The 67,939-nt window shown below is 38.7% G+C and overlaps 1 protein-coding gene across 1 annotated transcript; it reads left to right on the top strand.

The window, feature by feature from the left end:
* The first annotated feature begins 7,510 nt into the window (after positions 1–7,510).
* Positions 7,511–53,759, top strand: EMC2 (ER membrane protein complex subunit 2). Its single transcript, XM_072852030.1, has 11 exons — positions 7,511–7,702; positions 14,720–14,833; positions 18,020–18,084; positions 22,435–22,520; positions 25,393–25,450; positions 38,203–38,288; positions 38,463–38,522; positions 41,047–41,128; positions 42,285–42,395; positions 44,820–44,924; positions 52,145–53,759. Exons 1-11 carry the CDS (start codon positions 7,615–7,617, stop codon positions 52,229–52,231), a joined length of 942 nt encoding a protein of 313 aa, XP_072708131.1. The 5' UTR covers positions 7,511–7,614; the 3' UTR covers positions 52,232–53,759.
* Positions 53,760–67,939: the final 14,180 nt, after the last annotated feature.

The raw sequence follows: 67,939 nt of genomic DNA, 5'->3' as shown, positions 1-67,939 counted from the left end.
TGTAAGCGGGACATGGTTATGGCTGATATAAAAAAATCTCTTTCACTAGCCAGGGCTCCATTGCTCTCTTTCAAGCTGATCATCTTGTTAGGAACATAAATATTTCACAGGTTCCTGGCTGGAAAAGCATGGTGGCACTTCACACCAGTGAAGAACTTTCTTCAAAGGCTCTCTTTTACAAGCCTTGTGACTGAAAAATATATACATGAACAAAGGGGAATGATTATTTCCTTAACTCACCAATTAGTAGATGTATAAAAAATTGCAAATGTCACTTCTTTACAATGGTGAGAGAAAGGAAGAACGTCACTGGAGCGAAGAAAGAAGACTCTCAGGAGCTTTGTGTTGAGAACTTCAATGACTCATTCCCTATGGGAGAGAGATTTGCTAAAAGCATTGTTTTCTCTTTCCCATTTTCAGCAGCTGTAGCAAGGCTCAAGCAAGGACAGGAGATACTCCTCTAGGGAGAATTCATCTAACTAAACATAGACATTGTCAATGAAGACATCTGCAGCTGAGCTAGTCCTCTCGATTCCCTTTACAGTTAGTGGAAAGAAAGAGTTGCCTGTAGGTTGTGATTTAGCTTATGCCTTGGACACCTACTTCAGGATGAGATGCACACCACAAATGCATAATTTGCTCCACTGACTACAAATTGAACCTGAGATAAATAGCTTGTATATAGACATCTAGACTGTATGCATTTGAACTGAAGTGAGATGAACCCTTCTGCTGTTGACTTTTTACACGAATAGTTTCCATGTAAGGAGTCACATTATTTGCAGGCAAAATCCCAGCCTTCTTTTGATTAATTTTTTTTTTTCTGAAGCTGCAGTCCCTTAACACTCACTCATGCATATTGTAATGATGTATTGTATATTCTTTTTTAAATCTTATGTAACAGCTCTAGTGTGTAACAATGTCATGGTAATTAGAATCACAGGTCATACTATTATGAGCCATTTTCTGCTTTGTTTGTGCTTTTAAAATGTTATTTCTCTCACTTGGCAGCCATACTGCCAAGGATGTGGCAAGGTGGGGGAGATGTGTAAATCATCCACTAAAGTTTCTATCCCAAATCAAAGCCAGTGACACCCCAGGAAAGTCAGAATCCTCCTTAAGTCTGTTTTCATTATCAATCCCAAAAAAATTCCTCCCCTGTTTGGAATTTTTCTTTCAAAATCAAGCAAAGAGGGCAGAAGTTGAGACCACCTGGTAACTCGGGGGGCAGCTGAGGCTGCACTACCAAAAGCATCTGCAGAGAACCTCGCCAGGCCGTCTCATGGGGCAGGTTCAGAGCACATGGCTCTGCGCTTGCTGAGGGATAGCTGCTATTGCAGCATCCATATTCTACCACTGCTCTTCTACAGTCTGCTTCTGCCTCCAAAAAGAAGCCCCAGGCTGAAGAAGAACTGGATGAAGCAATCAGTAGATTAGTGTTCGGAGAACCAGCAAGTATCTAATTCAGGTTTTTGTAGCAGGGTATGTAGTCAAGGCATTCTTGGCCCTCTAATGAATTTCTTTTGATTCCTAGTTGAGCTGTTTCATATGTTTGGTGTGCTCATGGCTCTGGTAGAATAAAAATGCAGCTGAGGAGGCTGCTGCCAATACTGACATGTATTACTACTGCAATGGTGGTGTTCACTGTAGCTCCTCCAGACATGGCCCGTCCTTTGGATGCAGACTCTACTTTTCTAACCAGTGACTCGGAGTGTGAGAGCAATTGGTTGAACTAGTAAAACAGCAGCTAGCTGGCAGTGTGGAAACTCATAAAGGTTGGCCAAGCAGCCTGGAACAGTTTGTAAAGAAAATGAGGGGTTAAATGACAAATAGCAAGGTATACATTGCCACTAAGCTCTCTAAGAAGTCAAGGCAGAAGGGCTGGAATACCTAGAAAAATTGATGTTGAAGTCTGACGCCTCACAAACCTACCCTCATTGCAGCAGGACCTGGCAGCGTACATTGTGAGCAGCGCATAAAACAAATGTGTGTGCATACCGGATAGCAATACGGTTAAATCCAGGAATAAGGACTTCCAAATTGGACAATTTGATTGTGCATGAATGGGGGGCAAGTCCTTTGTTTTCTTTAGTTTAGGTAAGTTACATCAGCTCCCTGTATTTTGATTTTCCCATCTCTAATACTGAGATGAGAAACACGTATACAGAGACTTCTTATTTTCTTCAGTATGAGGAGACACCTTGCTCAAGGAACAGCATGGAAGTCATTTCTGCCTCTGCTGAAGCGAGAATGGATTAGCTACCACTGACAAGCTGTCACCATCATTTTGCCTTGGCAGGTATGATAACCAGTTCCTGTTTCCACTAGGGTTTACCTTTCTTTGTAAGGGTAGAAACACAAACCACTGTATCCATGAATAAAACATGCTGCCCTACAACGAGATCATTTCCCCTCCAAGTCCAGTGATTGTCCTGACAAAATAATCTCAGAAACATCGCAAAAATAATGAGACGTAGATGAACACAAGGAGAGAACTTGGAAAAAGGAACAAAGTTAATAAATAAGGATTGGGGGAAAGCACAGGAGAATTATTTGTGACACAGACACGAGATTCAGAAATGAGAAGATTTTTAAATGGTCAGGATGTCAGGAGGGTGTTAAAAAAACATTCTGAGAGCAGACTTCAGCCCAGGAGAGCGCTGTAATTCCCTTAACTTCAGTACAATTTATTTCAAGTCAGTCAAAAAAGACCCCAAATGTATATGACACAGTACTGCAGCTATGAGGAGATGAGTAACCGGGCTGGGAGCTGGAGAGGTGAGTGCAGGAGGGAATATCTGACCCCTCTCGCCGCAGGCCTACAGGCATACAGCTGCCTGCAGTGGCCCCCACCACCCTTGAAGGAAGTCCATGGGACCTGCTCAACTGCAGACCGCTGGCCCAGAGCCCTCCCTCTGCCTCTTCCTCACCCGCTTCCCCTACAGCCGATGGCTCGGGAGCACTGGCACGTCGGCTGCCCTGGGAGAGGGGCTCTCTCCAGTCCCACTGCTTCTCATCCTCGTTTCTTGTGCAAGACAGAAGTACCCGTCCCAGCAGGCACATGGGCAAGACATTTATTTCTTCTGCTCTGCCCTTAGAGGGGTATTGCTGCTTGCTACAAGCAAGCACAAGACTGCTGAGCCCTGCAGGCCTGCTTAAGGAGAGCAGTGCATTCACGCTGCCCAGGGAGCAGAAGAGAAATCGGATGAAAACTGTGGCATTAGGTCAGCCAGTAATTTACACACATTGCTCCCTCCTGTGTCTGGCACCGCTGTCCAGGAGCACTGGGGTGGCCGGGCCTGAATCTGCCCATCTCCCAGCCAAGCTGGCCCCATTCCTGGTGTCCTCCTGGAGGAAAAGGAGGCCAGCAGGCATGCGGGGTGCCCGCGCCAGCCCCGGGCTGTGCCCCAGCCCGACGCCCCCTCCTCAGCTCCCCACCTGCCCCCAGCAAAGGCTACTCCTGACTGCAAATTTGTTCACTTTAGCTATAGGAAATAACAGCTTCCAACACCAAATTTAAGCTTCTGCAATGTATTACTATTAATGGATTCTTACATTTAGTTAATGCCCACAGGATCTAGTTAAGACTCTACAAAAATTCTTAATTAAGCACACAGAGAGCTGTCTTTGGGACAGCAGTTTCAAGCTTGTATATACTCGGTTAGTAAATGCTAAAAATTAAGCACATATTACCTTATCATATGAACTCAGAAACTTGGATCTGTGGTGTTTGTTCACTTCACTGCCATTTTAAAATCAATCTCGGGAGGCTCTCAGGATACAGTTTAGAGTATCAAGCTGTAGAGGAAGTGCTGTTCAACTTCCTTAAGGATTGTTAACGTTGTCAATTCATCAAGTTGATTTATATTTCTTGTTTTCCCCAGCTTTCTGAAAGTGTCTCCTCTTTGCCTTTTTTCATGACACGCTGAATGATGTAATTCTGGCGCGGTCTCCATTTGTGAGTGTCAATAGCCAGGAAGATTTATAGCTCAGGGATGAAAAACTCCTCCAGCTATGGTCTCCTCTTGTCCTTTACTCCTCTTGTCCTTACTCCTCTTGTCTGGTAGTCAGAAAGAGGGAACTGATTTTAAATTGACTGTAAATACTAATGCTAAATTACAAATTCAAAATGTTACTGCTTTGCGACATATGTTCCAATATATAATAGTCTGTGCTAGTCAAAATGATAAGGAAAAAGCCTCCAAAGTTTTCAAGATGAGTTACAAAATTTTTACTTGGTGTTTCTTATTTGTGGTGATGCCGCAATAAAACTTGAAAACATGTTAAAATGTTCTCCTCTCTATATTACTTCTCATAGTAATCCCCTAAAGCAAATTTATTCATTTATTTTCTTACCTATTTTTATGCTGGGAAATTTTAAACTTGATGTAACCAAATATCTGAAGTTCCAATGTTAATAAATGAATGCCGAGTAGGATCAGGCTCAAAGGCAGCAACATTAAAACAGAGAGTCCTTAAGTCACATGATTCAAAGTTCTTGAATTTCCTGTATTTTTCATCCACTAATTTATCTTCTGGGACTGATCTTTACCATTGCTACACAAGTTAATAGTATCTGTAAACACTCCATATAAAATGAAGTTTGTCCATACTCTTGCACAGTGGGAAAGTGCATCTTAACAAGCGAATGAACCATTTGGTTCACACAAAAGACAAATTAGCACTTTATTAATTCACAGCGTACACAGATCCTACACGTGTACATTCTTCCTTGCTCCACGACTGTCCCAGAGTTGTCTTCTCCTACCTCCTACCTACTTGAAGGATGCCACCATTGTTACATTACTAAACTAACCCCAACATTACTGAACCAAAATAGGTTCTAGATCCTATTAGGTGATGAGCCCAAATATCTCTATATGCCCCATACCTCATGCATAGGACACAGACTTCCATGCTTTGCTGTATTGGTAAGCTGTAAATAAAATTACTATGTTCTTCTTCCTTGGTAGATGTCAATTCTCTGAACCGTAATTCTGAATGAATTATTATTGAACTGACTGATGGGTTTCATAATAAAAGAGAAAGGTCTTTTAATAGAAAACTGAGCAAAAAAGGATATTTGGGTTTTGTTTTGTTGTTTTTTCCATTTTCATTTGGCAATATGTGGAACTAGCTGTGACACCAACAAAAAGCTTATGGTGAGTTTTCTGCATTTTTAAATAGTCCCCTGAAATAACCTTGCATTTACCGTTATTATGTGAGATTTGGATCACTGCCTTTCTGGTTGGTTCCTGCAGAAGTGGCACAAGAGCAGAATATGACAGATCCAGAAAAGAGATTTCATATGACTATTGCCTTTTTAGAGCATTTTAAACTTTATTAGCAAAACATTTTCAACTTTGAATTAAGTGATGGGGCTCCTTGGCATTAGAAAACAGCTTTCAAAACCACTGCTTTAGTTTCCAAGAATAAAAAGCTTAACACCAAAACCATTTCTGTTTCCAACTATAACAGTATCTGGCATAACGGGATATTGTAACAATAATTCCCGGCTCTTGGTGAGTGTGGATGGTTTTCTCTTCGACACTGAGAGCAGAGGAATGCAGTGGAAGGGTCAGTTTTGAGCTCGGCAGAGAGCGGCATATGTGATTTTAGGCAAGTCGTTCAAGACTACGTCCAAAAAAGGCAGCAGTCAACACTTACAGTGTGTAACTTCAGGATCCAGTCTCCTCTTACAGTGCAGGTGGAGGGCTGCATGTCTTAGGAAGCAATCCAGCATAACTGGGGAGCTGTCTAAATCTAGCTAGCAGAGAGATCAGAGTTATTGCTGAGAACAATAACTGGACCGCGCCTGTGCGGTACCGTCTCCTTCCTCCTGCTGAGACAGAGTTGTGGGCAGGTGCAGAAGCACAGACCTAGACGTCCGGGAATCTTAAGTCCAAACCCCTCCCAAACACTTCAAACACACATTTCTCAAATTTCAGTTCCTTCAGCATTAGGTGGCAGCTGATGGGGCCTTTAAAAGGATCAAAATTTTGGATGTATATGCTTAAAAGTTCTGTCTGCATCCCACATTAGGCATTACAGCTAGCTCAGCAATCCAGCAGCACTGAACTCCACAAGCTAATTTCTCATTTTACCTCAGCTATTTCAATGTTACCCTGTAATGTGCAGAGCAGGTGTGTGCTAAGTCCTTTATGGATCTGGCACGTAACCATTCTGCATTCATTCCTCTACCTGTAAAACAGGAGTAGTAGTTCCCTACCCATAGGAATACTATAAGAATAAATACATAAATGTTTTTGGAAGTGTTCAGATAGTACAGACAATGGCATTGTAAAATTAGCTGGACGTACAGCTGTGCTATACAAGGTCTAAACAATTCAGTGACTTAGAAGATCAAAAACCACTTTTGAGGGAAGAAAAATTAGGCATACACAGTCTTTCTAGACCACCATTTGAATTCCAGTCGAGGCCTTTTAGCTGTCGAAGTCATTACTTGTAATTACACTGTAGATTGTATTAGGAATTAGTAGTTTATTCTAGTTCAGAGGAAGCAACACAATAAATACAGAAAGAGTTCTCTTGATACTAGAGTACATTTGTTGATGGGAGCTAGGGGATTAATTTTGAGTATGGAGTCTGAGGCATTTCCCAGAAGAGATCTTGTCAGAGTTGAATGTCAGACAAATAAGTTTCTAGTGATATTTTCTAAAGAACAATTCCTTTATAATACATGAAGTTAAAAATCCATCACCATTTTTTTAACATCTTCAGCGGAGATACATTTATTTCTTAACAACCACAGAGTATTGAAATTGGGAGCCTTCTTTACTAAGAAATCCTTCATCTCCCTGACTGGTGGTCAGCAGAAGCCACAGTGGCGGAAAATAAATGCTGGAGAGGAGACAGAGGTGGGCATGGCCCAGCAGTGGGCCCCCGGCCCCACTGCCAGCTGTATGGCCCCTCAGGGCTTCTCCGACTTATTGCCAGAAATTTGTCACTGTGGTGGTTTACGGCACATGGGGTGGCTGGAGCAAATGCAGAGAAATGGATGGTTCATCCTTGATGGTTCATCTCGTCTCCAGGAGCCAGGGGCCATGAAACTCTGGCAGTTCACAAGCTGAAAAGAAACCAAAGCGGGTGCTTCCTCACGCAGCGTGTATTCAAGGTGTAAATCTTTGTGCCATGTGAACTGCATGTGGAAAGCTTATGCGGACTATAAAATAGGAGAAATTAACGTGCAGCCCTTAGTGCCATCTCCAGTTCAGGCGAACTCAGCAGCGACTCTGCATTTTAGTTCAGCTAAGCCAGGCCTCTCCGGCCGCGGGCAGGACAAGCACGGAAAGGGCGATCACACGTCTCCCCTGGTCACTGCACTCTCGAAGCAAATACAGGTTAAAAAACCCCAACCCACCACGGGACAAGTGCCAGCTTTCTAACCCACCGTCCCCGCCAGCCCGGTTCCTCGGGGGCTCGCGTCCAGCGGGTTGAAGCCGCCTCCTGCGGCCCCGCCTGTCAGCGAGGGGGCGGCGGGAGGCCCGCGGCGGCCCCGGCAGCATTGCGCAGGCGGGCCGGGCGCCTCAGGGGGGCCGGGCGCCTCAGGCGGACCCGCGCCCCGCCGCGGGGCGCCGCCCGCCCTGCCCGCCAATGACGGCGGGGCCGTCACGGCGGCGCGTCACGCGGGCGGCCGCCAAGATGGCGAAGGTGTCGGAGATGTACGACGTGACTTGGGAAGGTAACGCCGCGGCCAGCCGGCGGCCTCCCGGCCGGGGCCCGGGCCCGGGCTGGGGCTCGGGCTCGGACCGACCGACCCACCGCAGGGCGGGGGCAGCGGTGCCCGCACCTGCGCGGTGCCCCTGGAGCCCCGCTGCGCGCCGGGCCCGGGGCAGGCCGGCGCCTGTGCCCCGGCAGCCGGTGCCGGCCGGTGGCGGTACCCAGGCGGGGCCGAGGGGCGGCACAGGAGGTTAGGGCGAGGGGGCCGGCGGTTGTGGCGGCCGCCGGGCTCCTCGGGCGGTGGGTGGCCGACACGAGCGGGGCGGCGTTGCCTGGGAAGCGGAGTTGGCGACCTGTGGTTACCCCTCGGTGGGCGGCGGCGCTCATGCAGCCCTCCCGCCGGCTTGTAACCGCCCGCAGCGCAGGGAGGGCCCCGTGTCTGTCCCCGGTGCGCGGCGGGGTGAGCTTCCCTGCTGGGGTGCTCTCCTCAAGCGTCGGTACCGGCGGGGGCCCTCCAGCCGCTGCCTCCGCTTTGTGGGGACGGAGCCCCCTTTCCCCAGAGGACGGCGTTTGGCGTTCTTCCCACTGCTTCCCAGCTCCCCCAAAATACTTATACACGGCTTACAGGAAAAAATGGTCTCTTGGTTGGGTCAGCGGTCTGTGTCTCAGTTCACCTTTTAGAACGCCTTAAAATTACCTGCTGTTTTCCTAAAACTGGATGATAAGTGTTTGTGGAGGAACTCCCAGAAGCTCTGAAGTGACATAAAAGTTTTTTAAAATCCTGCTCCCCAGCTCTTTGTAGCTTTCATATCTGTTTTATCATAATGTTTTGGGTTTGGTTTTTTTTATAGTAATACTTCTTGAGGTTTACCTGACATTCTGAATGGTTCTTCTCTCATAAGCAGTATGTGGTCAAATGTGAGTTCATGCAGTACTCGAGCCCATTACCATCTCCTATCAGGAATAAACGAATGCTTCTCCATAATTTTGGCCATAAAGGGGGAACATTTAGCTAGGTGGTCCAATACATGGCAAACATTATGCAGCAGAGAAGATAATGCAGAGAGAAGCTGTGTGATCTTTGTTTTTTTATTCATTTACTGCTGACTTGTGAAGAAATAATTGAACAATAGAATAATTCCCTGAGTATAGGTTATTGCTTGGTTTGGTTTTGTAGTATGGGGATAAGAGGAGGACCATTGCACGGGATGTATTTTAGCAGATGCTAGTAACTTGCCCGTCAGAAATAGTGCCCATGCTGTCTTTCCTGCACCTTTTTCTAGAGGACTCCAAAACAAAATGGAATTTGAAATACTCAATTTTCAGCTCAAATGGCACTACTCTCAGAAAATATTTTAGTTGGTATTGAAGAAAATAGTGCTGTAACTGAATGGCTAAGGATGAAGAAGAGGGCTTTCTTGCTAGTGCGTCTGGTGGTCGGTTTATAGGTAGTTTTGCTCTGATATTTGGTTGCATCACCATGATGTTGCCAGACTAATTTAGCACTTTGGGAAAAGATTGGTTGCCCGTTCTTTTATATCTCCTGTGAGAAGGTATAGTGGTTGTGAAGCTCAGCTTGGATAGAGAGCAGGCAGGCCACTATGCAGGAAGGAAAGTTGTGTGGAGCATTACTAGTGTTATTGTTAGGCTTTCCCAACAGTTGCTCTAAACCCAGCTTGTTTAAAGAACTTTTCTAGTTTTTATTTTGCTTGAACAGAATTTGTTATAAAACCCAGAGATTTAGGGGTTTTTTGTTCTCTCCTGTTGTTCTCAGGTGTCAGTGACTGGAAAGAGAAATGAGATTTTTCACGGGACAGGTAATGTGCCCTGTGGATATGTTTCTGTACATTTAGCCCTAGATTGTTTTGTCCGAGAGCATTGCAGAGTTGGTGTCTTTATGCTCTAATGTAAAGGCCGGGTATAGGATGCTCAAGCTTACTGCTTTTGGACTTGGCTAATCCATACTGAGGTGAGCATCCTACGCTTGGAAATAACTTCCATATTCTATTTCCAAGAGTTTTGATTGATATTTGTGGCATTGTGCTAGGTGTGTGGTTTTGCATATGGGTATACTGAATAGGAAATTTTTGGGGACTAGCTGGGGAGTTTTGTCATATCAACTTCTAAGTTGATATCTTCCAGTTTACATCCAAGTGAAAGACGGAGTGTAGGGGAAAACTTTGAAGATCTGCGTTGGTACAGGCCGCTGTCTGCGCTTTAGAAGCGCACATTTGAAAAATTATATTTTTTTCCTCTATGTTAGGAGATGCAAAGTAAAGTAAACATGAACGGATTCCTGCAACAGACCATGCAAAGGCTCTTCTCAGAGAACGTGGCTCTTCTCTCTACTCCGTGTGTACTTTGACAGATCCCTGGTACAATGAGGCTTATCATGAGTGGGGTGGGCCCAGCAGCATTGTGACCTAGTCCCCAGCAAAGAACTTGAACACACAGCTCTAGGAATTAAGTGTAGCTCATCTTGAATTTGTCTAAAACACTTAATTTCTATGAAACCAGATATATGGTTGGTATTAATCTGAAAAATGTCCTTTATATACTTAGTCCTTTCTAAACAAGATGCTTTTTACTTACATATTGCTCAAAGATGAAACTGTGATTGGAGGTTAGGGAAGAAGAATAACATGAGGCAGATAAAATACAGTTTGTACCTTGCTTCGCTTTTCACCCAGGTTCTTTGGGACAAAGGTGGGAGTTTAACAATGATTAAATTGTACGTAAGGTGAATGCATTGCACAGTTGGTTAGGAAAGATAATTGAAAATAACTCTGATTTCCACTGTTGGAGGTGTTGTCTTTATTTTTTCTTTCTTTACTTTGTCTGCAGCTGTGTCTTGAGCTTTAAAGTGTATTTTTAAACCTGTGGAGCAGGAAAACCTCCCATTTAACTTCAGGATCCTGATCAGTGGACTTAGATGATCCAAACGTGGCTTCAGGGTGCTATTGTATTAAAAAAAATGCTTTATGTGGGCATGCATCATATATTTTACAGCTTACTTATTTGAGACTAAGGTGATATGTTGCTCCCTTTTTTTTTTGCCACTGTTAGTAATTATCCAGTAGAAAATGGCATTCTGTTTCCTGCTTCCTTCATATTGACAAGAATTAGAAACTATGTGGAGTGGCAGGGAGCCAAGACTTGCAAGCCTGGCAAAGAAGCATGATGTAGTAGTTTAGCAAGTCAGTCGTAACTGGTGATGTGAAGCCTCTTACAGGAGCCTCTTAAGCCATGTAGAACTTCATGGAGACTATTCATAAATATTTAACATGGTTTCAGTGATACATTAAAGATTAATTTGGCCTGTGAGTGGAAATATTTAAGGGGGGAAAAAAAAAAGAAAATTACACCTGTATAACTTCATTTTAGGAACAGGTTTTGTAGCACACAAGTTAGCTTGCGTGTGCAGAATTAGCGTGATCGGCAAATAAGAAGCAGTCATGATAGTAAAGAACTAATAAAATGGCCATTGGCTTTCACATACATGTACAACTCATCTGACGTATTGTCAGAATTGGACAAAATAAACCAGTTTTTCTGTTCTTTCTCTACCTTGCACAGAAGCATAATAGCGTTAACATCTCAAACCCAGCTAAAATGAAGCAGTGACTTTTGGCTAGTGCTAGACAGGCTTTCTGGAGATCTTTGAATGCTGTCATGGCAATTCTTGTTCCAGTCAATAACTCTTCTTCACTGGATATCAAAACCAAAAAGAGAAAGGGATGGTATATTCTCTAAACTAGATTTCTTTTAATATAAATTGAAAACAAGTGAAAAGAATATTTTGGAAGATTTTGAATAGCTCATGATGACTGTTGCTTACATTACTTAAGTTTTCTGGATCGTTAAATTAGTATTGCTTTTTTCTATATTAAAAATTGTGCTGCTTAAGTAGTGGCATACTACAAGTTTTTGTTACGTGTTCATGTGAGACTTTTTTCAAGCAATTCTTTGTAATTTTTGAAAAATGCTTTATAGGATGAAATTTAACAGTCTGTCTATGTGAGGCCATTTTCTTGCAAATGTATGTATCAGGCAACGTCATACATAACAAAGAAATTCCCAAGTGAATTTTAAAAGTGAATGCTTCTGTCGTTAGTGTCTCTAGTCATTAAGAGTCCACTTTAGATGACAAAATTGGTTCTTTCCTTAGAAGGAACCTCAGACTTACAAAGTAAACATGAATTCAGTTTCTATGGAAAGGCTCTAGGAAATAGAAAACAGTTAACATTTTTATCTCTGCCAAAATCTGTGTGCAATTAAATGTCAGTGTGATGTTTTTGTTGTGTTCCATGCTGTGTTTGCTTGCTTTTAGGTATTCCTAATTTTTAGTTGTAATCAAAGAGACAGATCAGTTTACTCTGGATTTTATATATGAATTTATGGGATTACGACAGGCAAAGGTGAGATGCTGGGATTTTAGTTGAGGCCACTTTGAAAGCCGAGTTGTTACAGTTAAAGGCAGCATCAGCAGTGCCTAGCTGAGCTGCCTTTGCCTGTGCCTGCACCTGCAAGGTACTGGTCAGGCATCCGGGTAAGGGTGGGGGTCTGGAGACCCACAGAGAGCAGTCGCCAGGCCGGTACGCTCCCTGTGCGTTTAGGTAAGCTTGTTGAATTGGTGGATTTGTGGATTTTTTGGTTTGATTCATATTTTGTAAGATGAGAGTGGGTGGAGCTGAGGTGTGGTGGAAGATTTGGTGTCTGTAACCGAAGAGCAATATATAAATGATCTCTGGAAATGTAATGGTCGTGGGGTCCCTGAGTGACTGCTGGTGCTAGCAGTTGCTATATGTCAAGGTAACATTTTGGAGTATGCAATGTATGTCTCTACTAATAGGGGTAACTGCATTTCATCAGGTGCTTTTAGATATTGAGGACTTGAAAACTATGATCCAACTAAACAATTGAAGTATAAGTAATTATAAGAGGATTACTTCATATCTGGTTGCTCGGGCCAAATTAACTGACGCCTCAACAGACACAAAAATAAAACACAGGTTATTTCCTTTGGCTTCCTGCAGACTGCTTGCATGTTTTTAGGGAACAACAAACATTGTGGCAAGTGCGTCTGCTCCTTTGAACTTGTAATGTTTTGATTTATATGTGCAAAGCTTGCTAATTTAAGAGAACCTAAGACTCTAAACCCAAGACTTGAACCTAAGATACAAAACAAATGTATCAATTGCTCCGGACCAGCCTGTATCTGTGACAGGAGTAGTTGTAATTAAAACTAGACATTTCTTTAACTTTTTTTTTTTTGTAAAATCCCCGATTGCTACTGTCCAACCTTGTATTACATGCTGTATGTAGATTTGCTTCCAAGACTTAAATTATTATTGGCTGACTCTTTTGATAGCTTTCGTAGTAAGAAATTCATTAAGTTTGACAACATTGTAAAAAGCCTTGTGTAAGTTTTACTGCAGTTTTTAGCATTTTCTTTCTTCTACCTTTTACTTAAAATTCAGTATTTCTAAAACTAACGAGCGTCTTGATAGGTTCATGTGAATGAGAACATTTATTTTTACTTTGTTTTTTGGTCGTCAGCTGATACACTATTCTCTGTCCTGCAGTTTTTTTCCATCACTGTAAATGCTGTACTTGGGTGATGAATGGTAGATGTGCGTTCTGTTATACATAATTCAGACGCTATTCCATTTGGAATCACACTGGAATAGAGGCATTGATAATTTTCAAGTAAATGAGTAGGTAGACATCAGACAGCTTATTTATTTTTATGGGGTTAGCTTGTCAGCTTTTGTGAATGTTTGTGTTCTCTCACATTCTTGCTGTCTAACTTTGAATTTCCAGGGACCATCATCTGTCTAGAACCATTTAACTTTACCCATGCATATGAAATGTAACCCTGTGGTGGTTTTGGTTGAATGTCAAAATACAAAATGTAGCACAATAGCAGTCTTATGAGCTATCTGAGATCACTTCAGGTACATGGAAGAAAGTTCAGTACTTAATTTTTACTGTCAGTCATGTTAACTATGCATTTTGAAGTGCAGGAAAAACTGACAGTGTTTAGATCTATCGTTGTGTTTGTTTTTCCAGCTGTTGTAAAGTTTAAAAAAAAATTGGCAGCAGTTGTTGTGGTACCTTCATATTAGTAAAGCCACTATCTATCAATGAAAAATATTTTCCATAAGTTTCCTCAAAATTTGTTCTTGTATATGGAACATCTACAAGTATATAAATTTATATGTATATATAAAATTATATTCTTAGCAATTTCCTGATCCAGAGGATAAATAAAACCTAGGCTAGGCAGTGCTCTCTAGCTGACTTCACGAGTATGCCTGCTGTCTTGGAGATCTGATTCATAGTAAATGTACTCTTGAAACAAAAATCCTAATGCTAAAATAAACTGTTCTTTTCTGTCTTACCTAGATAAACAGTGATATTTTTTATACTTTCGGGCACTTCCCTGGTGTAGAAAGCCTTCGCTTCCATGTCTGCCTTTCTTGAGGCTCCTTTCCATAGGAGTGTGTACATTCTTTTTAGGGTGGAAGTTCACAGCATTTTGCTTACACTGATAAATGTGAGCAGTGATTGGGTTCTCATAGTTTTTCTAATAAGTGACATTTAAGTGAAAATTTATTCACCTGGAGCAGAAATGCAATTTTATTACTGTTTGTAAATGTGTGAAACTGCTTAGGAGAAATCTCTTGTAGCCTATTTTTCCTAACCATGGGTAATGTCCTTAAATTTTATTATTTATTGGATAACTAGGTATAAGGTTTTTTACTGTATATGTTACTAACCTGAGAGACTGCAAACTTAGAAGTTGAATTGATTATATTAGTGCATGAGCACAGTTTGTGTGATACGGTTTCAGAGGTCTGATACACGTGTCTGTTCTCTCGTAGTTTTCTAATATTAGTAGAAGTCACTTTTTTAGATCTGTTGCTCTCTAAACCCATTCTTCATATGCATATTTTCCAGCAATAAAATTAAAATTCCATTACTATCTGGAAATCTCAATATTTTGTTTTTATTTTTTTCTCCCCTTTGCCCCCAGATATGCGTGATAAAATGAGAAAATGGAGGGAAGAAAATTACCGAAACAGTGAACAGATAGTGGATGTTGGAGAAGAGTTAATTAATGAATATGCATCTAAACTTGGAGATGACAGTAAGTAAACAATCATTATTTTTAAAACTTCTATTATCTGATTTTGTTTTCTCTTTTCAGCCTCTGTTTTGTACTTCTGTGTTGCCTTTCTGTATCTGCTGATGTTGATGAAATATATATTACTTTCTTAGTCTAAGGCTGCCAGAATTCCTAGATTTTCTTTCCCAAATACGGGCTGCAGTGAAGACAGATGGAAAAATTACCTACTAGAACTGTCAGTTTGCTAGATTAGTAGTTAGACCATTATGTGAAAACTTAGCATGAAAATGTTATCTAGCTGTCATTTGACTGATTTTCTGTTCTTAAACAGAAACCATGGCAAAAATTGAAAAGTATCTTTTTATAACAGAGAAAGCTATTCCTTAATCAAGTCATACATACTACAGGAATTAATATTAAGGCTGTTATAATAAAAACATTACATTTGTGATATTATACTTGAAGGTAAGTCTAAGTTTCCACTATTAATGAAATTATTATTTTCAGAGGATTTTAACTACTTTATACTAATTTCAGTAGACAGAAGCTTAGATATAATGTTTCATACTAAAAGAGAATTGTTTAGAAACATGTCACAATACAATATTTTTACTTTTTACTATAAGCACTCTTTACTATAAGCATAAAATAAAACAAAGTATAACAAAATGTCAAGATTTTATGGGTTTGCATATTAATCTCACACAGGTTTTTATTTTAATGCTCATTTTTCTTTCTTGTTTTTCCCTTTTTTTATAATTCAGGTAATTTAATATAGACATTCGTTAATACATTTCTCTTGTAGTTCTTTCATTTTATTAACTGCTGTTATATAGTCACAAGTGTGTTTTAGCAGCCACAGTAGTGCATTGCATTTACTAATAAAAGTTACAGTATTCCATATGATTACCTTTGTTCAGTTAGTTAACTTCTTCAGTTAGTTTAGTAAGTTAACTTTAATTTCAAATACCTAACTTTATACAGTGTTCCAGGAATTAAAATCCGCATAGTCATTTCAGAAAGACACTTTGCCTCCCTTTCTTGTCAGTTGAGGGATCTTTCAGTATTGGGTTTGGGGTTCTGCAGATAGGATTTGTTTTATATCGATGCTTTGCTCTGGTTCTGTCTTGCACCCTCTGAGCTCTATTTCTGTTCTGGAGTTCTTTCTGTTGTAAGGAACTTGGCCACTGCAAATGTACTTTTTTGAACATAAATACATGGATAATCTACCCAAAGTATCATGTATTGAAGACACCTCTATGCATAGCAGTGAGTCATGAAGTGCGTTTGGAGATTCAGTGCTTGAAGTTACTGCACTGTGAGGGGGTGGCTGAGTCATTCCTTTCTTGTCAGTGTTGAGTTTGTCCTTCTTGTCAAGATATATGTATTTTATTCTTTCATAAACTTGGCATTCAGGATTCATTAGATAAATTAGCTGCAATGTTCCTGAGGTTCTTAGCAAATGCATAGAAGTATCTGAAATTTATTTACATATTTGCATTCTGTTTAATTTTTTTTTAAAAAAGTAATATCAGAATGGCAACTGTATACAGTTTTAAAAACAAACAAACAAATAACAACAACCAAAAAAAAACCCCAAACACCTATAGCAGACTTAGAATCCTTTCTTAGGTAGCCATGGAAGGTGAATGAGTTGTATATGATGGATGTTAGTCTTGTTGCTTCATGTGTTTTCAGAAAATACCTGGATATTACAGTGGCTAATTTCAGAATGCATATAGAATGGAAAATAATGAATGTAATGGGGTAGATTATTTGCAACTTGCCTCCTCGGGCAGAAGACATCCAGTGTAATTGGGGAAAAAAAAGATTTTATCATTATTATTGTTTTTAAAATAAAAATAACTTATTGAATATTCAGTCTAAGGGGCAGGGATACTATTATCCACATCATAATTTTAATGAAAAGTTGGGATTTTCTTATGAACAGTCAGTTCATAGGAAGCTGTAGAGTTGGACTTCAAAGTGGAGGAATAAGACCTTTGGCTTTTTTGTTTATTTGTTTTGTTTTGGGGGGGGAGGGGGGGGGGAGGGAGGTTAGACTTGAACAAGAAAGCCCTAGTACAGATTAGAAAAGGTCATCCCTCTGGACCGGATACTTGATTCTCTTCCAAGTGTTCTCTTACCTAATATCTGAAACTAACCTGTGCTAGAGTTGGAGTATCAAAGTAGAGGTTTGATCGAATGGGGAGAGCAATTTCATAAACTATAAAAGTATCTTATTCTTGTTAGCATTTTTTAAAAAAACATTATATATCATTTATATAATGGATATATGTTACCTATATTTTTTCTGTATCTATGTATGTATTTTTACATTCATGGAAAAAATGTATACATTATATAATAAAAATAGAATATATGTCTTACAAATAGTTCCAATGGGGAAGAGGGGTTACAGGCAAATTAATGCCTGTTTCTCTTCTTTTGTATACTTAGCAAGAGATAGTAATTTCTTTAAAAAATATTGGAAATGCATATCATAGAAACTGTTTTTAAAAATGAGAGTGCCTTTGTTGTTTTTATTGTATATTTTTATTTTGGAAGACATTTGCTTCCGTTTCAGTTGTATGAAATACTGGGTGCACCTGATTGGATTTGCATGAGTTCAAAACACTTAGTACTTCTAATACTTGCATTACATGTTTCCCTCTACTATAACCTCCCTTTTCTGCAACTTGTGTAGCTACACTGTTAAGTTCTTCATGTTCAAGACCTCGGTAGGCCTAGAACAGAAATAATGTAATCTGTTACTGACTTAGAGAAATTGTTCAAATCCAGGAAGAAGACAACATTTGTAGGACTTCCAGCAGTGAAACAGTTAAGGGAAGTTTGTTTTCTTTCTAGCCCAAATGGCTGTTCTCCAGGTCTGATCAGAGAGCAAGTCCTAATGGGGATCTGTTTAGAAGACTGCAGCTATAATGTTAGGAAAAGCAGAGAATTAGAGCTTTTTTGCCTTTCAAGATGTCAAAAGGTACTTTGTTACTAAAAGCAATAAAATTGCTTAAATGCTTTTTTAATTAATTCCAGCAGTTCCTTAAAATGTCCCTGTTTCAGTAGTGATCCACAGGAGTAGAAAGGGAAAAATATACAAACAGAATTAATTAATCTTATTTACATTGTAGGTGTTTCCCATTAGTTTAAAAAAAATTAATTATCTGCATTTAATGTCTCTTTTGTATCCAGTTTGGATAATATATGAACAGGTGATGATTGCTGCCCTGGACTGCAGTCGAGATGATTTGGCATTGGTAAGTTTTCAAGTTGACTTCTCCCTCAAACCTTAAGTTTTCTTCCTGGGTATCTCTTCCAGATAGTTCTTTGGACAGTTATAGGATATTCTGTACTCCATAGCTTGGACTTGTGGAATATCTATCGAGAAATACACTGCTGGGAAGAAACCGCCTCCACCCACCTTCTCCAATGTGTAACTTTTGTTTAGACAGATCATGTCTCTTCCAATAGCCATGAAAATATTTACAGCTACTCTGGTATGGGCTAAATGTCAAGAATAATATTGAAGTTGCCAAATTGTACAGAGAGTGTTTGTTTATTGAAAAACTCTCAAATTTTATTGGTTTTTTGAATGTTTTGAGGTAAAATGTCCTGTCATGCATATCATATTATATGTCATGTTGGCTATCATCAAAGAAAGTAATTGACATATTGGAGCAAGTCTTTAAGATGAATAAGGAGCTGGTCTGCATGATGCATAAGGTAAGGCTGAGAGATCTGGGTTTGTTAAGTCTTGAGAAAGCTAAGAAGGGATTTTATTGCTATCTTTGAGTATGTACTAATGAGAAGGTATAAAGAAGGTGGAGACAGATTTCTGTACATGTGCAGCAAAAGACAAGTGCGAGAGACGTAAGTTGCAACAAAGGAAATTCCAATTAGATATTAGGAAAAAGTTTTTAATAATGGGGTTAGTGAACACTTTGGAACAAGTGGCACAGAGAAGTTGTGGAGTCTTCTTTGAAGGTGCTCAGAAATGGATTGGGATATGGCCCTGCACTCACCTGGAAGTTGGCTCTGTTTTCAGTGGGGATTTGGAGCAGGTGACCTCCAAAGGTCCCTTGCAATCCAAATTATTCAGTGATTCTTGATAAAAATGTTGTTAATGGATATTTGGGTTTAGTCAATTTGTATGCAAATTTATTTGAATTATACAAATAATGATTTAGATAAAATTAGTTTATTTAGAACTGTAATGCCTGTTTACTAGATTAAAAATGAAAAAACACCGAAACAAACAAAAAAACCCAACCAAGCTTTGCTAATCTTTTAAAAGCAGCAATTGAAAAAGGCAAAAGTGTGTTTTGCAGGCAAATTTTAATAATCTTTTAATCCCTCCTTCACAAAAGGCTGGGGAAAAAAACCATGGCTTGTCTTGTGCCCTGAAAGCCAGCACGCTTAAGCTTATTCTAAGTAAAAAGAAAGGTATTTTCAGGAGTCCAGGTCTTTCATGGGGATTACTCTTCCAGTGCCTTGTTCTCTGTCAGATGGCAAAATACCCCATAAAGTCTTCTGAGCTTCATGTGATGTCATTTGGGTGAAACTTAATGGTCTGTGATATACAAGGGGTCAGACTAGAGGATGTACCTGGGAGAAGGGCAATTTTAAAGTAGGCAGAACTAGACAAGTTTATCTTGCATCCCATATGTATATGGTAAAATGGAGTACACTGGAAAATACAGCACAACACGCTGAACTTGTCGTGAACCCACTGAACTTCCCTTTCTTTTGTTCCTCAGAAGAAAATACTGTTGTAGTGTAGCTGTCTGTTTAAACAAAAAAAATAGACTTACTGTTTAAATAAATCATTTTTGTTTTCTGATGTATATCTAAAAGAGTTTTGGTCTTTATTTTCAGGGTCTTTTTAGGAGGACTTTTGCAAAATTGTTGAGGGAGCCAGTGTTGAAAGATCAGTTGTGAAACACTATTTATTTTTACTAAACCTGGCAGGGATTTTAAATTTCAGTTTCTGTGCCCTCTAAGGAATATTGCTTGAGATGAGGGAGTGCAATATTTTATATGCATCTCAGAAAGGAGGTTAAAAGCTTAGAGGGAAACTTACTTGTTTTCTTATTTTTTTAAATTTGATTGATTTATAATAAAGAAGTAGTTAATTCAAACAAGTCAACATCACATGTGGCTTTTTGCTACAGCTGTAGCCCCAAAGTAGACAAACAGCTTTGGAACTTCTGTTTTTCAGCAGTGAGCTTTTGACAGCTGTGGTGCATTTTGCTTAGGGGAATAGGTCTCATCTGCTCCAAATGAGGAGGCTGAGATGGTTTTCAGAGTCATTTATTTGACTTGTTTTTCTTTTCTTTTTCTTTCCTCTTTTTATTATTGTTGTCCTCTCTGTCGTGCACAAAATGACTATGTGTAATGCATGTTCCTACTGCAATCAGCCAGTTTTCACGCGCATGTTTTAGTGAAATCACCTACTGTTGGCAGGCTCTTGCACTACCAGTGTTTTACATGCTGAGGTCCAGGTTTATATTTCTTTACCTTTGTTGGACCTTTAAAATTAAAAACGTATGTGATTAATTTGCTTTCTGATTTTTTTTTAACTGCAAATTAAAGTTTCACATACAAATGAGATTTGCCATTGTAACTGCTGAGTTTCTGAGAGAATCTTGAAAGTATGTTATTGACATAGTGCAGAACCAGTCCTCAATAACATAAATGATTATGGGGGTTACACATTAAATTTAAAAAGAGGACATTCAGTGCTGCTGAGTCCAGAACATTTTGAAGATATAGCTAGTGTAGTTTATTCATGCACTTTTGTTTTCAAAAGTGTTGTAGTGATTTGTTCATGACTGTCTCACAACTTTTCATGTCACTTTATTGTGTCTGATGTCTTAATCTACAGGAGTTTATTTTGGCCTTGTGGCTGCTGTATTCGGTTGAATAATGATCACGTAGTCAGATCTAATGTGAACAATTCTGGTCGTGTAGTACTCCTGCACTTGAGTGCTACTTCATCAGCTTTTTTTGTATTGTTGATGGCATTTTTCTAGCTGTAAAAGTCCATCTGCAGATTGTGGAGTTTAGTATTATTGCAAATGTTACAATTTTTGACATTTAAAAATTTTATTGGAGAAAAGCAGTGCACGGTTTTATACTAAAAATCACTGTTCTTTGGGATTCCCAGATCACTGGGCCACAGGGTGAATTTATTGTCTGCAAAAGTTCTTTTTAAAATCTAGGAGGTTGTTTGTACAAAACCTGGAGTGAATCTACTTTTCTGGAATTTTATGTAAGTTTTCCTGTCTCTTAAGAATGTTCACAGATGAGTTCAGACCTCATGTAATATGCTGCTAAGTACATGTTTTTTATGACAATTTGTTGTCCAGAGCAGCAACAGTTCACCTAGACATCACTCAAAGTGCCAGTACACTGTTTCTGTACTAAACCTGAGTCTTGCTATGTGAAATTGTATTGTTGAGATCTTGGTTCATTGGAAACTAAGATGATCATGATGAAAATATTCTGTGCTTACTTGAGGCTAAGCATTACTTCTTTGATTACTGTTTCCTTTCTCTCTTCCTTCTCTATTTTTTTGCATCTGGGAGAGATGTGAATATTTCTCTTTGCTGTGTTCTAGCAACCTGTTTATCTACAGAAACAGAGAGGAAACCTACTAGTTTTTACTGATTTGCTTCTGTATTTTTCCTTTGACCACTGGATGTGGTGAGATGGAACAGATTATGTAGATAGGCCTCTGCTAGAACCTTAGGTCTGAAGAACAAATTTATAAGCTGGGTTGTATAAATATATGCCTGGAAAAGGAGGGTTCTGTGAGAAGCTTTTAATGTGATTCAGACCACTGGTCTTTTTGGGAGCCTGGGGACTGTCCTGCCTCCCACCGTAGTGAGTCAGCTACAAACTTTGCAATGCTATCTAGCCACATTCATGATATGGTTAGAGTTAGTTTGCTCTGGGGAAGTTGTGACTCAATCCCTCTACCAAACATCCTTTTTTGCTAATCCAGAGAAATCTGCCTGATGAATTCCTTTTATCCAGCCCAGGTGCCTCATTGATTTCAGGAGTTAGAAGCTATGCCTCTTCTGCCAGCAGGCTCAAGCCAAGCCAGTGACAAACATTTTCTTTGGATTTCAAAGTTTTATTTTAAAAATAAACACAGAGCATAGTATTAGCATAGTTTGTTCCATTGTGAGATATCCATTTATTAAAGAAGTACCACATAAGCTCTTGCCATCTTTATTTTGTTTTTCACTGTCTTGTGTTATGATGAGGCAACTAAGCAGACTTCAAGTTTTAATAGTATCAGAACTGTTTTAGTAGGCGAGTTTAATTTTCTAGACAAATAGCTATTTCCAAGAAGGCCTGGCAATCTAACGACCTGTATGGAAGATATTTCTTAGAATTAGTCTTCTAACAGACAAAGTTTCAGTTTCTGAGCTTCTCTTTATCAATACATTTTATTGCTTATTTCAAAAATTGGTATTTGCTTTTACTCAGAAGTGCCATTTCAGGTTGTTGAATTATCAGCCAAGGAGGTTTTTTTTTCTCTTCCAGCTTCTGTGTAGATAATTACATTCACAATAGTATTTTTGGTTTTATTTGTATAGTTTTGTCTTCAGGAACTAAGGCGGCAGTTTCCTGGGAGCCACAGAGTTAAACGATTAACTGGAATGCGATTTGAAGCTATGGAAAGGTAAAACCTGAATTTAAAAAAATGTACTTTCTGTCTGGAAGGGTGCTTGCTATTTCTTAAAAAGGCATTCAGGCACTATGAAAACATGGCAAAACAATGCTGCGCAGTTTCTTTATAGAAAATAATGGTGTGCATGATCATATTATAATGTTTAGGCATTTTTATGGCATTTTTGAATGTACTATGCGGTGTTACATTTTTGCAATCCATCAGACTTCATAGATTAAAAAGATCTCTTACTCGACAGCGTAAGTCATTATACAGTAAAAAAAACACTACGTGCTTTTTTGGCGAAGTCTGTGAGGTATACCTTTCATCTCACAGAGCTAGGGCAGCGTATGAAAATCAGTGCCAGTGGTTTTTTGCCTTCATTGTTCTCCCATGCCCCTGATTCCTGCAGGATGTAGCTCTTTTCCCTTGTTTTCTGAATGTGGATAAATCCAGTAGAAGTTAATAAGGATTAAATCTGTAGCGTTTGTTATAGAAACAACTCAAAAAACTTATGGAATAGAATGGCAGAACCTAAAAATCAGGTTTACCTTTTTGAAATATCCTATAGAAGTGTTACAACATACTAAGTTTAACAGGATTTATTAAGATAATGGACAGTTTAAAACTTTACAGCTTTCCAAGATGAATGACCTCAGGGCTTGAGGTTGACTTTTATTGTCCGCCTTTCTCCTTGGATACATCTTTGATATCAACATTCTTTTCTAAACCACTTGTCTTGGGTGTTGAGGACTTCCAGCTTCCAGTGCCTTTGAATGCTGGCAAATCTGTTCCATGCCACATTTTGCATACAGAGTTGGTAAGATTTGGAGTCTTTGGGCCATCTTGATACAGAGGAGTTAGAACTAGAAGTAAACCCTAAATGCCTTAATTTTAAATTTATTTATTTAGCAGATGTTCTTCATCCATCACATTCTTGCAAAATTAACTTTGAAAATGTTATTTGATATAAGCCACCAATGAGTGTCCATTGCTTGGATTGAAAAGAGTGGATAACTGCACTCCACAACCACAGGAGCAGTCTCGAGGCAACTAGATGTTCCACATTTCACACTCACTTTATATCAAATACACATTCGTGAAGAATTTCCATTAAACTTAGCTCTCTTTCTGTCTTTGTTTGGTGTAGGGTAGGAAGACAGTGAGAGAATGGCAGCAGATTTCCCCCCTTCCCAAAACCTATTTGGAAGTGCAAAAGATCGTGATTCTGTTCAGGCTCATGTGACTACATTGAAGATGTTATTGTGTGGGAACAGATCTTTGTGGGAGATGACTGCTGCACAAACATTATGTGTTGTTTCAGCAATGAAGTGCTATTGAGCCACAGTTTTCCAAAAGCACTCATAAAAATTCTTGAGAAAATGTCTCTGTCAGGTTAGATCCTTGAGACTGGAATATCAGGGGAGCAGAGGCATTAATGAAAGCTGAGGTTTCCTCTTCATAGATTTTCTCCAGAAGTCAGAGAAGAAAGAAGCTTCAGCTCTGGGCTGTCTTGAACAGGAACCTATCCGCAGGTGCTCTAAGCCATGCCCCGGAGAAGCCTGTCTCTCTCCACTGACTATAAATGAAGCCTAGGGAGACTTAGGCTGGAGGGAGCACATTTTCAATTCAAGAAGTGAGCTTCTTGTTAAATTCCAAGTGACTTCTAGGATCTAGGAAGGATCCTGCCTTTCCCAGCAGGACGAGGAAACAGTGAAGAACATCCCTATAGACTGAGACATCCCTGTAGACACTTGCTAATCAAAAGAATAGTATTCTGGAACTTCACCTTGTAAAGCTGGGATTATGGCCACCATGTTCAGTCTTGTAAAATACATTTGATGAAGTAGCAACTGACAGAGAACATGAATACAGCAATTTACAGTACGTCTGCTCAAGTCTGTAGCAGTCACCTTCTCCTCGTTTCTGCTTTTGTGCTTCCTTTCACATTTGTTCTCATACCTTATGGTAACTGGTCTGGACAGCTGAGCTATGCTAATGTCAGCAGTGCTTAGGGAGCAGTGAGAGTACATAAATGGGTATCCAAGGTGAGAAGGGGATGTGTACCATCAGAATGAATCAGCAATACCTCTGAAAAACTACTTGTCACACTAAACGTGAAGACACAAAAGTATGCCCTAGTTATGTGGTGATAGCACAACAGCTGTGTAGTCAAATGTGTTTTGAATTGAATTATTTCATTTGTCCAGTTTGGGCCATGTACACATCTGGCTGAACACACAGACCTGTTTCCCAGAAGGTTTAAAGCATTTATAGCAGCTGGAGTAACCTGTTTCGAGTATACTTCAAATAGCAGAATTAATTAATAAAACCTACATAGTGATGGTGGAGAACATTTTGTTCTAAGATTTATGGTACAGTCTAGGGGTGGGCTCTTGTGTGAATCCCTCCAGTTTACTGTATGTGGCTACTTATACTTTATAAAATCAAAACAGAGGAAACTTAGGTGAAGTTTTAAATTACAACAATGAAGTGAAAAGTCATTATTTTGTATGGCCTTTCAAATTTTGGGGTTTCTGTTTCTTGGGAGAGGTGAAAGGGAGAGTTGGGATGTGATGATTGGACCTATTTGGTACAGAAAAAGAGAGAACAGACAGGAGAGTAAGAAATTGGGTGTAAAATATATAAGTTGCTGCTGAAACAGTATTCCATGAAGCAATTACCATGTATTTTTTTAACTTGGTGACATAAAATACTGCTGTTCATATTTAGCACTCACTCAAGAGAATTTTGTATGAATATAGTTTGCTTAAATGTATTCAGTGTAAGAAGTGCATGAGGGTTATTAACTATTGCAAGGACAGTCAAAAAAATCAGGAGTTCTGTCTTAACAGAAATAAATGCGAATGATTTCTTTGAACAGGTATGATGATGCTATCCAGTTATATGATAGAATTTTACAAGAAGATTCAACTAACACAGTAAGTTTAAAAGATTTTTTTCTGAACTGCAGTGGATTGTTGTTTGAAATTGTGATTACATTTTGTGGGTTTCACTGTGGAAAAACGTGTCTGTATTACTGTATTTGTTTCCTGTAGTTTCCTAGTATAATAACCTATGTTACCTTCATTAGAAGAAATGAAATTCATTTCGTGATGAGAAGACGTGATGTAATACCTGCTTAAACACTGAATTTAGAAGACAGGATTATAACTAGCAACCTTTCCAGCAGTCTTAGTAGGGTTTAGATTGGGCCTTTCAGCTTTTCCATTTTCCCTGAATATTCAGTATTTAAAGGACCAATATAGTCTGCCATGTGTCTTCTGTCTTCCTAATGCTTAATCTTACTTAAAGATTAAGTATGAATGCACTCAGGTAGTGCTTGAATAGCAGTTATTTTGATTTATTGTCTGGGACACTTTAGTAGCTTTTGAATCAAAATGCTATAAAGCTTGCCAATCGTATAAAACAAAATCTGAGACAGACTGTACTTTTCTTTTAAGCATTTTTGAATACTGGTTGTGGAAGCCACCTTGAGCTATTAGATGCCAAAATGAAAGTCTAGGAAAACTTGTAGCAAAATATTTTCATGCATTTTTTTCCACAAGGATAAAGCTAGAAATATGCAGAAACTATGGAGTTTCAAATTTTTATATCACATGTTGCAAAGTCAGTTGTTTATTATTAATCATTGTCTGTTTGAGGGTATATGTTTGTCTGTGTTACTTGGTTTCAAGGAACTGGTTCTCTTTTTTGGGTAACCTTCTGTGCAAATATAATACTTGGGCTATTGCAGATGTTTTGGCAGTCTTATGTAAACCTTCTTTGGTGCGTTTTGAACCTCTACCTTTCTTCAGTCAGCTTATTTGATGTGGTCTGCTATTCAGGAGGGGAAAACCCACAGAAACACAGATAACTGGGGTTAGCTAGAGTATGCCAGAGCTCAATATAGATGAAGTGCCATCACTTAAACTAAGTAAACCATTAAAAAAACCTCACAAAACAAATTTAAAAAAACCCCTAAAACAACAACAACCAAAAACCACCCCAAACCAGAAAGTTATTTTCAAGGCAACACATCTGAAAACATTAACACCAAGTTAAGCACTGGGACAACAGTGGTAGATTAAAGTCTCTTTTAGCAGTGATAGAACTCATATTTTTTGTGCAAGGGTAAAAAGAACTATTTCAATTCTTCACTCTTATTTTTCACTCTCCCTAGAGCTGTACTACTTGAATTGTCTTCTGCGAGACAAATGTAGGTGATCTGCAGTTATCCTTTGAAAGTCTGTAGTGTTTTTGAGTAGAAGTTTGAGAAGGGTGCATAGCTGTCTGCAGTAAATGTTGGTGGATTTTATCAGTGTATAGCCCAAAGAGTTTCAGAGACACCAAGTCTTCAGAGTCACCTTAAAACAAGTTGGAACCACCTACAGTGAAGCCACAAGAATAAGTCACCTAGGTGCACTCTTTATGACCTTTTGCTGAAGCCAGTGGAAAATGGAGCACCATATTACAGTGACTTCTGTGGACAACAGATCTTTAAAGTGTGCATTTTTGGCAGTTCTACTCTTCAGCTGTCTCAGTGTGCTAACATCATCTGAGTGGTTGTTGGATAGTTTTATAAAACAAAATGATATATTTAAATATAAGTAATATACATGACTATTACCTAATTTTGTATTTCCTCCGTAACAAAATCATAAAGATCCATAAAATGGTAATATTTAGAAGTGTAAGATGTAAATATTAGAACAGCTGCATAATCTATTGGATTTCTTAAGATCTGAGAACAGAAGTGGAGCGTTAAACACAAAGCAACAGTTCCTTGCTATATAGCTAGAGAATAGGTTGGCTAAGCCTTGCATGTGAAGAGTGAAAGTTAAATAGAAAGTTTTGATAAATTGTCATCTGCAGATTTCTTTGTGTCTTTTACCTGTTAATTATTTCCATGCACACATGTGGCTGCTGTAGGAAAATAAATATTTCAAGATTTTAAAAAAGAAACTGTTGCCGAGTTTGTCTTGGCATTCACCTTCCCTTATAGCAATTTCTTCTGGTTTGCTGACACATGGAGTTGCTTATGTACATTAAACGTTTTGGCAAGTGCTGTAAGTGAAACATAGACATTTGTTCACACGAATCATGTAAAAATCATACTTTAGGTCGACTGACAGTTTCAAGTAGAAACATGGAGAAAGCTTTTTCAAAAAATTATTTATTTTAGACACCTAGCAGACTTTTCCATTATGAAAAGTGAACTTTGAACTCAAATTATGTAATGGACATTTACACTTTGGGATGAGGTTTTGTTGCACGCAAAACTCTGAAATCAAGATAACAGGAATTTTATTTAATTTCTTAGGATAGAATTCAAAGTACTTCTTGTTTTTAAAAGGTGATAATCTCTCAATGTTTTATCTCGCTATGAGCTTACTTGCTGAAAAAGATGACTTATTTGACAATGGAGCAATGTTAATGTCACTTCAGAGATCGTGTTTCATTTTTCAAAGCGTGTAGGCGTTGAGTAAGAGTCTGTCCCTTCTCTAACGAGTTTAACATTAATGAATGAAATGTGACTCTTGTGAAAAGCACAACTTGTGTGCATTTTAATAGGATAAGAATGGGAACCTTTTCCATTCTTGTCTATTTTGGTTGAAATGAAGGCTTATTAGAGCTATAGCTGGCAGATTACTCTGTTATTAAGGCTGCGTAACATTTTCCATTGTAGGAACTTTTATATTAATTGAAGTTTAATGTAGTATCCAATTGAAAAATCTTTATACTGGTGCCGAACAGTGGCTGATTTGTTTGTAGATCTTCGGATAAAATGCTTAGTCTATTTCTCAGAACAAAATAAGGGGGACTTTGTTTTTTTAGCAGGGTTGGTAGAAAGGACTTTTTTGTTTGTTTTTGCTGTTAATGTATTTCATTGAGAAATCCTCATCCTGCTCTGCTTTGGAGGAAAGCCTTGGATACCAACAGGAAAAAAGCTCTTGGTAGAATGCGGCTTTTATTATACTACGAGAAAAACACCCAAACTGGCTAAGTTACAGGCATTTGAAAATTTTCACTTCATGTTCTCAGTAGAGACTGCTGGAATTTTTATTAAATACATCTTCTTAAAATCCCGTTTGTATTGAGCATGATCTATTCCAGGCTACAGAGACTAAGCAGGACTTCCTTGCAGTTGCTCCTCGTGGCTGTAGGGCTGTGGGAAAGGAGCAGAAAGTATGGAGACTCCTTTCTTTTCTGAGTTGCACCCAGGTGATGAGCAGGATAAGGAAAAAAACCATCCAGAAGGAACTGAGTAAAAAGAGAAGGAAGCAGAACTGTGAGGACCAAAAGAGAGAGGGGCAGGTAATGGAAGGTTAGCTGGTTAGTTAACAGGAGAGGTCAGGTCAGATGTAGCCATGCAACAGATGGCTTGGAGGGTGGGTAGGAGATCAGAACAGCGGGATTTGTATTAACATTAAAGTCCTGGGCTTCCCTCTCCCCTGTCGGGTCCCCCGTCCCTCCCTGCCCCCCCCCCCCCCCCCCCCAAAAAAAAATCACATTTTGCCTTGAGGCACTGTATTTTCTTCTGTCAGTAAATAGCTTTGAGACCTACTGGTGAAATGTTTCTTATTCCCTGTAGTACCTGGTGTGTATTAGTTCTGTCAGTAACTGTTTTAGCTCTGATAGTGAAGGTATATACCATTTTAATGTTGCAAATAACCAAACCTCTAGTTTTACAAGATGGAATTTCTGTTCTTTCACTAAAGAAAACCCAGGTACACTTCATACCTTCTGGAGATAACACTGAATGCTGAACCATGCTACTTAAAAAATGCCAGAATCTGCACTCCCTTAAAATGACTGGTAGTCTTTTGAAGTAAGTAGTTATTGTTTAGCAGTATCCTTTGTAAATTCAGATAATACAATGGCTAAACTTTGATATAATTTTGTAGTATGAGGTGTCATGCCACATTCAAACTCTAGGTATTTTTGAATCATAAGTTGATCTTCACAGTGTTCTCAGAATCTTAATCAGTGTTCTGGATACTACATTAGGGATTATGTTTTGGATGGATTGCTTGTGTAAAATTCAGTAGGAAATTTGCACGGAATTGATATATCTGTATTTTCTAGTTGATAAGTCCTCATTTCTGGGAATGGGTCTCTTACATAAGAACCTTACAAATGGAAGTAGTATCTTGAATGTTTTTTTCTCTCATTTGTCCCACAGCAGCCATGTGAGATGAAACAGTACTGACATTTTACATATGGAGAGCAGATGAAAGCACAGCTCTGCAGAATTATTTAGGACTTGGTTCCTAACCAGGCAGTTAGCTCTCTGATTTTGCTATTGATTTCAATTCTGTAATTAATATTAAATGAGGAATTTTTAAACTATGTGTACATGTCTGTATCAGATTAAGTTTAATGCCTTTTTGCATTATTTTACCCTGGCAAAGACTCTGCTTTTGGGGAGCAATTTGAATGTAGACCCATCTATTTTAATTAGATAGCTAAATATTTTTGTCAGTCGGGCCCTTCTCAAGGTGGTCTATCCAGGAGTGCAAAGAAGATTGATGATGAGAAGGGAAATTTTGTTCATGTGTTCAAGAGTTAGGTTGGTGTCTAACCCACTCCACCGTCATCCTAGTGCATCTGCAGTTTCTCCTGATTCTTCAGCTCAATCATGAAGAATATTGCAGAGCACTTGGTCAACACCAGGGGAAAGTAAGATAAGGCACAAAGTTCTGCCTTAATGCTAATCCACAGAAATTCTGATGTCTTTATTGGGATAATTCTTCTGCTGTTTTTCTTACCGCTTTTTCAACTAAGCTTTTAATACAACAAGACACTGTATATGCTTGCTTAGCTTAGAGCATGTGGATAATCTCATTAACTTCATGGGTCTAGTGATATAATTGTGTGAACAAAGAATTAAAAATAGAATTTTCAGAACAAGGTAGTGTTCTGGGTGGAGCTGTTGTATTGCAGCGTTCGTAAAATACTTAAACAATAGAGTTGTTAGTGATGGGAATGGGCAGCAACAAGTGTATGGTCAACAACATAGTCATATGAAGTTACACTTTTGCATGCTATTTTGAGATTCTTTTTCTAGCAAAAATGGACGTGTTTCAGAAGAGGCACAGGAAGTGGTTGAAGACTTGTGGAAATCCAGATACTAGAAGGATTCAGAGCAAAATCTTAGTATCATGTCAATAGGCAGCAATCTTATATCATGAATATCTGAGTTCGTTCTTCCTAGCCTCTCTTTCTATCATTGTGCGTTACTACCATCTTGACTGTATAGGTAACTTTTTTCCCCCTGGTTCCTTATGTCTGTCAAATAAGATGAGAATAACGAGCACTAAGTCTGAGCATTGGATATCTATTATCATCTGAACAGTGATAATTCTTTAAAACTCCTGCAGTAGTTGTGCATTCATTTTGAACAGACGAGACCTCCCGTTAACTTCTTGCAGATTTGTACATTTATCTACAGGATGCTTTAGGTTTCAAAAAGGAAAATTGCTCACCAAATGAAGTATCTACTAACAGAGGGAACTTTCTGAGATGACTTGTCTATGTTTCATTAAATATGTTGCTAGCACTGCCAGGAAAGACACAACTAGTCCTAAACTTAAGTTTGTATGGTGGTACTTTTAAAGGGAATTGAAAAAGAATAGCTTGGCACTGTGTCTGATACAGGATGGAGTTGGTGAGAGGTGTGAAGAGCTGCAGCTGCTGCTTCAAATAGTCCCCAAGGAGGATGGATGATTAAGCTGGGGATGCACTACATGGATCCTAAAAAAGTGTGTTCTTCTTTTGACAGCTAGAGCATCATTTACCTTTGCTAGGTTGCTTTTGCTTCTTGTTCAGTTATGATCGGTGAAGTGAGAGAGCAGAGTGCATTCCAGCGTTTTTCCCATGTTTTACTTTTGTGAGTGTAGCACTTTTAAATGTTGGTGGAGATTTTGTCCCTTGAAATTAAGTATGTGAGAACATAAGAACAGTTATACTGGAGTTAAGCCAGAAGTCCATTTTGCTTGTCTTGTTTCTGACACTGACCGATAGCAGATACTGGGAGAAGTGTGTAAGAGCAGGGCAGTCACAGAGTATGCTCTGGTCTTGTCTGCCAGTTTCTGTTCATCTTCTTGTTATAGTTTTCCTGTGCCAGAAGTGGTAACTGTTTTTAATAGCTCTTAATGAAATTTCTGCATTGATTTTTTTTTTAAAGTGCTTTTTGAACTTGTATAAATTTGGTTGCATGTGTCTACATCATCTTTCAGAAATGAAATTTCATGATTTATTCATGGATTGGGCAAATCTCCCCCCCACCCCCCCACCCCCTTCAATCTAACAATTCTATTTGATACCCCTAATCCATCTTTTACAGTCAGCAGTTGTTTTCTGTTAACTTTATTCATGCTTATGATTTTAGGGATCTTTAGCATTTTTCTTCCCTCTAAGCTGAGAAGTCCTAATCTGTCCAGAAGTTCTTGTTGCCATTCTGTGCCCTGAAACCCTGCTGCTGTTCCGAGTGTCCTTTCTGTTTTTTTTTCCTAGATTTGGATGAGGAAGGAGAGAACAGAACTGCAGTCAGTATTAAAAATGCAAGAGCATTATGGAATTATACAATGGCAAAGTGATGCCACTGATGTATTCTGTGCTGTATTCCTCTCTGATAATTCCAGCATCACAGTGTTGTGGGGTTTGGTTTGTTTAAGAGCTCTTCTGAACATTGAACTGACATTTTATAGAACTGTTTATTGCAGGTCCAGCCTCTCCTTCCTAACTGGGCAAATTCAGAGAGCTTTGCTGTGTACATTAAATTGGTATTGGTTTACCCTATATGCAACCCTTTATCTATATTAAATTTCAGGGGCTGTTTTATCGTGCTGACATTCACTATTGTGAATGCTGTCGTTTGCAGGTGACTTGTTCTTTATACTTAAATAACTCATTATCATCAATTACCTTGAGCACATCACTGTTAATTCCCTGGTTAGATTACTTATGAAGACCCTGAGCCAGTAGTTTTTAGTACAGGCGACTCTGGGATTGTCAGTGCAGAGAACTCACTGGTATACAAGAACTCTTTTCTCCTCTATTTTATATCTTTTGGCTAATTTATGTATCCATGTGAAGACCTGCCCCTCTTACCCTGTAGTAGCATAGTTTCCTTCAGAGCTTTTGGCTTTCGAGTGAGAGATCTTGTTGAAATTATTTTTGAAGTCGAAGCTGACTTTTAAATGGATCTTTAGTCATCCACACTCTTAGTGACTCCTTCGAAGCACTCCAGTAGATCTGGGAATCCTTACTTGCCTCTGCGTAAACTGTTCTTACTCTTCTTTGGTATATAGTATTTTTCATGTTTTCTGATTCCAGGCTTTAGCTTTGTAGCCTTTATAGCTTCTACTAATTTGCTGTGTGCTGATGTTAGACTTTATGGGCTATTTTTATTGGATTCCCCCTAGAACACTGTAAAAAGTTGTGTTCACCATTGCAACTTACACTTTGACGTTATCCCTAAAGGAGTCGCTTCAACTCAGCAGCTCTGTGCCTGTGTAGATTAATTTGCAAGATTTGGCCTGGTTTAACTGTCTTCCATGGCTAACTATGAAAAAACTCTAAGTCTGGTAAGAGTGCATTCGTTATTGTGGTTGTATTCAGATTATGTGGTATTTTTTGACGTCTATGTTCCTTCCCGTTATCTTTATTGTAGTTGTGTACACTTCTGTTTTGATTTGCGTATTGCAATTTGAAGGAAATTATTTTAATGTGTCAAACTCACAGACCAAATGCACATTTTCTAAAATGTTAAGTCCTTGATAAAAACAAATTTTTAAAATTGAAGAATTTCTTTTTAAGATGCAAAATATAATTTGTTTAATGCTGCAGCAATTGTACAGATATGAAATAGTTCCTTTCTTAGAGGTGTCAGTCCCTGAAAATTCTCCTACTAATACTTTCTTTGCAACCATGAGGTTTGGAACAATCTTAGACTCTCTCTTGGTATGTTTTACTAATCAAATGCAGAAGTTGATAAATGTTCAAATCCTCACTTCACTTTTGAGTCTACTTAATGCTAATTAAAAAGAATCATGACAAATGGAGGATTAGTTCTTGTGCCAGATTGCGGATTATTAGTCTTTAAAAGAAATAGCTTGGAAAGGTTCACTGTTTAATAAATATGTGACATACTGAAGTACCTTAGTCCATATGATACTGATTACGGTATAAGTGTTTCTTTAAGATGGCATATATCTTGATTAAGAATGCTGGATTTACAGAATCTGCCAATAACCATTCCAGCGTTTTGTTTTAAGCTCTGGAAAACTGATAGGGGGAATTCCATGTCATAGGTTCTGCATGGTCAAACGCTGCAGATCTAGTTGAAATTTTTGTCTTTTCCTTATGATTTAAGGTGGAAGGAGAAAGGAGATTGAGTTCACTTTTGTATCAGGCTTGTCTTAAAAATCTTACCATTGTGATGCAAAGAAACAAAATGTAATTCTTGAACATTACTTTTCTATCTTTGTTAACAAAATTATTACAACTATTTTAGTATGCTTCATAGATTTCAAAATAATCTCAAATCTTGTAGTTAAAAATAGGTTTCTCGTGACTTCTTAGTGGACTTAAAATTAATGATTGAACAGATTTGTACTCTGCTGTCTGCAGTTTTTTAGTATCTTGCAATAGGTCTCTTAAAAATGAGCTTATATTTTTGAAATGTGAGATTTTTACTAAACAAAGCTCTGAAGCATAAGAAAACATGAAGTGGCCTGGTTTTCTTGTATCAGCTGATACTAAGGCAGGTAATAAATCGGATGTATGAAATAAATGCTAGGTAAAGCTTCTGTTGAATTGGTAGGAGTCTGCCTTTCCTTATAAAATAACTAGGTTTTGTCTGGTAAAGTGGTTGTTAGTGTTGGCAGTGGTTCTGTGCATTCAAACATTTTGTTTAATTTGATGGAAATAAAGAAAAATTGATGCCATGTGTGTAAATCGTCGTGAGTTATGCCGCTTTCTTCAGGATGCTCAGTAAGCATACTGAGCGTGAGCCCCAGCTCACTGAGGAGGAAACTGATATGCACAGGGCACTAGATAGGGGCTCAAGGACAATATAAATCAGAGTAAGAATTAGAAGTTTATAGCACACAAAATGGTCCATGTTCTGGTTTTAGTGCAGGCTTTTTCGTATATGTTTTTCTTAAAGCACTGACTACTGGAGTCATATTGAATTTCAGTTTTTATTTAAAAAAAAACCCTAACTGATAGTCTTCATGATTCAAAGAAAAGCTAGAAAGTCAGATGGAAGAGTCGTCTGTGAATACACATAAAAGCAATAGTGGTTTGTTTTAATTTCTTTATTTTTTAGTCTGTCTTATCACTCCTAGGAATCACAGATCTGAATACTGCAGATCTACTTAACACCTGTGTGTATGTCTCTTGGCAATGCATTCAGAATACGTGCTACAATTTTATTATGTTATTGAAAAATGTTAGTAATTATGGAAAAAAAACAAAACCAAAACCAAACCCCTACATCCTCATTGACTTCTTCCCAGCGGTTTTAAAGAGTTTAAAAAATTCTGTGCTACTGTACAACATTTTGTTCATCCTTTGAATGTCAGCACTGTTTTGAGTGTCTGAGCCTCTTTTTTGTAAACTAAGAGTTCTCTGTAAATAAACTGACTTATCCCAGCATTTTTGAAGGTTTATTTGAGGGTGAAGGAGAGTGCAGATTTCAAGCCCAGATGCTGCTTTATTTTTGGTGATAAGGAAGGTGGATAAAAAAGGAAGTTTTAAATTCTACTTTTCTCAAATGAGAAACAAAAAGTGTAATTTTGAAGAAATGTTGTGGGATTTGGTGCAATTTAGAAGCAAATAAATCTTGTCAAATGTATATGTAATTCATTTTACTCCTAAGCGCTACCATCAGAACATGTTAACTATGTCTAATCCTTTTATCCTCCTTATTTGATAGCATTAGATGATGTGCTTGTTATAGGTAAACATCAGTTTATATTTGTGACTAGAAATAGTTGTAGCTTTTCATAAATTCATATCTTGAGTTTATAGTGATCTACGTTATTTGGGAGTGTTGTGGTTAAGAAATAAAGTAACCATGGAGAGAGAAAATATGTTTCCAGCCTCTTTTGGAGGACTTACTTGCATGCGAGTGAAGGAGTTGCATTAGAAACAAAAAAGGAGGGTGACTTATGTAGACTGTTCCTGTTTGCCATTGCAAATGAAGTTGTCAGATACTTTGCTTGATTTTATATATTAAACAGATGATTTCAGTTCTCAAGCAGTTTATTTTTATCAGTTCAGTCTCTTGATTTTTTTTTTCTTTAAATTTTGAAAATAAGAGCTGAATTTTTAAGCTAAAAGCTACATTTTAAAGTAGATAGTCTGTCACCTGCAAAAAACTGTCTGTCTTCATAAGGTGTAATTGAATGATATGCATGGCTGTGCACGCTGTTATCCCCGCTTTCCCTTCTTTCGTGTTTTGGGCTCAGCGGGCAGGTCACTGGGCTATGTATAATATCAGCCTTGGGTAGTGAGTTTAACACTGTCCTGGTGTTCCCACCATAGTGAGGGTAGTGACCTGTTTTAGGAAATGCTTTGAGACCTCTTCATAAAATGTGATAGACAGAAATGGGTTTGGGTTTTTTTTGTTTTGGTTTAGTTTGATTTTTTTTGTTTAATAATAGTAGCAATATGATAAGCATGTGGGATTGTTCTTTTTATATTTTAAAAAATAAGTTTAATTACACTGTTATCTTTATTTTAAAAACTCAAAAATAAATTAAATTATTGTGTATTATTGTTATAGTGATAAATGTGGTGAGCAGTTAAAATTTCCAGAGTCAGTTATGGCTTTTAGCCAAATGTCTCCCAGTAAAAGTAGAATGATGAATGTAACTCCACAGGTTGCAGTTTGCCAAAGAAGCAGTGGAAAACAAGATGACTGTGGTAAACCCACCACGCTGCCTGTGTCCTAATTTGTCTCTTGATCATTCTGATGAATTTTCTCTCTGCCTGTGCCTTGCGTTTAAGCAGAAGAGTGAAATATTTTTTCCTCACTTGAGTCATTTTCACTGAATTTTCATTGATTATATGTTTGTGCGGGAGGTGAAGGGGTTGAACTCGAAGGAAAGAATAAACCTACGGTTAGTGTTAAAAGCCTTTCTATCTATGCTGTTTTGGTAGCTTGAACTAGTTTACTTAAATGCTACACTCTCCTCTTCTTCCAGAAGCAATAAATTTGTTCAAATGATGATCAAAGGATAAGTTATTTAAGAGAATAGTTATGTTTAAAATACTGTAAAAATACAATAACTCTTTCAGAGTGTATGTGACTGTGATCTTAGGAAGGCACATCATGAAGAAACTAATTTCAGAGCTATCTTAAATTCAAAGATTAAAATTGTTTAAGGTTTTGTTGAAGAGTTGTCTGTTCCTGTGCTGTCAAGGCTTGCTTAAGGTGATACGCAACTGTATAACCTCATTGTAAGATATGAAACGGGATGAGAGTTATGAGGGGGATAAGCAGCGGGACTCTTTCACTGGAAAAGTGTATTCTCCCCGCCCCCCCCCATTATCTCATGGAGAAATGGCATATCAGTGTGTGCGTACACACAGACACATCACGCACACTAGACCGTCTGTCTTCTCCTATCTGACTACAGTGGTTGCGATCACCCAGGAGAACAGGGGTTATAGGCAAGGTAGGAGGCTGATGGCATTTGTTCCTCGAGGCATGTTACGCTGGAATTTGGTTTTACTTTCATTCTGTGAGCTTCCTGATCTGATGACTTTCAGGCTGGCTGAGGTGTAGTGCTGTTTACTCCAAACTCTGTCAGACTGCTGGGAAGATGTTCATTGTTCTGAATTACACCTCAAGTGTATCTTGATTCACAACTCTAGAGGTCTGAAAATGCTTTTAGAGAACTGTGACCAACATACTTCAGAAACTGAAATATTGGATTGAAGGACAGAATACTCAACTATTAAAATTCTGTGTATCTTTTCTCCTGGTGGTCTGTAACAACTTTTATGGAGTTCAAAATTTAAATACATTATAATTCTTATAACTTGTTTTTATATTATGTTGAAATACATTTTCCACCCGCATATCAAAGTACCGCTCAGTTTTGCCACTGAAATGGCTATTTTGTATTCCCTTTACACTGAAGAGCCTACTTTGTGCTTCAAGAATGATGAGAAACTTGTTTATTAAATCGGTGTGTATTCAACATTAATTAGAGATGGCATTCAGCACTCCAACAGGAATCTTTAAAAATGGCTGAAAGCCATATTTATACAGTGGCAACCAAGATGCATCTGTGAGGTTCTCTAAGACTCAGTCGCCGTCTCTCCTCTATAGTCATGGATCTTGTGAATGACAAGGTGGGGGTCTTTGGAATGGCTGAAGATTAGCATCCCCTGCTGTTTTGTAATTATCAGAATCTGGACAGTCATTTATTTGAATGAAATAATGCATACAGTTTGTGCCTCCAAAGAAAGGCATACATAATGTGATTGTAAGAAGAGGTTTTCAATTGCTCAGTGGGATGTTATAGGATATGTTTATAAACTTCAACCTAGCAGTTGCTCTGCAGTGGAATTCCACTGGTATTGAGATAATAATTTGCACAGTCAAATTGCTTTCTTTACAAAAACCCAGGGAATTATGAGACCCTAATCCTTTATTAATGTCAACCCATAGGCAGCAAGAAAGCGTAAGATTGCCATTCGAAAAGCCCAGGGGAAAAATCTTGAGGCCATCCGAGAGCTGAATGAGTATCTGGAACAGTGAGTGTCTTACAAGAATACGGATTGTGTTTTGCTATTCTGATAAATCTTTTTAATTAAAATGGAATTTGCATTTGATTTACGCTTTTGCTTCCATGCTGGTCATTTACAGAATCCCTTGCACATTCTTTCTTTTTTTTTTTCCTTTTTTGCTCTCTTGTCTTCTTTACACAGATTTGTTGGAGACCAAGAAGCTTGGCATGAACTTGCAGAACTTTACATCAATGAGCATGAGTAAGTTGTTTGCTAAGTCCACATAAAAACTGTTAAATTGAAACCTACTCTGTGTAAGTCAAAGAGCTCAGTGATTTTTTCGAAGTACTAGTGTTAGGAAGTATGCTGTCTCATTTCCAATATAAAAAGCATCAACAGGAAATAATTACCAACCTTATTTGACTACCAAATGCATTAAGAAGGCATTTGATTTTAAAACAGAAACAGTTTACTTAGTTACCTTTATGTTTCAGTCATTTTTTTAAATCCAGTATTTTAAAAGAAGTAGTTTGAGTGTAGCAGGGAACAGCACTTATTTCACATAATTTTTCATTCAAGTGATGTTTTTTACTAGTTACAGATTTAAAATTCTTTCTTCTAAAATCAGTTGATCATGGCAACTAATATTCTGATTTTCTTTTAGCCTACCTCTGCAAGAACTTAGTAACCTTTAAAAAAACAAAACAAAACATGGATCCAGAGTTCGAGGCATCTGGTCGCCTGGGTGCAAAACCCAATGCAATCAAGAATGCTGAATGTTGTAGTAACTTGCTTATTGGATATTTAATGTTTTTGTTGGCTTTTTTTTATTGCTGTAGCGACAGGAGGAAATCCCAGTGTGAGAGGATTAGCTCAAAGCCTTAGTGCAAGTTTTCTAATATTACAGCATTAATTCTAACCTCCACCCAAAGGCGTATCTCTTCTTCCCCCTTCTTTATTTCTTCAGCCCAGCCTGAATTATATCACATTGTTTCCTTCCTTCCTTTCTAGAGAGTAGTAAAAGAATCAAATTCTCAAGGAAGAAATAGCCATTCTCACTGTGATGAAAACATTGTTCCCCCATCACATCTCCTTCCATCCCATTCTCAAAGAAAATAATTATTAAACTCTTTCAAATGCTGATTTAAGGAATAATCTAGAATTTTTATATCCAGATTTCCATCTGTTTTGGGAAATTCACCATCCACTTTTCCAAAAAATAGCTATTTTTTAAAAAAATGGTTAGAAAGATATTTCAGCTTGTCCAATCTGTCGGTACAGAAGTGAATGATAGTGGTGCAAACATATGTATTCCACTACTGGGTTGGTGTTTCTTTTTTTTTTTTTTTTTGCTATAATCTTTATTACAAAATTGTGTAATAAAATCTGAGAAAGAAATGGCTTTTGCTTGTATTTGTTTCGGTCTATAATTCCAATAAAAAATCATATGTAGAACTTTTTCCAGTTCATTGAAAAAATTGACTGTGCTCACTGTACTTTTTGTATTTATTTCATTATTATTTTTCTTTGTTTAATAATTAAATATTTAATAATTTCATTATTATTTTGATGATTAAATGGGGAGAAAATTGGAATCTTGGCTAAAAAGCAACTAAAAGTTGATTTTTAAAAAAGGAAACAATTAATCAGCTTACTTGTTTTATCAGGGTCGCAGATTTAGTCTCGCTTGTGAAATCGCCATGCCGTTACCATTGTTCATAAAGACGCTTAGATGTACAAGGTTTATATAGTCCTCAATTCTACACTCTGTCCCGTTATGAGGACTGTGGCTTCTGCTTTTGGAGAATGAGGTGGCTATCCTTTTATCTCCAAATTGATGTTTGAAATACATATGTGAGTGTCATAATGTGCACAGGAGAAAACCATAATATATTCATTGTAAGAAATAAGATTTTTACAGATTATACGGTTTAATATTGTCTCATAATTGCTAAATTGTTTTTACTCTGATATTTAGTATCTACCCACACTGTCATTATAAACATTGCGTCTCTGAATTTTGGAATCCTATCATGTAAACTGTGCAACAGTGCTATCACATACCTGTAGAAGATGCAAATTCTGCAGGAAACTTTTAGTTGAAAGATTATGAAGCTAAGATTTTTATAATTAAATAAAACTGCGTTTTGAGCTTGACTTCTTAATTCTTTCTGAAAGCTTTCAAGTAAAGAACAAGTACTGGCCTTTTCTTTTGCAGTGATAAGTTTGTTGCCCATTTGGACTGGTATGATGCTATTTTCATACATAGACTTGAACTGTTTGATTTTTAGAACTGTTCTTAATAAGGTTTTCCAATCTCACTTCTGTGGTTGACTGTGAGCAGGTAAAATTAACTGACAGTGTAAGTGCTCTGGTCTGGAGCTTGATTTGTGAATCCTCAGGTAGCTGAATTTTCTTGTCGAAAAAAATGAACTATTTTGTAGTCTGAGTTCAAATGTCTTATAGTACCTAATGCCTGTTTCTACTCATCACTCTTGTTGATAAGAAATGGCACTTATTAATAAGAAATGAGTATATAAAATGCTTTCCTTGAGCTGTTCCGTATATACCTAGACTATTAAATTTTGTATATTTTTCACTATCTATGAAGTAAAAATAGTACTTGAGGTTTCAAACATCATTTAAAAATAAAGCATTTTTCTTAATTATGAATGACATGAAGTTATAAGGGGGAAAAGTAAGACTTCTTTTATTGTGCTGTAAAGAAACTGAAGCAAGGAACTGTATACTGTTTCATTTTATCACCGTTTTTTATATTCCTCAGCTATGCAAAGGCAGCTTTCTGCTTAGAGGAGCTTATGATGACTAATCCACACAACCACTTATACTGTCAGCAATATGCTGAAGTAAGTATTTTCAGAAAAATCAATTATGTTTGAATACATATTCTGTTTTTATGTTACTAAAGAATTGAAAATGGAATAAAAATGGTTTCTTTAATTTTTCCCTAGAAGATTTAAGAGAGTACACAGAGAATGTTAACATCTCATAGAACTTAACGTGTTAAACTGTGTTTTCTTACTCAGTGTGATTAAGCTAAATATAAGAGTAAGGGCAGGAATTATTGAAGATAAAAAATCTGTTTTAAATAAACTATCCTTGTTGAAGTGTTTATGCACTTTTCAGATTAAGTGCATGAGAAGTTAAACTTTTCCGCAACAATGCTGCCTAGGAGGTTATGATATATTGCCTGTTATTGTGGAGCCAGATCTTGGAATCCACATAGGAGATTTTGCCTGAAAGAGCACTGGGGGGAGAGAGGGCCCTTAGAAGTTTTAGCTCAAAGTTTTTAGCCATTTGAACTCTTTTTTTCAGATGTATATTATTTTTTTCCTAAATTATACTGCTAACTGCTTAGAATGGATTTAATTTGTTTTGTTAGTGTGGATAAAATTGGGTTAACATTAAAACTTGAAAGTCTAAATAGCTTTCTGGTAGAAAGACTGTGAAGCATGTCTTCTAGTATTTATCCCTTTTTTGTTGGTCTAATAACAGGGAAAATGAATAGAAAAACAAAGGAGTAATCTAAACTGTGCGCTATTTTGCAGTTGAATAGATAATGAAAGGCATTGTGTTGTTTTGTGTACTGGTGTAATGCTGTGCTGAAGGAATACAGAGTTAGTATGGATTTATAGCAGTCAGAATTTAGCTTTAGATTTAAAGTTTGTGTTAGTTTTCGTAAGAGACTATCCCAACATTGTCAGTATATATAGGTGCAAAATAATCACTTTTTATTCTTGTAGCAATAAATTAATTAAATTAATGCTGGCTTTTTTTCTTTAATAAATATTAATATTTATTAAAGTTAAATATTTTAAAATTTGTGTATTGAAAAGAGCTCGGATTTCTCCCAAGCCAGTATTTGGCCTTTGGTAGGACACACCTGATTTAAAATATCACGTGAAACAAACCTGAAGTGAAGTTTCATAATATCTTTGCTTCAAGAGTGAATGCCTGAGGTATGGATGACATGCAAGTTTCAGGAGCTTATAATTTTTACAGGTTAAATACACTCAAGGGGGGCTTGAAAACCTTGAGCTATCAAGAAAGTATTTTGCACAAGCACTGAAGCTAAACAACAGAAATATGAGAGCTTTGTTTGGACTTTACATGGTAAGCATGATTATATATTTTCCATGTTATCATTTTGAATATGTTTTCATGCATATATATTATCCCTTAGCATTTGCTGTTTTTTTCCTTTTGGTTTAACTTAATAGCTCAGATTATTAACACTGTTTTTAAATACTGAGTATGGATAATTTTGTGCCAGTAAGTACTCCTTACTTGAAGTGCTCTTCACCTTTAAGTCTCGCCCATGTTTTCCAAAGAATTATAATTACTGGCACATGAAGGTAACTTCTTGAAAATGGATTTGAAGTCATACTCCTCTCTACAGGATGGTGAACTGCTGAAGAGTACCAGCACAGTGTGATGACTGCTTTTTTTTCTTTCTTTCTTTTTCTTTTTTTTTTAACCAGCCTGTTTTTTTTTTCTTTGTTTTTTCTCAGTCCAGCTTCTAAATACAGCTTTCTATTTTCAATTTCAAAGTGAGTCTTTAGCTTGCACAGCATTGTTGGCTTGAGTGTGGCCATGACTACAGTAACTACGGGTAGCATGTACTGGCACCAGTTCTTCAGTTTCTCCAAAGATACTGAGGCCTCTATTGAAGGTCTTCCTTTAGATCTTAGATCTTCTTTTAAAAGATCTTTTTAGGGACAAAACCAGAAAGGTTCCATATAGATATCTATTTTGTTTGTTTGTTTGTTTTAAAATTCTAGGCCACCCTTTTGTCTGTTGGGAGGGGGGCAGTTTACAGAGATGCATCAGACAGATAACTTTGAGGCTTCCTATAAATACCAGGCAATAGGAGCTTCCTTTCAAGGACTTGTTAGGCATCACCTTTAAGACTCAAAGAGACCTGGACCTAATCTTCTTAGCCCATCCGCAGAGATTCTTGGGTTTGTGATTGTATGTTCAAGAAGAAGAAAAGACTGGCTCCTGCTGTTACTTAGCTCATTTAGTTTTTTTAGGAATAAGTTTTATAGCAAATCTGTTTATGGGCCTAAACTGATTTTTAAGGTGTGAATACATACAGACTTCTGCATTGATTCTAGAACAGGCCTGGGGCTTTGTTATGGCTACTCTTGGCTTGTCCTCTGTCAGATCTTACGTCCTGCCTGTTATTTTAGTTTGTAAAGTAGATTTAGAGCCTGTTATCTATGATGATCTGGCTGGCAACCTTGAGCTAATATGACCCAAGCATTTGAGAAACTTTTTGTTTTGGCAGTGCCTGAAAGCATAAACCCTTATTTGCATAATGCAAGTTCATTACTGCAAAAAATGCGTGTACGCCCTGTTTCTTCAGTTTTGCTCAGCTGGCTGCTGTCACATTTTACTAGGTGGTTTTTGCAAGCATAGCTTGCCATCACTGCTTCTGTAGCTACCCTTTGGCTCCTAATTTCTTTGTAATGCTGTTTCCAGGCTTTAGGATCTGGTTTTGCTGTGGCTGCTGCTTTTGTACTTGACAGACATGCCCAGCGTTTGTAGTGCCCAAAGAATGTCCATAACCCTGGTAAATTCTCCACAAAGGCTTTCAGCTGTATCTGCTGAGGAAACTGGTTAGTACTTCATCAAATTCAGGAAACCAGAGAGAATGATGCCTTGTCTTAGGACCCTGACCCTGTACTAGATCACAAATTCAATTCATGCAAGCATGGCTTCAGAGAATGTGTTCCTGAGTTTGTGGAGGCTGCTTCTTTGACAGTCCCTATTTGGCTCCTGTCCTATTTCTGGAGGTAGTTTCAGGGAAATACCTGTAAGGGAACGTTCTTTGAGTTTGAAACGTAGTATTCACATAGACATTTTATTCCATGCTCCTTTTTAAAAGAAATCTACTCTGGAGGTTCTTCATTGATGGGTGAGAGTAGGGTTCTGTGGTTCTTTGCATTCAAGTACTTCTGCACTCAGAAAGATGTTCTGGGAGGGAATAGCAATGATTCCTTGTGAAGTAGATTTATTTATATAAGTGGAAAAGTCTTTGAGATGAGTTCAGTTCTTAAGTAATCTTTTTTATTTTTTCAGGTGAAGATGGGCATAGTTTATGTATGGAGGCTTACCTGCTTTTAAAATGTATTTTATGATGCCACAGGGAAAAATGTCATGTTTTTAATGGCAGTTTGGATGCACAAGTGATGTATTTTATATTGTCTCTGGTAACAAATTGGAAGGGGAAGACTAATTCTTAACTCTCACTTTAGGAAAAGCGAATTGGATTAACTGACCATGTCCAGGTTTGGTTCCTAACTTAGTACACAAGTGAACTGAAGTCTAGTTTAGCTTTAATTAGAACAAACAATTGTTTAAAAAGTTTAGCTAATTCTTAATTGGATGCTGTTTACCAGTAACTGGTTTTATTTTTTCTCTTTTTCCGCTATCACTGCATGTGGGTCTCTGAATGCAAAGGTGCTGAATGCTCTCAGTTTATTTCATGCACATATATTTATAGTTACACTGTTTTTATTTTTGTATTCCTAGTCTGCCAGCCATATTGCTTCCAATCCAAAAGCAAGTGCAAAAATGAAAAAAGATAATATGAAATACGCCAGCTGGGCAGCTAACCAAATAAATAGAGCATACCAGGTTAGTACATCATTGTTTTATGATACTCTTAACATGCTCTGTAGTTCTTTTCTTCACTTTTATCAACTGCTGTTCAAGAGGTTAGATACAATGGGTAAATCAGCATAATTTGCTTGGTTTTTTTGTGTTCTACTTCTGTTTGATTTCCTGGAAGCCTTAATATAAGGTTGATATTTTACAGTTATTAATTACTGTTATTTACTCACTAACTTTAAACAGATTTTTTTCTACTAACATTAAATGAATGTAGACTAGTGTAATGTTCACCTCCAGGACTCAGTTCTTCAGCTAAGTATTGTAATAAAACTTGGTGTGTCTTAATTCTTAGAGTGACTTGGTCATCTGCTTCTAGTTTACTAGAAAACAAGTGAAAATTCTAGAATTTTATTTTCCTTCAGTTTACTCTGACCTTTCAAAATCATATTTAATGGTGTTCCTAATAATTACCTTAGTAATTGTGACTGAAGTTGGTTTGGCATAGTTTTATAGAAAAATGCCCATTGAATTGTGAAAATGTAGAGTTTGTAGGCCACAATCAAAGCTTACTGAAGTCATTAGGAGCCTTTTCAGCTATTTGAAAAGTTATGCATAAATATCTATATTTGCTTTTGTATTATAAGCCTCATTCATTCATTCATTTTTTCTATAACTATGAATGAAAACAGGTTTTAGCTCATAGGTTCTGCTGTCCATGCATCCCAAACAGAGTAAGTCTATTTGACTCCATTATAGCTATTCTTAATGATCTACCAATCAAAGTTTATATATACGTGATCCTGAACATCAACATCATACTGTCCATTTCTCCCCAGAACTTTTTCTGAGCAAAAATGTTGGTATTAAATGCAGAGACTTTATATACATGTAACACTCCTTTCTCTCTAATATTTCAGTGTCAGAACCCAATACTTAATTTTTCTCTTGCTGCTGCTGTTTCACAGTTAATACTACCAAATGACCTTTTGACCAGCTCCATCTATTAGGGAATTACATTAGGCTTTTCTTTTATGGCCAATGCAGTTTTCTTAATACACTGTATGTCAATTCATTGCCAAGAGTGCAGCTTGTTGTGGCTGACGTGTTTTTGAAGTATTACAACATTGAAGTATTTTCCATTTCTCCTGATTGGCCCTGTAGCTTCTGACTGTACTTTACAGTGAAGAATATTCTATCCCTGAGGACATAATTAAGCATTTTATACTTGTGTGCCTAAAGTTTCTTTCTCTGTTTTGCTGTTCAAATGACTCCTTGCTTTTCATTATAACCCATTTACGTGCTCATGACAGTAAGGTGTGTATGAATGACCAGCTTTGACTTCCCATAAATAAGCAGGACTTCTTTTGACTTCAGTATGTCTAACATTCCTGTAAGCATAATATCGATGGAAACCCCAAGTATTGCAAGATTTTAAAAAAAACAAACATACCCCCCCCGCCCCAAAACCTGGAAGACCAGAATACACAGTGGATTCACCATTGATAGAACAAAACATGTTTTAAAAGATGTGTGAATTTTCAGTGAAAACTATTATTCCATGTTTTACATCTTAATAAAATGTCCTGCTTAGATTAGAGGGGTTTTGAACACATGTTTTAAGTGAATATTACGACTGAAGTTTCCAGTTCAAAGCACCAGTAGAGACCTGTTAGCACTTCTGGGAAACAGCCCCTTTCAGGGTGCAAATGTAAAACCAGTGTTGGCTGTGGAATGGTGGCATACCAAGATTAAGACCTAGAAGTAGCCATCTTTTGGTTCTAAATATAATGAAAGTTTAATTATGACAGTTTGTAGTTACTTGACTCACAGCCAGATAAGCTTGCCTTTTTTTTTTTTTTTTTCCTTTTTCCTCTCCCCATGGCTTTCTGTTAACATCACAATATCTCTAACAAAATATGACTTGTATTGGGAGTGTTGGTGGTGTTGGGGGGGGTTTCTGGGTGTTTGGGGGGGTGGTTTGTTTTTGGTTTTGTTTGTTTGTTTTTTTTTCACTGTGTGGTGGGTCGACCCTGGCTGGATGGCAGGTGTCCACCAAAGCTGCTCTGTCACTCCCCTCCTCAGCTGGACAGGGGAGAGAAAATATAATGAAAGGCTCATGGGTTGAGGTAAGGACAGGGAGAGATCACTCACCAATTACCATCACAGGCAGAACAGACTCAACGTGGGGAAATTAACTTATTTATTACCAATCAAATCACAGTAGGATAATGAGAAATAAACCCAAATCTTAAAACACCTTTCCCCCACCCCTCCCTTCTTCCCATGCTTAACTTCACTCCCAATTTTCTCTACCTCTTTCCCCCTGAGCAGTGCAGGGGGACGGGGAATGGGGGTTGTGGACAGTTCATCACAGGTTGTCTTTGCTGCTCCTTCCTCCTCACACTCTTCCCCTGCTCCAGCATGGGGTCCCTCCCACAGGAGACAGTCCTCCACAAACTTCTCCAACGTGAGTCCTTCCCATGGGCTGAAGTTCTTCACAAACTGCTCCAGCGTGGGTCCTTTCCACGGGGTGCAGTCCTTCAGGAACAGACTGCTCCAGCATGGGTCCCCCACGAGGTCACAAGTCCTGCCAGCAAACCTGCTCCAGCATGGGCTCCTCTCTCCATGGGTCCACAGGTCCTGCCAGGAGCCTGCTCCAGCATGGGCTTCCCATGGGGTCACAGCCTCCTTCGAGCATCCACCTGCTCCAGTGTGGGGTCCTCCATGGGCTGCAGGTGCATATCTGCTCCACCATTAACCTCCATGGGCTGCAGGGGACAGCCTGCCTCACCATGGTCTTTACCAGGGGCTGCAGGGGAATCTCTGCTCCGGTGCCTGGAGCACCTCCTCCCCCTCCTTCTTCACTGACCTGGGTGTCTGCAGGGCTGTTTCTCTCGCATATTCTCACTCCTCTCTCCGACTGCAGTTGTGCAGTTCTTTTCCCCCTTCTTAAATGTGTTATCCCAGAGGCGCTACCACCGTCGCTGATGGGCTCGGCCTTGGCCAGCGGCGGGTCTGTCTTGGAGCCGGCTGGCATTGGCTCTATCGAACATGGGGGAAGCTTCTAGCAGCTTCTCACAGAAGCCACCCCTGTAGCCCCCGAGCTACCAAAACCTTGCCATGCAAACCCAATACATACTGGAAAGTGCAATTCCACTTTTTCTGTGAAGCTCTTTTGGATCCTACGTTAAGCATTTTCAGTTGATGCTTACCAGAACAGATCACGTTAACACAACTAACATACATTTAAAACACATGTCATAACTTCTTTGTGACTTCATGTTTTTGTGATATGTTGCATACTTCAGCTGCTCTTTTTAGCTGTTTGGGACATAAAGTGATGAACACCATATCTGACTGGAATCATAGGGGGAATTCAGCTATACAGAAGATGTAAGTGCTCGAGCTAGGATTTGGCGAGCGAATGGTGTCAACACCCCCTTCCTCTTCGCAGAAGTACCACAAGAAGCTCTAGTGACTACAGCTGGACAGGACTGCCCCAGTCCAGCCCTACTGAGCTTGTTACATGACTGCAGAAGGGTTTGGCCTCTCCACTGTGTATGTCAGAGACTTAAAACATCCAACTCTTACAGCAAGTGGTGTTTGGTGATGTAGTAGGTGGCAGTTTCCCCTGTGAGTCAGTATTGATTTGTTGCTCCCGTAGCATATTGAGTGTTTGGAAAGTGTCATCTTTTGGACCTAAGGATGAAACCTTGGTTGCTTGTGCCAGTGGAAGCCCTTACAGCATTCCTCCATTAGTGGAGCGTTGTCTAGCCAAGTTTTAAGATAGATACTTATATTTTCTCTATAAATCCTCCCCACTTTCCTTACATTATCCAAAGCGCTTTGTAAAGTGTAATAAGAACCTTAAGAGCTTGTTGAGTTTGGCATTGACTTGTTTTATTAGTTGGACCTTCTTATACTGTTAAATGCAATTTTTCCTGTAGTCATGTTCTAGAGAATAAGATGCATTTAGAATCCTGACTTGGGTGCCTAGACAAATCACATGAATTTGTGACTTTATTATATGAAGTCATTAATTCAAAAAGTTACTTTTGAGCAGTTGTCTTAACAGTGAGATCTTTCAAGTTCAAATGCAGACTAAAAATGGGGAATTATCAGCAGTTTGTTCAGTAATTTTGGAAAACTGCCTTTATTTTTTAAAGTTCAGCACTGGCTATAGTTGCATTTTTTTATTTTATATGCAATTTACTTGAAATATTTTTACTGGTCCCCTCCTTTCAATTTATTCTCTCATTCAGGCGGTTTGCTTTGGCACTTGATTTTTGCTCTTCCTGTGCATTCCTGTATGAAATCAGAGGAACTTTTTAGTTTATTGTCATTTAAAGAAAACAGTCTTTGGGTGTAAAAAGAGAACCTTACTTTCACTAATGTTGGTTAGACTGTACAGCATTTTCTTTACAGGAAAATATGGTGATAAAGAATAGTTGAATTAAATAATTTTCTGCAAAGCACAGATATTTGACGCTCCATCTGGTTAATATACTTATTTTGATGTTAAAGATGTAATCCTCCATGCTGATTAGTACTTCTCATCTGTGCCTAATCTAGGAGAAATGTAAACTTTCAAAGGAAGACAGAAAGGTTTTGTAGCTAGGGCTGCTGCGTGGAGCTGGAATTCCTGGCTGCTAACACATGCTCTGAAAAAAAAGGTCATTATTCTCTAGGCCACTTAAATGTAATTGACTGGGTGAAAAAAAATAAACAAAATTTAATTTTAATCTTTTATTTCAGATGTTAGAGAAGTACTCATTATTCAAAGAATTATTATAAGTTTATTATAAACTTAGTTTTGCCTTATCACTGGGAAACTGGATTATTCTCTGTGTGCAGACCCTGTGAAGAACGTGTATCTGTTCTGACTGAGGACATGAGTCACAGTTACTTTAACATCGAAACAAAATATGGCTACCTAGTGCTCTTCAATTAGGTAATTGGTTTAGCATGTCCTCTGGTAGAAGCGTTTCAGCAGAGGCAGGCAAGTTTGATTAATGCTCACAAAAATCTTTAATGTGATCCTACTCGTAGTAATTTTCCAGATACATGCTTCTTGGGTACATTGGTAAATCCTTCTGTGTTAGCAATCCACATGTTATTTATGGTTGGAGAGGTGATTTTGTTACAAACCATTTGGGAAACAGAAAATTAAATCATGATTTTAAGAAATGGATTCCGGCTCAATCAGTCAAATTGCTGTGTAATGGCAGAATAGACAAAATAATTGTTCGTCAGGGCAAATTTGAAGTGATTATGTTTCCAAGTATACTTCTGTTTGTTATGACGCAGAGTTTGGTTTTATTTATTCAGCTTAAAGTACACGTCAGTATCATGAAGGCAACCACTCTTGAAATTAGCAAGTAACATTTTTTAAACTAATGTCTTATGTCAGTTTTGCTTTCAGTGTCCCTGAAGAGAAGTAAAATAAGTAAAATTTTCCTTATTTTGAAGCTTTCCTTTGCATGCTTTCTGTGTGTCTTGCCAAGCGTGCTTTTTGACCACAATATATTCAGGCTTCTGTGCTTTATATTGAAATCTCTGAATGCTTTGAATTGAAACAATTTTTCAGTTGAGGATTTTGAGTTCTGTTTTTTTCATTTGCTTGTTTTTATGAAAGGATTTGGACTCCTCAAGTATCTGCTTGGGGCTATTCTTGTTTAGCGTGAACAAAAAGAGGATATTGGATTAAGTCAGATCCAAGCAAAAGTTACTTCTCTCACCTGGGAGCGTGTTAAGAAATCTTTGGTTTTCCTCTGAAGTTAACTGTTGCAGGTCACTATGGAAACTGCACAACCTGAAGAATGGGTTTATACAAACTACTAGAGTCAAAACGTGGCACATCAGTTCATCATCTGGAAATATGAAATATGAAAATAAAGTGTGTTCAGTATGTCTCTTAACTATAAAGTGTGGTCACAATAATATTTCATTCTCCTAACTATTTAATTTGAAATAGCGTTTCATTTACTGTGCCAAAACTGGTTTTTTAAGAACTCAGTACTGATTGGGAATCCCAATGTTAGATTGTAGCCTGGGGGTCAAAAGCAGGTTAACAGGTCCTGCAGCTTGTTGCTGGTGTGATATTACCTGGGTTTGATGACTTAATCTTTCTTAACAGGTCATGAAGAGTTTGCTAAATTAAGTTAATTACAAGAGAGAAGGGACACATTATAAATCACGGACTAACTATGTGAGACACTGGTGGTATTTGAAATAAAAAACATTAAATTGAAAATTTATTGAGTGTTTAGATGTTAACATTTAGGTAGAGAATAGGCTATTTCACTAGCAGCAAGTTACGGTTACTGCTTCTGTAATTTCTTTACCACCCCTCCCAACCCTAAATGCAAAACTTTTTAATGCAGGTGCATTAAAAATTGTTGAGAGTTTCATTTGACTGAAGACCAACCTAGCCAATAAATCCACTGTGTTAGATATGGCTGATGAGTGATGGGAATCATCAGCACAGTTAGAAAAACCCTTTTGAGTTCAGCATGGGGTGATGAACATCTCCTACCCGTCTACCCCTTCCTTTCCCAAACTTGGCTACATGTGTCTTAGGGAATCTAAAGCCATAAGTAGTATTTATTAAGCTGTATCTTTCTTTTTTATCAAGACAGACTTTATTTCAAATGCTCTCTGAAATTGCTGTTATAATAGTAGGTTACAATCAAATACAAGGTCATTACTCACAGTTACTTTGAACTATAAAATATAATTATGTGATGACTGGATTATTTTATAGTAGATTTTCTCTGCCTCGCTGTTACAAAAATAGAAAATAGGTTAGCTTAAATAACAGGTCCAAGTCTTGCTACTATTTAAATTACGAATATAATCTGATTTGGATCATATAATTTTTATTTCAGACTTGAATTTTTTATGTTAAACTTACAGAGCAAACAAAACAACAGAAGGATCTCTATTCAGATAAATGTTGAATTTCAAGGTGGAATATTTGTTAGTGCTGAATATTCAAATTCAGGGCAAATGAGTGAAATTAAGGAGTCCTTGTATTTTTCATTACTTATTAGAGGAAGGGTGATATAGCTTGTATTCTAGTAAAAATGCTGAGTTTTAGGGAAACAATGAAGAGGGTGTGGTTTTAGGTTTGTAGTAATTAGAGTAAATTTGGTACTTAATGTTTAGAACTGTTATTTGTACAGGATCTATGCATAGAATTTCTGATATATGATAAATAACAATCCTTTTTTGTTGTTGTTTAGTTTGCAGGTCGCAGTAAGAAAGAAACGAAATACTCTTTAAAGGCAGTGGAAGACATGTTGGAGACCCTGCAAATCACTCAGTCTTAGGTTGGCATACAGATCCAATGTTAATTTTTCCACAATTCCATGATCAACCTGTAATGACCTATGGGTTATGTTACTCTAGTGCTGTTAAAAGTTAATTTTGTATTGATTAACATGCTATCTAAAATAATGTTTTATGAAAAGTGAAATGCCTATTTATTGCTGCTATGAGAAATGTGATGAATGCCCACTGAAGTTAATAACTTATCCACGAAGACAACATAAAGAAATTACAAGCTGCACATCAGTCTCTTTAGATTTTTGTATCTACAGTACCTGCTTTTAAGCCATAATTTGTAGAAATAAACTTGTTGAATGATTAAAAAAGATACAGTGATTTATTCGACTTGCAAATGGAAATTACAAATTTATATATGTAGATGAATAATGTATGTTAGAAATTTTTATTGTATTTGCATATTTAAGAGTAAAAGCATGCTACTAATGTACACTTTCTGGTAAATTTTTACCATACAGCAAGGAGTGATTATGAATATACTTTATTAGAGAAAAAAGTTGATGTTAATGGTTTTATTAATGAGTTTATATCCAATACTGTAGAATTGGAGAAAACTTATTCGTGTACTTTGCTTCAGAGGGGCTCTTGTACTGGCTTAAGGCCAAAGACATTCTTCTCTGTGGCTTTGCGGGCAAATGCTTCCATGTCCACGTAGTTCTCCAATCACTATATACATATGCACTTTTTTATTCCTTCTGTGCGTCCTTTGTTGTACATATGTTCCACATCATGAATTTCAAAACCATCTGAATGCAGGGCTGCATGCTGGTCTGTACTAATTTTGTACCTGTGGTATGGGTACCCCTTCACTGTGGTGTGAGCTATGGTATATTAGCTTCTCCACAGTAAACAAGTGTTACAGCACTGTAAGGATGAGACAGCTCGTTTGACTGCCTTATACTTACTGGAGGATAAAAGAGGTTTTTTTACACCATTAGCATGAAGCATCTAGCACACTGTAAATCTATATTGTATTTGTCTTTAGGCACTTGTTTATTTACTCAGATAATTAGTCAAACACCCTAATTCGTTAATTTTGCAGTTCTGATCATTCTGGATGTTGTTCAGATGTGTGCTGTGGCAATTTGGTTGCACAGCTATCATTTCATTTATTACGGCTTCAGGAAGATTGCATAACAGCAGCAACATACCCTTGACAAATTCTAATAAAAATATTGTGATGTCATTTTCATGACTGTTACCACCATCCAAGCTGATTTGAGTTTCAGTTTTATACTGCCTACTCTTATAGATGGGTGGGTTAAAGGCTATGTATTAAAATGTCCTTTTTATGACCCTGGACTTGATGTAATAAAACAAAGCTGAGCTCTTGCTTGAAAACAAAGCAGCAACAAAAACTTCCCATGTGAGTTCAAAGCTTGAAAATGTGTATAACTGAACTGTTTGTTGCGTGAGACTGTGCCTTTAGGAAACACGTGAGATCTCATTCCCATTGTCCAGGAAGTAAGTTGGAGTGTGATAGTGTGACAGGATGGATGCTATGCTGTGAGAATTAATTGTGTGTGGAATCTTAAATTAACTTAATTCAGTACTGTTGAAATATAAAACTGCAAATACTGCATAGTATTATATTAAATTATCCAATTCTGACTTGGGGAAATAGTGCAGATCCTTTTATAATAGTGATTCACAAACTGGCCTCAGAACAGTATTTGCAGATAGATTATTTATGTTCCAGGTGGAAAACGAAGAAAATATCATAGGTGAACCTATGTATTTCTGTTCAGATTTATAGTCTTTTACTGTATGAGTGTGCCATCTAGAGTTTTAAACCCTCATTAGTCTTTTTCTGTTTTACCTACATCTCAAATAACTTGGTTGCATTCTAAAATTAAAAATGGTGGGAAGCTGTACTGCAGATTAAAATTGCATGCGTAACATTTTACCTCCAAGGTATTAAAAAACAGCAGTGCAGCGTTCTTGTGGAGCAGGCATCTATGCTGCTGGAAAGTGTCATATATAATGTTTTATTCAGAGGCAACTTTTAACATAATAATGTCAGACTTGGGCATATAGTGTATCAGTTTCTCTGTAAGGAAGATTGTTCTGTTTCTTGTTTTCAGTGATTTGATGACAAATTTAATCTCATTTGGCTGCTTAGAACCTTCTAGTTTTCATTACTGCTTAGCATCTTCTTGAAATTACTATTTAGCGTTCTGATTTGGGCTTGTATTTTGGCATAATTCCCACAGTAGAGCTTACAAATTGACCTAGCAAATATTTCTGATAAATTTGTATCTCTTCAAAGATAAAATAAATTACTCCTATGAAAATGCATGGGCAGTCTTTGATAGAACTATTGAATTGCAGCAATGGAAATTCAGGGTTTTTTCTGTATTCAGATAAAAAAAAAAAAAATTAAAATCCTGTGTCTGCAGGGGAAGTAACTGTCTGAAATGCCCTGCAATCTCAGCAAGCAAAGGGTACAGAAGAGAAGCTGTGATATAATGTGATCTTTATAAAAGTAATTTTCCAGTTCTAGTAAATGATTTTGTAATATGTCACTGACGCTGTCTTGCGTTAAAGAATAGGTTTTCAAAGAATGGGTTACTTAGTTAACAAATGAACTTGATTATGTTCTGTATTGTGCTCTGACAGTGACAAATGCTACACAAAAATATTATCAAGCATGCAGTCTCCTCTTTCCAAAATAAAAGGCTGTTTTCATATTGTTTCAGTTGACAGCAAAAGCTTGAGACCTTTGCAATGCCAAACTGTGTAGCTGTGACTTGTGTCTTTGTTTTTTGCAGCCATACTTTGATAATAGGCTTGATAGGGAGAGCTTGGTGTTATCCATTGAAGTAAAGGTCACTGAAGAACCAGCAAAACCTCTGATTCTGCCTTTGTAATACAAGTTACTGGTGACTTCTTAAAAACCTTTTATCCGAATGTTATACAGTTCATATTCTGTAGTTGCAAAAAGCACATCTTGTTCAGAATATGTCCCTAAATCTCTTCACTTCAGTGCCCAGAATATCTTGCAGTTGCTATTGGAAACTCTGTTATTAGTCAACGGAGGACTTCCTCTTGGCAGCGCTGTATTTGTGATGGCATCCATGTTTGCTAGTCGCTGCATTTACCGTGGAACTTGTATTTCAGCCAGCTTTAGAAGGGAGGGGAAAAGGAAAGCAAATTAAACTTGACTTACTGGCATGAATTTGTTAGCTTCTTGTTACTTGCATCCTCATCTTCCAAGAACACCAACTGTAGCTGTAGTCAGGTTTGCAATAATAATTCTTCTTCTTGTAACTCAAGAGCTTCCATATATTCAGCTCGAAAAGCAACACTCCATTAAAATCTAAACCATACAGATTCCAGTGGAACAGTGCTATGCAATGTGTACGTACCCTGTTATGCAGGGAAAGGACAGTTCTCCCACCTTCCCTCAAGTGTTAGAACAGTTCTTGAATGTGGTTTTGTCCAGAAAACTGATAGTGCTTAATAGGTCTCGAAATATTGCTTATTATTTGCATTGCTCAGTGCATAAATAGAATTTTAGGACTAACTATTGCTTAACTACAGATACTTGAGTCTACATGGAGAATAAAGTACTTGAAATTAGTCATTAGTCTTATCTGGAATGATTCTGTATCCTCTTGATAGACACCAGCTGGAAGTTGGATTCAACCCAGAGACTAGTTTTCAGAAATAAATGGTCATTAATCTACCTGCCTCTTAAAAAAAAAAAAAAAAAACACTGCCAAACAAAAAAACCCAAACCACACACCCCCAAACAAAACCAACCAAAAAACCCCAACAAAAAACCTCACCCCCCAAAAAAACCCAAGCACCACCCTGCAAAAAAATCCCAAAACAAACAAAAAAACCCAACCCCCCAACCCCCCCCCCCCACCTCTGGTAGAGAAAGTTGTTTTTCAGCTGCTGGATGTGAAATGGAAAACCTTTATCAGTGCACTTCATAGGTGAATTTATTTTGTTCTGTGATGAGAAAATCCCCTGTATAAAGCAGTGTAAGCCTTCTAATGCTGGTCTAGAAGGAAGAAAGGCTGGAGAGCAGCACAAAGGCCTGTTCAACCCCTATGCCATAGTAGGACTTCCTGGGGCAAGTTGCAAACAAAATGCTATTCATCTGCACTTAGGATCCCAGAGGTGAGCATTCCCGGAGAGCAGGCACCATTGCAGCTGAAGAGGGCTAAATAAGACAACCAGCACAGCCCAGAGCCTACGGGGTAGGTGCTTGGGTGCATGTGCTGGGAGACCCAACACAGCGCGCGAGTCTCCGCCCAGCCGTTGGTAGGGCTGCACATCAATGTGAATCTGCCTGCAGGTTTTTGCCCCTACTAGGTACTGTCCTCTGTATTTCACTCTTCTCTTCTTGGCCTCTGCACGGCAGGAATCTTGTAGAAGATTGGTGCCTATGCGGTACCCTACCAGTTTCACTGGGGTTGGGTGCGGAGGTGAGGGTACAGATGGATCGGGTTGCTGGATTGATCCTGGATCTGTGAAGGTTTTGCACATTCTTAGCTTCAGTACTCTCGATTACCAGTGCACACCTAAAGGTCAGCGTATAGGCCTTTGCCTTGGACTGAAAGGACATCAGACAACAGACCTGTCCTGTAAAACATCTGCAGTCTGCTTAGCTCCTTTGTGGGTGCTTGACAAAGAATGTAAGAGGGTGGATTTTATCCAGACCGAACGACATGCAAATGCATAGAAAGATCTATTACTCATGGTGTCATGGTGACTGCAGTTTAGTTCTCGCAGTCACTGAGCCTTTTTGTGTGTGTGTGTGTGAAAGAGCATGGAGGGAATAACTTGGGGAAAACACTTCCAGATGGGAGGTCCTTTATCCAAGGTTAAAGGGTTGGTTGGAGGGAGGAAGAGCCAGCTTTTCAGCTTGCCTGGGTCAGTGTAGGTCCAGTAGTTCTCTTCGCTGTAGACGATGATAAAATATGCTGCATTTTGCATTGCGTAAATAATGAGAGGTGTAAGGCTGTGTTTAAAAGAAGACCTGAAATTGCAGTGCAAAAATATTTTTCTCCTCATCCCGGTTAACTGTTTTCAGTGTGACCTTGTTGATGTTAGGGTTCCTTGTGCCATTTGGCTAGCACATAGGCATCTGCCTCAGGTCTACCAGTGGAGAAAGACACATTCAGAGTGACTGCTCACATGGGAAAAGTTCCTGATGGGCTTCCATCATGGCGTGTCATGACCTATTTGCATTGGCAATGGAAGCACTGCTTGTCCCACTGATAGTGCTTGCTTAAATAAGATTCCTCTTAGGATCAAGGCTAATTTTCCCTAAAGAGCAAAGGATCTTTTCCCAAATTTATACAGTTTTTCTGTAGCAAGCTTTTAGGTTTTGGATATGGTGTTTGGAAGTGAAACTTTAAACCAGGCAGATGCAATTCTCCCAGGAAGAGACTGCAAAAATCAACATTGAGGCAGTTTCAAAAAAGTGAGCAGCAAGTAAAATTAACCATTACTTCTGTTGATTTAGGTAATTGAGCTTGACACAGCGGTGTGTCTGAGAAGTTGGTTTGTGTTTTTTATTCCATTAAATACAACTACGACACTCAAAGCTGTCACTGGCTGTTGAATATTTGTTTCAGTTTAGACTTTGGAAATTGTGTAAATGTGGATAGATCATGATGTGGGCAGCAGCGTAAGAAAACTACCCAGCAAACCAGTATCTCTTTCTCTGGACAGCTGTTGCAGTTTGTTCTGTTTAAGTTAGAATCAAGAATTAAAACCATGAAAAATTACTAATAGGTCTATTAAAGTCAATAGTTGCTGTGTCCTTTTAATTCTGTAATAAACATTTTTATTTCTTTAGGTTTTTTTATTGAAAGATTATTGCGTGGACTGCTTGGGCATTATTAGCAGGCTTTATTGTAAGCTGGAAATACATTTGAAAGACTGAAAGGGAGGATGAAAATTCTGAAAAACCTATAAATATGTTGGTCTGACTGCAACTGAGATAAGTTGTATATAAAATGAACACAGAATTTCTGTTTTAAACATATCAATAACATTTAGTGACATGTAACAATATTGTAATTGTAGCCATGCCAAGCTTTTTGATCAAAACTTCCCAGAAATGAGAAGTCTGTATGGAGCCAAAAGCTCTAATAAGCTTTTAAGTAAACTTTGATTTAGTTAAATGTAGGCACCGCCCAGACCGAGAAAGGAGCCTTTGCTAATACAGATAATTTACTCCTCTTGGGAGGCTCCCGTATTCAGGTAATTTTGAGCCTGATTAGCTGTATGAAAGAAACAGCTACACCTATTATCAGAGTAGTTTCAAGGAACATGAAGGCTTTTCCACGTACAAACCATCTTCTCGGTAAAGCAGAGATGTAGAGGCGGCCATCTGGGAGCAAACTTTGAGAGCAAATCGATACATGATGCCATCGCTTTGGGAGGGAATTGGATGAAAAAGCCTAGCAAGAGATTTATGTCTGTTTTTCCTTAGGCCCTTTTTTTAATGTGAAGTTTGCTGAAGAAAAAGCCCTCTGCAAAGAAAGTTCATTTAGGTTGGCTGATATCTGTGTTTCAGCTGTCTAACTATGTGAGAGAAAGTGCATTTTTAGGGGTAGGAGCCCGGCGGGCTGGTGGGCGGCTGAGGTTAGTGCAAGGAGCAGTGTCTTACCTGGGTTCCAGGTTGAGAGCACCTGGGCTTTCTCTGCCAAGGCGGTAGGGCTTGTACTCAGCTCTAACATCTCTCTTTAGGGCAAGAACAGCCTTTCTCGTGGCCTCTCAGTGCCCCACTGTCGTATTCCATCTTCTGAATGCCTGTATAATACGAGTAGTGCTTTCTTAAAAATTCCAGTGATTTGCCAGTTTGGAGGGGATCAATGATCCAATTTATTCCCTCCAGCTCTAGCCAGCATACATACAAATATTTTGTTTAAAATGAGCTCCTGAGCCCTATTCCTGGATTGCTATTTAGGCAACAAAATAAGGGATGGAATTCTCCAAGTCATCAGCTCCCACTTGGCCTTGCTGGCACTTTTTTGATTCCAAATTTTTTTTTAAATCAGACCGCATATTTAAGTGCTTAAGTGCTTAGACGTGGATTTGATTCTTAAATTTAGGCACCAACTTTTTTTTTCTTTTTTTTTTTTAAGTCCTTCATTTGCCAGACAGGATCCTAAGTGGAAGCAGAATAGATAGTTGTCTAAATTGCCCTGGCTGTGTATATGTAAGCAATTGAAAAGTGCCTTTGCATATATGGCCATCTATGTGTAAAATCATAGGAAGAAAGCAACAAAAGTGACTGCTGACTAATGCAGTAAAAACAACATTTTAAACAAAATAATGCAAGAAAGGCTGCTGAGGCTGGAAATGGTAGAATTTAGTGAGGTAAAAGGCCTACTTGAAATAGAGAGGATGTAAGAAAGCCTGCGCTCTGCTGGGCTCTGAAGCCCCGTGGTCTTTTTTCTTCATGCTCTGTCCATTCCTGCAGCGTCTCGCCTGTTACCTCCCACCAGTTGCATCTTTTGCCGTGGTTCCTTGGGGCAGGGTTTCTGTATGCAGTGGCCAACCATGACGAGCGTGAGAAGCGAGGGATGACGTCTGGTCACGCCAGGGTGGTGGTTTTTCTGTTGTTTTGTCCTGTTTCCTTTTCAGTGGTGGGTGAGAACTGCGGGTGTGTTCTTTGGCAGTGAACAAAAAGTACCAGAAGGCTGCCAGATATTGGCTATGTTCACCTATTTCTGATCACTTCAGGTAAATGAAACAGAAGAGCAGAAGGTGTCAGGAGGATGTCTGTCTGCTGTCAGGTCCCCAGTGACCTGAAGAAAGCTGTGGAACGAACTCCTCGGTGCCAGCTGGGAGTGGGAGGGAGGGGAGCACAAACACCCTGAATGAAGATGACTATTTAAATGGGAAGTGATATTACTGAGGACTGGCCAGAATGCAAGAATTTTGTTTTACAATAAAACTGAGGTTTGACTTCTGTTTTTGTTCCATATTAGAAAAAAACAGAAACCTTGTCACTGCTGAAACAGCCATGCCCACAAGGTTGAATACACATTGGATTACCAGTAACTTAATGACTGAGTCATTTCCCCGGGTTGTAGGAGATGGAGGTTAAGTTAAGTTGTCTACCTGATTAGGAGAGAGACTTTGAACTTGAGTTTCTCGTATTCCCGGCAAGTGACCTAACCATCGTGTTGCTGAGACAGTCTCTGGCCCACGGATGGCTGGAAAATGAGAGCACTCAATAGGAGAGATTGGTCAGTTAGCTTTGATAGGTTGGGTTTCTCTCTCACTAAAATTCCCTAAAATAAACCCAACCCTGAGAAAGCTCCAGTGAAACAAATGCTTTTCTGTGGGAAGCATCTGGCTTTTATGGGTCCTAATGACTACGCTATTAATTGTGATCTTGCACAACCAGGACATGGGCTTTACCCTTTATTTAATATACAGTGGCTCAGAGGCAATAAAAATAATCAAGTAACTTGCATCTTTTTCAGCTAACAAAGCTGGACCTTTACAGGGAAAGGAAAACACAAATCTGCTCTCGGTGCTTGGTCCCTTTCTTTGCTTGCTAATGCACTCTGTGTTGTATGGATGTGAAGGGTTTCTCTGAGCTTCGAGGCAGCGCAGGACAGCAGGCAACGCAGGCTGGCTGCACAGAGCAGGCAATTTTATGGAGCTTTGCCTGTGTCTGAAAAGGCGAAGGTGGGCTGTTTTGCTCTGAGCAGCCTGTCTGCCTTCTCTGTGCACAGCTTTCCGTTCCAACAGAATCTCGCGAGGGAAAGCTCAGGGCTGACGCGTGGGTTTGGGCAGCTCTGTTCCCTGTAGCCTTCCCCCTTCTCCTTTCTAGCTCACTGTAAGAGCAGCACCCAGCTGCTCGTCCTGGCCATCTTCTTTTCCTCTCTGGAGGAACAGAGACCTCCTGAGTTGTGGCTGCTCTTGGGAGGAGGCATGAGGGGAAGCATCACTTCTTTTCTCAGGGTAGAGCCGAGATTGGAGGCAGGAGGAAGTGGTGGCTGGTGAGAGGAAGCTCGTGCGCAACTGGCTCTGCCCTAAAGAGCGAGTGAAAGAGAGCGCCCTAGGTGAAAATCTGAGAGAAGGCAGTACGGACTGAGCTACGTACAGGAACCAAAATCATCCCAGTTTCCTCAAGTGCAGATAAACCAGGTGAAGAAACTTCTGAAATCCTTGCTGTCTCTGCAGAGCCCAGTTCCCAGCTTTATCCACTGATCGTCACCCAAGAAAGTCACTGCACGTGGACATTTGCAGGGGCAGGCTGCAGCTCAGGTAATAGCCATGAAAAAAGGGAGATGCCAGGAAATATGTTGGCCTGGCAGAGATTTCTTGTTAAGAGGAGCATAGAGAAAAAAATTAAATTATTTTAGTGCTTCTGATAATTTAAAGTTCTGTATTGTGTAAACAATGTATGGAAAATTACTTCCAAGGAGCATAAAGGGAGAAAGGTGAGAAGAGAGGTCCTTGCTTCTGTATGAGTCAGTGGGAGCTGGAGGCATGGACCAGCCTAGTAAGTCTTCCTCCTCTTGGCAGTTGGAAAGGAGAAGAAACATTGCTTAGACACTTTGCCTTTCTTTCATGGAGAACTTAATTATCAGCAAAATACTGATGTGATAACTGAGCTTGAATGAACTGAATTATCTTTCAGGCATATGGATGCATAGTCACTTCTTACAAGCAATTAACTCAGCACCTTGCTTCACTTGGCTCAGAGGGAAAATGCATGTAGCTTGTGCTGGTAAGGAAGACGCATGCCATTTCAGCAACGACAGATCTTAAAACATTTGTTTATTTTTCTTACCTGCTTAAGGTTGGTGGATTTGGGGGTTTGTATATGATTATAGCTGGGCTGAATTTTCCTTATTATGCTGATCTTTGTGTTATTAGCACCGTGTCTTATCTCCCAAGTCACTCTGTCTGTGGGGTTATTACTTCCCCCCGCCCCCCTTAAGTAGTTTTAAATCTCTCTGATTAAATCTGAATGCAGAAAATAGGTAAGTTTGCTAGAAATTATCTTTGGATAATTATTTTTCCCCTTGTGGAATGGAAGGGGAGTTACTCGATCTGTTACAATGAGAGAAATCTTGCTAAAATGTGGGCAATGGTATAGTTCTGTGATTAGCATGAAGCAGCCTGCCACTCGGTGAGTTTTGTTGTTGACTTGGCTCTGCCACATGATGCAATTCAGTAATTTAGGCTTTTTCTGCTTCACATTTCTCAAATATAAAATAGGATCAATGGAATCTGTTGTGCCCAAAGAATCACTGCTCATAGGTGTCGCCATGAAATTAATATAGCGCTTATCAGTTTTATCCTGCTTAACTTCATAAATATTATATTACTAGTTGGCTGATCAACCAGATACATCTGTCTGGGGAAAGAAGTTATTTCTGTGTCCAGTCATTTCTCACAGGTAACAAGAAATTTATGTCATGTGGGTCACCCCGGTCAGTGCTTCGGGTGACAGGAAAGTATAGGGTAAATTTGGCAGAATTCATGTACATTTTATACAGGCTCCAGATGTTTTAAGCATTCTATGCATTTGTTTAAAAAATGGTCTTTTAATATTTGAGTTGGTTATTAATTTTTTTGCTCAAACTGAACTTTATTATGAATAGTTAATGGATATAAGTTAGCATGTCTTGCTAACCTAAAACTTACATCAATTATTCATGGTTTATTTTCTATACATGTCAAGAGCTTTTGATCCTGTAGTCTTCATTGAGTTTATAAAGGATAATCTGCCATCTAGATTAAGAAATGTAATTGAAATACGTTGTATGCAGAATTTTTGTATGATCAACTGCAAAATGCTAGATGGCACAGTAAAGGAATTTGGAATAAAGTGTAAAAAGTGCTTGAAGGAAAAAAGGAGAAGTGTTTCTGAATGTTAGAAGGGTCACAGCGGATCCTGAGACGGATTGTTCTGTACACTGGGAGTTGGATTCAACTCTGATTTAACTCAGCAGGAGGTTTTATTTTGATCTAAATGTGAACTTGGTGTTGTGAGTTTTAGGGCAATTATTATATTCTGTTAAAATACTAATTTGTATTTTATAAATCTATTTTAGACCATTTTTGTTTATAAACATAGTTTTTTATATATTGAGAGTGCTGTATTGCCAAGTACCTTGCAATGAATAAGACACATAACAATTCAAGTGTTCAAAGTGCATGACAAAATTAGAAACTGATTCAAAATTTTCTCTTATTTTTAAATTATTTTTCCATCACAAGTCTGGAAAGTAAGTGACTGAATTTTTTTAATTATCATTAGGCAGCTCTGGTATAATTTATGTTAAGAGATTTTGGCCTGTTTATGTGTGCTGGAATTTGCCAAAATTAGTAATGCGATATTCCATCTTTAGCAAGCCTATAGAGCAATAAATAATGACACATGACTGTATGTGAGTGTTGTTAGTTTAATTTTTTTTGTGGTGTTCATGAAATGCAACGATCTTCCAACCCAAACTGTGCAGTATTAGGCAGCAAGTTGTACTCTGAACTAAACCAGATGCTGATCAGCTCTGTTCCTATTATCGACTTGGGGCAGAGATGGTAACCAGACCTTATTTGCAATGTTAACATTTGGAACAGATTAACAGCAGTTAGGCTGAAATGAGAAACCTCCACTTTACTGAAAAGGTTCAAAACATGTAATGCTGTAAAAATCAGGATGTCTGTAGTATGTTAGATAGGAATAAATAAGTTAACTGTAGGCCACACTTTCCCCTTTGCAGGATGTGTTGTTTCCAGTTTATGAGTGGCTCCTTGAAAGGACATGTTTATGAGGTATAGTGAGGTTTAAGTCCTGATAAACCATCGACCTGATGAGGTATAGTATATCTGAACTGGCTGTGCTTGTTCATTGTGAGAGAGCCCTCCCCGGAGACAAGCTGTACAGAAGATTTTTGTCTGGGGGACAAATCCCATGTGCGCTTCTGCAGCTTGGAGGCCCAGGATGCTTTTGAGTGCCAGCCTTCTGCTACATTCAAAAGCAAACCCAATGAGGACCGTGCCCCAAAGGTGCCTGGCAGAGTACGTGGAGCGTGTGGTGGCCCGTACACTGCACGCTGGGTGTGAGATGTTTCTCTGTGCCTGGTCATGGCATCTCAGAGCATTCACTGGGAACTGGAAGGGTTCAACGGGAGCGTAGCGAAGGCCTACCGCTTTTTAGGCTAAGAATGGGCTAAGCCTCATCACCTATTTGTGAGGGTTGTACAGTTATGGCTGCAGCCATAAACTTCTACAACGCATTATTTCTGGTGCTGTATTACCTTCCTCCTCGTATCCTATGCTTTTTTATTGGGCATATTGCTTTAGCAGGAATTGAATAGCAGGCTTCAGGTCTAAGGAGAGAGCCTTTCTGCAAAAGTCATTCAGAGATGTTGCGGGGTTCCCATTGTGTCACCTGCTGCGTGTTTTTTCCATGCAACTAGTTTGAAAACATAGTATTCAGGTCTGCAGAGAGTAAAAGCGTTTTGAAAACTCACATGCAAGGCTTCTATTTAAATGTAGTTATTAACCACTGTATGTATGGATGTTGAGAGAGATGAAGCTAGGACATCAATTACCCTGGCAATCTGGTCAAAGTGTTCATATACTAGCCAGGTCAGCCAAGGAAATCACCAACCACAGCTGCGCGCGCAGAGAACTACGCTGAGAAGAGAACCAACAGCGAGGTGCTTCGTTCATGGGTGGAGGCTGTCGTGGTGGTGCTGAGCACTCACCACAGTAAGCTAAATGGAAATTAAACCTTATCCGCTGTAATTACATCGGGTAAACTACCGCATGGATTTCAGTTCAGTTTATGTTGACTTGAAACAGGTTTTGGTTAAGCATATAGCGTGGCTGGAGCTATGCACTGGAGCGGTAGCCGTGGTTCAGCTATGATGAGTTATTACATGTGGGTGTAACCTTCTACAGGTGAAAGTTATAATCCTTCTTGCAGGGAGTAGCAAAAGCCACTCCTGTCTTTTGGGAAGGGGCAAATTCGTGATGATGTACTGCTCTGGCCAGGTGACCAGCCAGGAGGGATGGGTTTGGCCTTCTCCTCTGTAGGACGGTGAGGGGAGCCAAGGTGTGTCCAGGCAGAGCAAGGACAGCGCTGGGATGAGTGGCACTGTCAGGAAGGTAGCTAGAAACGTCACCAAGACATGGAAACATTTACTCCATGCAAGCTGGTTAGAGATATGATCTAAAACATCTCTAACCATGGACAGCAAATGAAGGGATCCTGGAAGCACGGGATGACTGCCAGTCTGTAATGCTGTGTCAACGTGCAACAGGTACACGCTGGTGTACGCATTGACCATGCTACTGAGAGCCCAGGCTTTCGCTCCTGACACTCAGTCACAAAAAAGAGTTGCCTTCTGTCTTTGAGCAAGGGCTTGCTTGTGTCCACCCAGTGTGGATGTGAGGCAAGTTCTGGTTTGTGAGGGGTTTGGGCATGCCTTGGACATAGTTCTGTAGAAATAGGCTTTGTGTTTTTCCCTCCAGTAGCCCACAGCTGCAGCTTACAGCTCCTGAATGTATCCACTTACAGGTCACCCCAGGATGTGGTTTTATGTCATTATTTTTACTCCTTCCAAAATTTATTATAGAATACATTTGCCTTTTTCTTAACCTTCTAGGTGTTTGGACCTTATGAAAATTGATCAAGCTTTTCTTGAATTACAGGTCAGTGTGAAGCCACCCCTGGCCCTGGTGTTACTTAGAAGCTGGTCTGAATTTCAGGTTGTAGCTGGATCTCTTCCATCCTCCCTATATTTCAAATAAGGAAGAATATTTTCAGATGGAGAAGAAAAGCTGTGAATACTTTGCAAGTAGTAGTATTTTCCATGTAAAAATGAAAAAGTAGTGAAATAATAAGCTGTTAGTATTTTAAAGCATGACCTTCTTCTTTTAGATAGTGTATATGGGGAGCTCAAAGGAGGGATGAATTTCCCCCCCAGGTAAGATCCCATCACAGAGGAGGCTTGGAGGGAGGGAAACAGCTTATGGCACTGGCACCGCAGAAACGGGCAGGCAGGCGGCTCTGAGGCATGGTGGACGTAGCTGTCTCTGCTTAAGGAAGAGTTTGATCTGAGACTCAATTTAGAGTATCCAGCGTAAGTGCACAGTGCAAGATGGTGAAGCAAGAGCATAATGTTAGCAAATGATCTGCGGCTCAGCATGCCACTACACGCTGCTATGTGGCTGTGGTGTTAATATCTCCTACACCGAAATGACTGCAACCCTTTCATAAAGCAGGAGCATTGCTTCAAGCCAGCAGGAGCATTGCTTCAAGCAAGTGAGGCAGGGTTTGGAAGAGAAAACCTGAAGTGACATGGTTGCACAGAAAGTTTTGTGTGCCCAGTCTTTCACCTTTTCAGTCCTTCACCCCTCTGCATTTCTTCATCTCTGAGACACACAGCGGGTATAAGCTGGTGCTGCTTGGCTGTCATTTCAGCATCTGCCAGACCTGTTTCCAAGTCTCATTTCTTGATTGTGACATTTTTGCTCATCCTTTAAACTGGTCACTTGAAAAGTTTTGCTGGGCAGTGGCATATTTCCATAGGCAATCTTCTGCTCTGAAGACAAAATCGTACTATTTCTAGCTCCTGCATTTTAACTTCTCCCTGCTTTACCTTTTCAGTGAGCATGCCTCTTCTAAAGAGTTTCTTAACCCTTTTAAAGCCCTTTTTTAATATAAATCATTGCTGTTAAAGGTCCATTTTGCCTATTGTAAGAAATCTGCTGTATTGGAATTAGCGACTGAGTTTTAAATATGGAGTTGATACACTGTAAAATCGCAGTCGCAGTTTGCAATAGATTTAGATTTAAAACCAGCAAACATGCAATTGCGGGATAAAAATTGGCGATGTTCACAGCCTCGGAATTATGTTTCAGACTTTGGAAGGAAAATGGTTTGGCTTATTTTTTTCCACTTTAAGGAACACTGTTATTTGCTGACTTAATGGTTTCAGATGCTGTTAAATGAAAAAAGTATTTCTGGAGTAAGTGTATTTTGCAGGTGCTTTGTCCTGGGGTGTCTCTCAGAGTTTTACAGTATGACTGTGAAAGCAACAGGTCACAAACCTTCATAAAGTGGCTTCCAGCCAGCCAGGAGCGAGCAGCCGTGGTTGCTGGTGTGCGGGTGTCCAGCTGCCCTTGCGGGGTGTCACCGGCGTGCCCAGCCCCGTGTTCTGCCCTGCTGGGTGAGCGGCTGCAGCAGGTGACAGCATGCGGCGATTCCTTTGGGGAAAATTGTGTTGTATTTCACAGAACGCAGAAGAAAAAGGATTCAGCTCTTGCAGTCTCAAGGACAAATGACTCGGCACGTTGCACGTATGCAGCCCCGTCTTAACTGAAGTATTGACTGGACTTAATTGCCACAGCTGGGACTTAGCTGGGCACCCAAACCAGTGGTTAGCTGGGAGAGGTTTGCTCTCAGCAGCAGCCTGTGAGCCTCTCAGGTGATGAGCAAGAGAGAATGTTTTACATATGGTAGGATTTAAAAAAAAAAAAAAGTTGTCACTGCCTCAGACATTTTTTATTTTTTATGTATATAACACAATATATCATTGTTACTGTCTCAGGCATGCATTTACGTCAGCTATGAGCTTCATTAAAAAGAAAAAGCATCCTTTTCATGGTGAGTCTAATTAAGAGGAAAGTCCCTCCTCCTTCCCTTTCCCTCTCTCTCCGAATGAAGAGGCAGAGAGCCCTCA

This window comes from Ciconia boyciana, chromosome 2 (assembly GCF_034638445.1).
Source record: "Ciconia boyciana chromosome 2, ASM3463844v1, whole genome shotgun sequence".
In the NCBI taxonomy this organism is placed as follows: domain Eukaryota; kingdom Metazoa; phylum Chordata; class Aves; order Ciconiiformes; family Ciconiidae; genus Ciconia; species Ciconia boyciana.
Note: the sequence above shows the minus strand (reverse complement) of the source record. Positions and strands in the feature narration are given on the sequence as shown.

Bases quoted from the DNA above. Each gene is read 5' to 3' on its own strand.
- EMC2 (XM_072852030.1), top strand. From the start codon at position 7,615: ATGACGGCGGGGCCGTCACGGCGGCGCGTCACGCGGGCGGCCGCCAAG. The intron at 7,703-14,719 runs GTAACGCCGCGG...CTTTGCCCCCAG, and splicing joins GTACGACGTGACTTGGGAAG to ATATGCGTGATAAAATGAGA. The intron at 25,451-38,202 runs GTAAGTTTAAAA...GTCAACCCATAG, and splicing joins AAGAAGATTCAACTAACACA to GCAGCAAGAAAGCGTAAGAT.